General features: G+C 40.0%; 3 protein-coding genes and 1 non-coding gene across 13 annotated transcripts in view; 2 read left to right on the top strand and 2 right to left on the bottom strand.

The window, feature by feature from the left end:
• Window positions 1–8,972, bottom strand: part of CUNH9orf64 (chromosome unknown C9orf64 homolog) — a 9,274-nt gene extending 302 nt beyond the window's left edge. Inside the window, exons 1-3 of one of the 2 annotated variants that reach the window (XM_042696225.1) lie at window positions 8,489–8,972; window positions 7,232–7,491; window positions 2,843–3,038 (exon numbers count right to left, since the gene is read on the bottom strand). In XM_042696225.1, the coding sequence (XP_042552159.1) occupies window positions 2,843–3,038; window positions 7,232–7,491; window positions 8,489–8,864 (832 nt within the window). In that variant the 5' untranslated portion in view covers window positions 8,865–8,972. The remainder of the gene's footprint in view (window positions 1–2,842; window positions 3,039–7,231; window positions 7,492–8,488) is intronic. The other variant, XM_042696226.1, reaches the window with a different exon arrangement.
• A 6,355-nt stretch (window positions 8,973–15,327) lies between these two features.
• Hnrnpk (heterogeneous nuclear ribonucleoprotein K) lies at window positions 15,328–26,746 on the bottom strand. 8 transcript variants are annotated; one of them, XM_042696237.1, is made up of 16 exons: window positions 26,594–26,746; window positions 24,438–24,522; window positions 24,133–24,230; window positions 23,529–23,585; window positions 21,906–21,949; window positions 20,970–21,042; window positions 20,427–20,498; window positions 19,821–19,934; window positions 19,498–19,626; window positions 18,662–18,969; window positions 18,485–18,539; window positions 18,200–18,298; window positions 17,864–17,879; window positions 17,707–17,789; window positions 17,245–17,414; window positions 15,328–16,481 (listed from the first exon to the last, which is right to left on the bottom strand). In XM_042696237.1, exons 2-16 carry the CDS (start codon window positions 24,493–24,495, stop codon window positions 16,451–16,453), a joined length of 1,407 nt encoding a protein of 468 aa, XP_042552171.1. In that variant the 5' UTR covers window positions 24,496–24,522; window positions 26,594–26,746; the 3' UTR covers window positions 15,328–16,450. The 8 variants fall into 8 exon arrangements, with proteins under 8 accessions (XP_042552171.1, XP_042552172.1, XP_042552173.1 ...); XM_042696238.1 differs by lacking the exon at window positions 26,594–26,746 and adding an exon at window positions 26,271–26,375 and having other exon boundaries at window positions 15,328–16,541; window positions 18,215–18,298; XM_042696239.1 differs by lacking the exon at window positions 26,594–26,746 and adding an exon at window positions 26,271–26,375 and having other exon boundaries at window positions 18,215–18,298.
• Window positions 26,747–26,863: 117 nt separating this feature from the next.
• On the top strand, window positions 26,864–50,724 carry Rmi1 (RecQ mediated genome instability 1). 2 transcript variants are annotated; one of them, XM_042696244.1, is made up of 3 exons: window positions 26,864–27,011; window positions 45,848–45,936; window positions 47,802–50,724. In XM_042696244.1, the coding sequence occupies exon 3, from the start codon at window positions 47,836–47,838 to the stop codon at window positions 49,705–49,707; it is 1,872 nt and encodes a 623-aa protein (XP_042552178.1). In that variant the 5' UTR covers window positions 26,864–27,011; window positions 45,848–45,936; window positions 47,802–47,835; the 3' UTR covers window positions 49,708–50,724. The 2 variants fall into 2 exon arrangements, with proteins under 2 accessions (XP_042552178.1, XP_042552177.1); XM_042696243.1 differs by lacking the exon at window positions 45,848–45,936.
• A 5,361-nt stretch (window positions 50,725–56,085) lies between these two features.
• Window positions 56,086–56,188, top strand: LOC122122126. Its single transcript, XR_006150116.1, has one exon. It is a non-coding gene; the product is annotated as a U6 spliceosomal RNA (small nuclear RNA).
• The last annotated feature ends 14,641 nt before the right edge of the window (window positions 56,189–70,829 follow it).

Here is a 70,829-nt window from a genome sequence, read left to right as displayed (position 1 = left end):
AGTTAAATTTCACATGGTCAGGTGTCAAGTCTGGCTTGCTTGTCTCACTATTCCCAGGACCTAATATGGCACCCTGCATCTTCTAGCTCCCCAAATAAATATTTGCTAAATAGACATACACTAACCCAAAATTTTAAAAATATAATACCCATAAAAGAAAAATATGACAGCAAGTTTATTAAATTATTAAAAAGAAACTACTTAATATTGAGTTTGATACAGGAGAAAACACTTGTAGATTTTGGAGGACATCTGGGAGCCTAATAAATCCCTCCCTTAGGAGGCTACAATGCTTGATAAGAAATGTACTCATTATCTTGCCCATGTAATTGTAACTCCTCTGTACAGTATTTTCACAATAAAATAAATAAATCCCTCCCTTCCTCAATGGCTGCACATGGCTAGAAACTTCCTAGATCCATCAAGAAAAGTGTAAGACAGCCAAGTTGTTGCCCTTAACAAGGAAAAGCATGATTCAGGGCCCCCTGGTCAGCTGTGACTGAATATGAATGAGAACTCAGATAAGATTCCTAGTCTATTCCATCAGCTCATCTTGCAAGTTCATCTTAATTTTTTATGAGTAGTCAAAGACTACTCTTATATTAAATGATTGAAGCCTTGCATGCACAAGGACTTAAGATCAATTCCTAGTTCTACCAAATAGAAAGAAGAAAAGAAAAAGAAAATTAAAGTTCAGAAAAGATATCAAGTTATCCTTGAAAACTAGGGTAGGCCCTGGCTATCCTTATCTGATGAGACTGAAGTGGAGCTCATCAATTCAAATGCTTGTAAGATCAGGCAGATAGGGTAAAATAATGAAGCCATAAAAAGTCAAATCAGTGAGGGCTGGGAAGGTGGCTCAGTGGTAGAGCGCTTGCCTTGCATGCCTGAGGCCCTGGGTTTGATTCCTCAGCCCCACATAACAAAAAAGCCGGAAGTGGTAGAGCTCTAGCCTTGAGCTGAAGAGCTGAGGGACAGCGCCCAGGTCCAGCGTTCAGGCCCCACGACCGGACCAAAAAAAAAAAAAAAACAAAGTCAAATCAGCGAGTTAGAGTAGATGCTGCTCTGTCTAAAGGTAGCAAATGTTCCTACATTTCTTTGCTTTTACAAAAGCAGTCAGAGCCAGGTGCTGGTAGCTCACACCAGTAATCCTGGCTAATCAGGAGGCTGAGAATTGAGGGTTGAGGTTTGAAGCCAGCACTGGCAGGAATCTATGATTTTTATCTCTAATTAACCAACCAGAAAACCAGAAGTGGAACTGTGACTCAAAATAGTAGAACTCTAGCCTTCAGCAGAAAAGCTGAGGAACAGAGCTCTAGCCCTGAGTTCAGGTCTGATGACCAACTTAAAAAAAAAAAAAAAAAAAAAGGCAGAAAGTCTGGCTTTTAAACAAGAAATGGTTTAAAAGGTCCATGCCTGTAATCCCAGCACTCAAGCTGAAGCAGGATTGACAGTTGGTGACCTACTTGGACTACACAGAAGTAATTCACCTGAAAAAAAAATCTGAATCTAGCTATATGAAAACAAAAACAACTCATCCCCAAACTGATTGCTATATGATGTCTCTTTTAAACAATTAATCAGTTAGGATATAAGCATAGTATGTTCTTTTTCAAATTTGGAAATAGATGACAAAATAGATTCCCTAAAGCAGCACAAAAACTGAATAAAATCATCCTCAAAAATAACTATACTCTGGAGCTGGGAAGGTGGCTCAGTGGTAGAGTGCTTGCCTTGCATACCTAAGGCCCTGGGTTCGATTCCTCAGCACCACATAGTAAAAAGAAAAAGCTGGAATTGGCACTGTGGCTCAAGTGGTAGAGCGGTAGCCTTGAACTGAAGAGCTGAGGGACAGCACCCAGGTCCAGAGTTCAGGCCCCACGACCGGACCCAAAAACAAACAAACAAAAAAAAAAAACTATACTCTTGGGGCTGGCAGGTGGCTTAAAGGTAGAATGTTTCCCTAGCATGCATGAAGTCCTGGTTTCAATTCCTCAGTACCACATAAACAGGAAAAAAAAAAATGCCAGTAGTGGCGCTGTGATTCAAGTGGTAGAGCAAAAGCTCAGGGACACTGCCCAGGCCCTGCATTCAAGCCCCAGGACTGGAAATAAATAATAGCAGATCCAGATGAGTTTCCTGACTCTCTCCTACAACTTCTATATCACAATATAGTGTACTTTTCTGATTTATAGTTCCCAAATATTAAACATGTGTTGCACATATCTATGAAACATAAATTCAGGTTTCATTTGATTTAGGTTCAAAACTATTGTGTCCAAATAACACAATTCTAACAATATCTATATTTCACAGTGAAATTAAAAAGTCAGTTTTCTATATTTTAATTGTTCTTATATTTTTCTTTACATATATTTAAAAGGAAAAATTGAGACAGGGTTTCACTATTTTGTCCAGGCTAACCTTAACTCATCATCCTCTTGACTTAGGTTACTGCATGCTGGGATTACAGGTGTGCAACACCATGCCCAAAACATATACTTTTTTTTTTTTTTTTGGGTCCAGTCATGGGGCCTGAACTCTGGGCCTGGGCACTGTCCCTCAGCTCTTCAGCTCAAGGCTAGTGCTCTTACCACTTGAGTCACAGCGCCACTTCCGGCTTTTTTCTTTTTTCTTATGTGGTGCTGAGGAATCGAACTCAGAGCCTCATGCATGCAAGGCAAGCACTCTACCACTGAGGCACCTTCCCAACCCCAAAACATGTACTTTTAATGATAGTGATTTTTTTCTTTTAGGCAAAGGAAAGTTCTGTTTTGTTCTGTGAAAGAAACAGCAGAAACTCAACAACAATTCATAATATAACAACAATGAGGTTACAAACCATCCAGAAGCTTCTTCAGTAGTTTATCAGAGTATTTTAGGGCACCAAGGTAAACAAGAATTTGAGGTAATCTATAATCAGCAAACATGGTGATACTAGAGATATCCTCAAAGCAGCCATCTCCTTTTCCTTCTAATACACTCCACGTATCTGCCACAAGAATCTGGGCTCGTTTGTAAAAAGAAATTCTTTTCCCCTAATGAATAGAGAGAATATAAATGTTACCGGGGTATTTGAGAGCTTTATGCATGCTTATTTATTGATTTCTTTTTGGTGCTAGGGCTTGAACTCAAGGCTTGGCACTGTACCTGAGCTCTTTTGCTCAAGGCTATTGCTCTACCACTTTGAGCCACAGTTCCACTTCTAGTTTTCTGATGGTTAACTGTAGATAAGAAGCTCATGGTCTTTCCTGCCTGGGATGACTCTGAACCTCAATCCTCAGATCTCAGCCTCCTGAGTAGCTAGGATTATAGGTGTGAGCCATCACTGCCCAGCTATGAATGCTATTTTTAATTCTTGGTGATTTTCTTCTAAAACTACCCTCTTTTGGTCTCACTATATGTGTCTAGAATCCTGTATAATTTGTCATATCCCACTGCATTTTAAAATCTGTCTTCTGCACAGAACTAGAGGGAATCAGGGAAAAAACATATAACAGCAGGACCCATCAACTGCAGTGGACATTGACCAAAATGAACTAAGCAACTCAATGGCAGCGATGGGAGGGAGGGAACAAGTGGGAAAGAGGGAACAGCTGATGCTATGCAAAACAAAAGAAATGTACATATCACCCAATATGGAAGAAAGAACTGTATTGCAAAGCTCATAGAACTCATAAATGTTATAGACCATGATAGACAATTTGTTCCATGAAAGTTAGAATGTGTTTGTGACTTTAACTAAGCTTCACTATCCCACAATACTGTGAAATTTGGGAAATTATGTAACCACTTAATCACAATTAAAAAATTTGAAAAAATAAATAAAATAAAATCTGTCGGGGGCTGGGAAGGTGGCTCAGTGGTACAGCGCTTGCCTTGCATGCCTGAGGCTCTGGGTTCCATTCCTCAGCACCACATAAGCAAAAAGAAAAAAGCCGGAAGTGGCGCTGTGGCTCAAGTAGTAGAGCGCTAGCCTTGAGCTGAAGAGCTGAGGGACAGCACCCAGGCCCAGAGTTCAGGCCCCACGACCAGACCCAAAAAAATAAAATAAAATAAAATAAAATCTGTCTTCTGCATATCAGGGAGAACATGTGCCATCTGTCTCTCTGATCTTGGCTTACTTCACTCAACATTGTTTGAATCCATTTGCCTATTGTGGGGCATCTGGGTTCTTTCCATATCTTGGCTATTGTGAATAATGTGGCAATGAACATGGATGTGCAGCTACCCTTGTCATACCCTGGTTCATGATGTTCAGGGTAGATGCCTGGGCGTGGTACGGCTGGGTTATAGAGAAGGTCTATGTTTAGTTTTTGTTTGTTTTGTTTTTGTCAGTTATAGGGCTTGAACTCTGGTCCTGGGCATTGACCCTCAGCTTTTCAGCTCAAGGAGAACACTACCACTTGAACCACGGTGCCACTTCCACTTTTCTTGTGGTTAATTGAAGATAAAAGTCTCATAAACTTTCCTGCCCAGGCTGGCTTTGAACCATGATCTTCAGATCTCAGCCTCCTGAGTAGGTAGGATTACAGGCATGAGCCACTGGCGCCCGGCTCTATGTTTACTTTTTTGAGGAACTTCCAGAGTGATTGTATTAGTTTACATTCCCACCATATAAGCTACTTTTTAAAAAGGCATATGTTGATCATTTTATCAGGAGCTCAATAATCTTACTCTATTAGGAAGAATTTATAGACCTTAGTAAAATGGGCTCTGCTGTGGGAAGAGGTGTCGGTGGGAAGGAGAAGAAGGAATGGAGAAGGTAAGTGATGGTGAATATGGTCAAAGTACTCTATATGCATGTATGAAAATGGAATGATAAAACCTGCTAAAGTTGTTTTAAGAAGATGGGAGAAGGGACAAGGGAGAATGATAGGAGTAAGGCTGAAATGGTATATTTTATGAATATATGGAAATAAAACAATGAAACTCCTTGTACAACCAAGTGCACTAATATAAAATCTTGTAAAAAAAAGTGTAGATTTTTTACAGAAAACAAAAGGATCCAATTAATATTTGATTATCTTAATCTCCAAATTTACTTCCTAGTTTTTTTCTCTAAGGTATATATGTATATATATATGCATATATACACATGTATATCCATATATATACACACATGTACATACATACATATATATGTACCTGCTACCATACACACTTATTTATATTTATTTAATTTCCTGGTACTATCTAGCATTAATTCAGTATTTCATGTATGTGTTTCAATGTCACAATAATCCAACTAGTTACTAAGAGTTTGAACCCAGGGAATCAAGTTTGCTTGGCTTGCTTGGGCTGGCACATTACTACTTGAACCACAACTCCAATCTTGATTTGGCTTTTTTTGGTCAGTTGTGGGGCTTGAACTTTGGGCCTGGGTACTGTCCCTGAGCTTTTCAGTTCAAGGTGAGCGCTCTACCACTTGAGCTACAATGCCACTTCCTGTTTTCTGGTGGTTAATGAGTCTCATGGACTTTCTTGCCCAGGCTGGCTTTGAACCTTGATCCTCAGATCTCAACCTCCTGAGTAGCTAGGATTACAGGCATGAGCCACTGGCGCCTGGCTGCAATCCTGCTTTTTGCTGGTTATTTTGGAGATAAAGTCTCATGGACTTTTCTGCCTGAGTTGTCCTGGAACTGTGATCCTTTGTATCTCAGCCTCCTGAGTAGCTAGGATTTCAGGTGAGCCACTGGCACTGGGCTTCATGTATATGTTGTAAACACAATAGCCCAAAAGAGCTAATTAATTAATTCAGACTGTTGCATAGTTACTACATATTCTAAATTAATTTTTGTTTCTAAGAGAGGAAAATAATACTTCCTGTCCTTAGGCCCATATAGCTGTTGTGTGGCTCAAATGAAAACATGTGTAAATACCTTACAAATAATAAAATATGATTTAAGCAATATTATTGGTAATTTTAATTGTTTAAAAAAACTTCAGCCGGGTGCTGGTGGCTCACGCCTGTAATCCTAGCTACTCAGGAGGCTGAGATCTGAGGATCGCGGTTCAAAGCCAGCCCGGGCAGGAGAGACCGTGAGACTCCTATCTCCAATAAACCACCACAAAACCGCAAGTGGCGCTGTAGCTCAAGTGGTAGAGTGCTCGCCTTGAGCTGAAGAGCTGAGGGACAGCGCCCAGGCCCAGAGTTCAAGCCCCACGACCGACCAAAAAAAAAAAAAAAAAAAAAACTTCAGAATTTGTTGAATTACAATTACAAAAGGAATAAATTTTCCATTTGATATAAGCACTTATTAAGCTATTCAATGCATTTGTAACACCATTCCTCTGAAGTTGCTTTCATTTCTATGCCACACTTAAATTACACAGTGATTAAGGATTTTAAAAAATCAGGTGTGCTGAAGCATGCCTGTAATCCTAACACTCAGGAAGCTAAACTAGAAGGACCATGAGTTTTAGGCTAATCTGACCTACCTGTAGTTCTAGGCTAACATGGGCTACATAGTGAAATATCTCTCTCACACACACACCAAAATAATAACAACCCAATAATAATAAGGAATGAAACAGATTGATAGAAAACAAAAAAAGTGGCTGAGTGCAGGGGCTCAAACCTGTAATCCTAGCTACTCAGGAGGCTAAGATCTGAGAATCGGGGTTCAAAGCCAGCCAGTCAGGAAAGACTGTGAGACTTTTTTTTTTGTCAGTCGTGGGGCTTGAACTCTGGGCCTGGGTGCTGTCCCTCAGCTCTTCAGCTCAAGGTGAGCACTCTACCACTTGAGCTACAGCGCCACTTCCGGTTTTGTGGTGGTTTATTGGAGATAGGAGTCTCACGGTCTCTCCTGCCCGGGCTGGCTTTGAACCGCGATCCTCAGATCTCAGCCTCCTGAGTAGCTAGGATTTACAAGTGTGAGCCACCAGCGCCCGGCGACTGTGAGACTCTTATCTTCAACTAACCACCAGAAAACTGGAAGTGGTACTGTGGCTCAAGTGGTAGAGTGCTAGCCTTAAGGTGAAGAACGCAAGGACAGCACACAGGTCCAGAATTCAAACCTCACAACTGACAAAAAGAAAAGAAAAGAAATAAAAAGAAGCATAGTGGCTTTCAAATGCAACTTTTGTTATCATGTTTTGTTCTCAGTGAATAAACTTCAAGCTTTTATTCTTTTTCTTTTTTACAAAGGTTTTATTCCTATAATGAGTTCTGAAAATAAACTGAGAGAATTATTGGAGAGTTTTAAAATCTTCAATAGAGGAAACTCACCTTATATTGAGTTACATCTCTATAAGAAGGAAAACTTTCAACAACCAGGTGCATTAACTTCTGGGCACTTTTTTCACTTTTTCTGACACAATTAAGAAAAGAGCCTCCAAACTTCTCTAGCAGAATTTTTCCAGTTTCATTGAGAATCCGATGCCTCTCTTCTATTAAAGGCATGGGAACGTCTGAATCCGAACGGAATATATTCCAAACCTGATCAAGAGTCACTGTGGCATAGTAGGAGGCGCTTGTTATTGGAATGCCTTAGAGAAGAAAGAAAAATCAGAGGAACTGTGTCATAGTTTGATAATTCATTATGTCTTTCATTTTATTTATTTATTTTTTTTTGGGGGGGGGTGGCTGGTCGTGGGGCCTGAACTCTGGGCTTGGGCGCTGTCCCTCAACTCTTCAGCTCATGGCTAGCGCTCTACCACTTGAGCCACAGCGCCACTTCCGGCTTTTTTCTTTTTGCTTATGTGGTGCTGAGGAGTCGACCCCAGGGCCTCATGCATGCAAGGAAAGAGCTCTACCACTGAGCCACCTTCCCAGCCCCATGTCTTTCATTTTATAAGATACAATTAACACAAAGCCAAATTAGTGCTAAAGAAATGCATTAAAGACACATGAATAATAATCAGAAGCGAACCCCTTACTTTCTATTTGCTGTTAGGTATATTCACCCATTCTATTGCAACATTACATCGCCATGTTATCTGACTTTCTACAAGTCTTACAGTATCTGTCCCTTTATTCTTCAAGTGTTATTAAAGTGGGATTCTTTGATGGAAAGGGTGACTCTGATCAAGATGCACTGTGTACATATATGGACATGTTAAACTGAGACTCCTTTGTACAACAACCATTTGAAAATAATAAATAACAACAAAGTGACATTCTCTTTAGTAAACTCATTGCCACTTAAAAAATAAAGTAGCATTCTTGGTACCCCTGCAGGGGCTTGAACTTGGGACCTCTACTTGAGCCCCAGAGATAAGAATGTAGAGGATTTGCCTATTAGGGCTGGCTTGGAACCATGATCCTCAGATCTCATCTTCCTGAACAGCTCAGATTACACGAGTGAACCACAGGCTCTGGGTTTAAAGTGACATTTACGCCGTCTTTCATATCTATACTGTGATGATGATTATATTACTTTTGCTTTAATCAGAGGATCTATCACAGAAGAACTTCAGGTTTACCTTAACTGATTATCCCGTCTCCCAACCACCAGTCCCAGTAAACTGACACCAGGGCACCAACCTTCGTCCAGGGCTCGGTAAACTGCGGCGCACAGGGACCAATACCCGCTGTAGGTTTTGCCTCCATACCTTACCAGGCACTTGTGCTCCTCCTGCTCCGCCCAAAAGGAGAAGTTGAGCGTGTCTACTACGAACACCCAGTTGACAGCGGCCTCGTCGGCCGCCCTAGGATTCAACTCGTGCAGGGCCTTCCACCCATCCACCCGCAACTCCGGCCCCGCGGCGCGGGCCAGCAGCAACTCGGCCACGCGTCGCACCCCCCCGCTGTCGACGCACACATCTCGACTGTTTTCTGCAATGAATCGAGCCGATTCCCTGGGTGTTAGGATCCCTTCCATTCCGCCCCACTCCATTCCTCCGCGGAAGTGACACTCCATAGACTTTGCCCAAGTCTCTTCCCCCTCTAGAGCCGGCAAGGTCCAGGCTCCCCGCCCTCCCTTCCAGAGAACCCAGAGCGCGTCAGCTGCAGGAACCCTCCGGCTGAACTTGCGCTACACGGAACCCTAAAGCTCCGGGAGACACGCCCGGGAGAAGTCGGGGGAAACAGAGGACGGAAGCACTTCCGGCAGAGGAGTCCCATCCACGCTCACTCGGGCGCGCTACGAGATCCTACTTCCGGGTCAGAAGGCCCGGAAGTCATCTCCGTTGGTCCGCTCTGTTTCGAGTGACCGGCTGCGGGGGGGCCCTGAGGGCTCGGCCCGGTCGGTCGGGAGCGGCCTCCTTGGAGCTGAAGTCCGCGCAGGTTTCTGAGCTCCTCACCGCTCCTCCGGAAGAACGCGGCCGCGCCAGCCTCCGCCAGCCTCCGCCAGCCTCCGCCAGCCTCCGCCAGCCTCCGCCAGCCTCCGCCTCTCTCCTCCGGGAGGACCAAGTCTGAGCAATTTGCCTTAGTGCTGGGGGCTCAGTCACCCCGACTTGGAGGACACCGAACAGCAATTTCCCCAAATTTAGTTCTGGGCTGGGCCATTCCCTCCTGCCAGATTCCTGACCCATTTTGGGGCTGAATGAACATTGAGGAGTAGTAAGAGAGCTTGGAGAAATAATTGAGGTACTAGGCATATAAATGAACATGTTCCTGTACTAAACCCCATGTAAATGTCAGAAGTGGCTGAGATTTAAACCTTTGGGAATGAAGCTTACCAAATCAAGGATGCTATAAGAGCCAATCACTGATAGCCATAATTCTGGCTTTTACCAGCATTCCCACCCTAAAACTTTAAATTTTATAAACATACTTTATTAATAGAAAGGTACAGTTTCTATAATAATTTAGATTTGCTTAACCCTAATGATGCAGTAATTTTTTTTATTTTTTATATTTTGGTCACTCGTGGGGCCTGAACTCTGGGCCTGGGCGCTGTCCCTCAGCTCTTCAGCTCAAGGCTAGCGCTCTACCACTTGAACCACAGCACCACTTCTGGCTTTTTCTGCTTATGTGGTGCTGAGGAATCGAACCCAGGGCCTCATGCATGGGAGGCAAGCACTGAGCTACCTTCTCAGCCCAATGATGCAGTATTAATAAAGAGGTATGTACTGTTATTCTCTAGAGCTTTAAATCCATAAATAACAAAAAAAAAATAGTTTGCATCTTTGAAAAATCACTTACAAAGAAGTAATCATGGGGACTGGGAATGTGGCTTAGTGGTAGAATGCTTGCTTTGCACACATGAAGCCTTAGGTTATTCTGCTCAAGTTTAAATACTCCAGGAGAGTCTGGTTGGCTTAAGTCAAATGCCTACTGGGTTGAAAAGCAGCGCTTAAGAATCAGTATTTCTTTCCTATATACTATATACAATGGGAAGAGGAAAACTTCACAAAGAAAACATGCTTTCAGCAAAGAAAAATGGGTAACTGTATTAACAAAATGTCTTGTAATTCACTGATTTGGTTATTGAGCAATGTTTTTTTTTCTCACACATATACTTCAAAAACAGTTCTGCCTAACACAACACAGTTATTCCGCATAAAATAAAAAATCTCACCCATTCAATTGAAAGTGATAACTCAAAGTCTCTATCTCTTTTTTTTTTTTGGTCGTTCATGGGGTGTGGGAACTGCCCTTCTCAGCTCTTAGTTGACTCAAGGCTAAGTGCTCTACCACTTGAGCCACAGCGCCACTTCTGGCTTTTTCTGCTTATCTGGTGCTAAGGAACTGAACCCAGAGCATCATGCATGCAAGGCAAACACTCTACCACTGAGCCACCTTCCCAGCCCCAAAGTCTCATTTCTTTCTTAATGAGAATCTTAAGTCCGAGCTGTCTGGGTAAGGTACATTTCTACTTCTTGCTCCACCTCAACTGTGTTAGATCAAATCCTGGAAGTAGTGATAACACCTGGGATTCCTGGATTCACTGGGTAAGTGTTTTCAGATGAAGAAGAGAGACCAAGGTAGGATAGGGTAGAAGAAATTGGTCAAGCCATGATATGATTTATCAGCCACAGATTGCTTTCAACTTGATCCCATGTCTGAGACCCAGTTATTAATAAATGACCTATTAAAAAAAGCTATTACAAGAAGGTCTAACCCTCTTCCTAGAACGTATTGTTTAAAAGCATTAGTCTTCTCTTCTGTAGGAAATTGTAGGGCCCTGAAAATCCCATATGCCCTCTGACTCTTCTGCCATTGATGGCAGAAGAAGAATAAACTTGGCCAAATAATAGTTTGGTCTCTTCTAGTTTTAAATGGTCTCATTTAAGGTTAATAGTTTTGTAATAGGTCAACCCTTGATCATGTTCTTTCCAATTTTTTGTGGTTCTACCTTTCAAAGATGAATTCTGCTGTTCTTCTGGTAATGGTGTGTCTAGCAAGCTGTCTCTGATCACCAGTTAAGGTATAGTCTGTCTTATTCTCAGTTTTAGCTTTTACCCTCCCGTATTTACCACTGACTAGTCCGTGTAGTGTAAGTGGTGGTGTGGCTTTTCAGCACTCAGTCATCCAAGTGTTACCCTTGAATTTTTCTTTTCCTTTGTTTTGGGCTGATACCAAGGCTTAATCTTAGGACCTCACTCAGTTGAGCCAAATTTTCAGTACAACTTTTTTGAAGATGGAGACTAGTGGACCTTTTCCTCCCAGGCTTTGCACATACAACCATAACTCAAAATTAGGCCTCTCATTTTAAACAGGGACAAATTTATAACTGCCTGAGCTTCCCCTCCAAGTATCTACTTGTCTTTTTCCTCAGACTGCTTCTTTCACTGGAAGTGTTGAAATTGGAGACCAGTTATGTCCATCTGTATATATTGTCTTATTTTGTTCATCTGCTAAGAGAATCAGAGGATTTGGGTTCCTAAATATTTGGACCAACATAGATTAGTATTTTCCTAAGCTCAAGGAAGGTCAGTGCATTCTAGGTAATATAGTTGTGACTCTTCAAGGATGTTTTTGCTGACCCTGGGTGTGGCTTAGGGGGTAGAGTGCTTGCCTAGTGTGCATAAATCCCAGAGTTCAACTTAAATAATTTTTTTAATAATAGGAAGTAGAGGTGTGGCTCTAGTGGTAGTGTTAGGCTTGCTTGAGGAAAAAGGCCAAGCAAGAGAGGCTCTGAATTCAAGTGCCAGTACTGGCATAGACACACCTTCACCTACACAAACTATAAATAAGCCAACAAAAGGCCCTGTTTTTGCTAGCCCCTGCAGCCTTAGGATGTAGCACTATTCCTGTGCACCTTGGTAACAATACATTGATGTTAATGAAAAGGTATACAAATGTTTGGGTATTTTTTTTAAATCTATATAGTGCTGCATTACAACAGCCCTCAAACTTCAAGAGTGAACTAGGGAATGTAAGATATTACTGTTGGCTCTGTAGACTGGTTGAAATTAGTCCTAGGTATACAACGTGAGAAAAACTGCATTACCACCTTCAAAAAGTTTTGTCACCACTACCACCAAGAAGTTGAATGCTATATTCATAGATAGATAGACTATATTCCTAGCACTCAGAGGCAACTCTGGGTTACAAAGTGAAAACCTCTCAACAAATAATAGCTGTGTGCAGTGGTTCCCCTTATAATCCCAGTTATTCCAGAGGCAGTGATCAGGAGGTTCATCCTTTGAAGCTAACAGGCAAAAAAGCTAATAAGCCATCTCAACAATAACATCAACAACAAAAAACTGGGTCTGGCCAGGTGCTGGTGGCTCACGCCTGTAATCCTAGCTACTGAGGAGGCTGAGCTCTGAGGATCCCAGGTTGAAGCCAACCTGGGCAGTCCATGAGACTCTTATCTCTAATAAACTACTCAGGAAAAAAAAAAAGCATGGAAAAGGAGCTATTGCTCAGTGGTACAGCACTAACTAGCCTTGAGTAAAAAGCAGCTTAAGAACAGCACCCAGGCCCTGAGTTCAAGCCCTAGGACCAACACAGAAAATAAAAAATGAAGGCAAAAAAGCTGGGTGTGGTGTGGGTATGGTAGCACATGCCTGTTTTCCCAGCTAAGTGGGAGTATAAATAAGTTTGCAGTCCAGCTCCTCTCTGCCACACACTGAGGGGTGGGTGGTATGGCTCAAGTTGGCAGTACTGAAAGGAAAAAAGGAAACCAAAAATATAAAGAAGTTTGGTAAAATTTGAGGTCTGAATAGTCAAAGTTTTGTGTGTGTGTGTGTGTTCAGACAGGACCTTGCTATGTAGCCCAGGGTGCCTCAAACTGGATCTTTCAGCTTCAGGTTTTAAGATTACATATGCCTGCTACCAAACCATGTCAGGCAGCGAAATCAAACGTTTGTGGAATAGTGAACTTTATCTTGAGCACTATAGGTCATTAAAGCACATTTTTTCCCCCAATGCTAGAAATTGAACCCAAGGCTTTAGGCATGCTAGTCAAGTGCTGTCCCAGAACTACAAGCTCAGAACTTACGATTTTTGATAGGTTCTTGATATGTGGGTCAGGCTTGCATTTTTACTCAAAATCCTCCTTGCCTCCACTTACCAAATCTTGGGATTTTAAGTACCACCATACTCAACTTGATATTAACTTGTATGGTATTACTCTCCAAACCTTGGTTCTTTACAACTAACAGAAAACAGAGTTGGGGCAAGCATTTGCAAAAAGACTATCTTAAAAGCATGTGTGTATGATGTAATTTCTGCCCAAGCATTGGACCTTCAAATCACCATGAAATCAATAGAAGTGAAATTTTTTTAGTATCCTCAACCCCTGACTTTTATTTATTTTTTGTCAGTCGTGGGGTTTGAATTCTGGGCCTGGATGCTGTCACTCAGCTCTTCAGCTCCAGGTTAGTACTCTACCACTTGGGCTACAGCACCACTTCTGGTTTTCTAGTGGCTTATTGGAGATAAGGGTCTCCTGCCTGGGCTGGCTTTGAATGGAGATCCTCAGATCTCAGCCTCCTGAGTAGCTAGGATTAAAGCCCTGAGCGTCTGGCTGGCTTTTCTTTTTGGTTATGTACTTGCTGACATATTAGGACTACAGTATTTAAAAATAATCTGTTCTTGGGACACACACACATGGTTATCCTTGCAATTACATCCTTAAAGCTTAAATATTACATACAACTTCTTACAAAAACTTGCAGTTTTGTGTTCCACTTCTTGAGCTTTTGACTTTGCTCCTGGCTACATTAATTTCCTACCACTACACAAAACACAAGTTATAGTGGCAAAGCAAGTCACCTCCTTAGCAAATTGTATACTAAAATCCCCATGTAGCATTCTAACCTGTTTATAATCTCCAGTGAGTTTGTGTACTCAATCTGAATTGTTGTAAGACAAAACTGAAAACTTAGGAAATAGTCCACTTACATAATTCAATTTCTCAGTAACTTAGAGCTTTGAAAGCCATATCCTCTAGGGATGCTTCCCTCCAATAGGACTAGCAATTTGACTCAATTGTTACTACCTCTTAAGTTTTCTTTAAGGAAGCCTTATTTCACACTAAGCCACTCCCTACAAGAACCCTTATGGCAGTGGGGACTAATTTCACCTCAGAGGAAACCATATCAAAAGCAGCACTGTTTTGACTGTTTAGCTTATTCTGATAAACCCACTCCTTATTTTATATAATCTATAAAAATTAGAACTTATTTTTCCATTTTCCTGGACAGTTGAAAGCCAACTGTCAATACTTGTATGAGCCAGAAACTGCAATTTTAGGATGGATACACTATTTTCATGTATGAAGCTTTAAACTAACTTGAAAAATTCACTCAAAAATCACTTTTGGTAGCCAGGTGCGGGTGGCTCATACCTGTAATCCTAGCTACTCAGGAGGCTGAGATCTGAGGATCACTTCAAAGCTAGCCCAAGCATTTAAGGCCTTGAAACTCGCATCTCCAATAAACCACTAGAAAACCGAAAGTGGTGCTGTGGCTCAAGCGGTAGAGTGCTCACCTTAAGCTTAAGAGCCCAGAGACAGTGCCCAAGCCAAGTTAAAGGCCCACAACCGACACAGAAAAACACTCATGGTGGCTTAGAATGGTAGCACATGCCTGTATTCTCCATTTGCTGGGTGGGAGATCATGACAGCAGTCCAATCGGTTTAGATCTCCATCTCAACCAATATGCTAGGCAATGGTAGTCAGTCTATAATCAAAGCAATATGGGGGCTTGGTAGGATGAAGTATGATAATGGTTAAGGCAAAAGTACAAGACTAAATGAGTAAAGGGTCAGGGGGAATGGCTCTAGTGTCTACCTAGCAAATGAAGTCCCAAGTTCAAAATCTAATACTGCCAAAAAATGAGTGTTGAGGATTGGTATAACCAAACCACCAAAGTGTCATTTTATACTTTCCACATACAAAAGTGTAAATTTAAGATTACTTCATTTCCCTGTGAAAGGAATTTCACAGTTGTCAGTCAACCCCTTTTCAAATTGGGCACACATCAAATCTAGCATCATGGGATTTTTATTTGGAAGTAAAATTTGAACTATCAATACAAATGCCAAGATACCACACAAAACATCCACAGGAACTTTTTTTTTTCATTTTTTGAACTGCTCACAAACATTTCCTACATAATCAAACATACAACAGAGAAATGGTACATTTTTTAAATTTGCATACAATGGAAAAACAAGTATATATATTTTTACAAAGTTTAATAGACACTACTAGGGTTGACAGTTTAAGTCTATAGGTGAGAAATTATGTAATAAAAATAACCAGATTTTATTCAGCCATCAACCACTTCATAACTAAATGTTAATCTGAGTAATAAAGCTTGTTGCCAATCATTCTTCTGGTATATGCTTATATTAACTTGTGGTATCATTCTCCATACCTTGTTTCTTTACAACAGAAAACATGTAAAATTGGGGCAAGCATTTGCAAAAATAAAAAAACCCCATCTTAAGCATGAATGTGTATGATGTAATTTCTCCCCAAGCAATGGTTTCTCAAACTACTAGGAAATCATTAGTACTGAATTTGCCAATATATTTTGTTTATATCCAAGAGGTGCATTTATATTTAACAGAGGAGCTGAAAAATCAAACTTAGTGTTTAGGAGTGGGTTAGAAAATTCAGCCACCATTTGAAAACTGTCTTAAAAAAATGACCACCAAAAATAGGTTCACTAAATTTATTTTAAAAATCATAAAACGTTTCTTACAAAAGAGCATTACATTCTGCACACTGCTCTGAACAAATGCCAGGGACATGTGAACTATTGTTACTTTCCTCCCTGTCCCACCCCCCAAATGTTTACAGTGACCACAAAGCAAGGTGTTCACAATAATTACATAGGGGGAATTTTTTTTTTTAAACCACCAACAATGAACAAAAAATAAAATCCACTCACTCTGCTGCTGTTTCAAAATTTCAATGTTAGTTTTTGCACACCCTCCCCCCCAACCCTGTTTGTAAGGAACTAAAACATTACATCTGGTGAACAGCAAAGATTTCACTACACCTCAAATGCAGAACACCTATGAAGCAGAGGAATGTTGGCTTTTTAAACAGAAGCAGATAAAAAAAAAAGATGCAGGACTCCTTCAGTTCTTCACTAGTCTTAGAAAAACTTTCCAGAATACTGCTTCACACTATAAAAAAGAAAAAATATCTTGCATTAGAATCCTTCAACATCTGCATACTGCTTCACACTATAAAAGAAAAGAAAAAAAAGTACGAATTAGAATTTTTGTTCGTAACATCTTAATCAACATTAAGACAATTTTAATGCTAAATTTAAATGTCCATTACAATTAAAAATTTTAAAACACCAGCAATTACAAATTAAAGCAATGTAAAATTCAAGAAAAATGATTAACCAGACAGTAGAGCAGAATTAAGAAAACGAAACTGAAAGTTGTTAGTATTTGGTAGAAAAGACAAGAAATGCCAGGAAGGTGTGAAATGCTGCATTTTACAGCACCAATCATTTGTCCTGTAGAGGTGGCCTGTGCCATATGGCAGACTGTGATTTGTTGTCAATTTAGTTATCTAAAAACAACAAAATCACTAGTCTTCCACACAGAACTAAGCCAACATCCAATGAATCTTCTATAGTTTCTACAGGCTCTCTGTATAATTTATAAGGAGTGGTTTTGGCAGCAGTTTTCACCAGAGAAATGAGAAGTTTGGTTGGTTAAGGCTTCTTCCAGCAAGATTAGTATTGAATGTCTTCATTTTTAGTAAGAAAGCAGAAGAAAATTAAGGCAAAGCTATTAGAATATTAGAATGTTTAGAAGTTAGGTCCCCAAATGACTGAAACACCATGGTTTCTAAAAGAAAAATTAACTGAGAAGAAAAGTTCTTAAGTATTTTAGTGTATATGAGTTAACACAAAGTTAAACACAAACTAACCTGTTCTGCAGTAAATACTGTGCATTCTGAATCTGGTCCTGTGTTCCTGTAATGGTAATGATCCGATCTTCGGATCCTTCTAAAGGCTCATCAATTTTGATCGAAGCTCCTGACTCATGACGGATTTGTTTAATCCTTTGACCACCTTTGCCAATAATAGATCCAGCCAACTGAAAAGATTTTTAAATACAAGTGTTCATGTAACTTTTAAAGAAAGCTTGACAAACCAAAGACTGGATTATAAATATCTATATACATCCTAACATTTTTTTTTTACTACTTTGAAGACACTGAACATCATTGACTAGACAAACTGGAGTGACACATTAAATCCTTGAACATAATCTAGGGTTCTAGTAGTTTTAATTAAAACCTCCAGGTGAAAGGAAATTTAAGAGAAATAGGCAGCACCATTTAAAGAAATTTCACTAAATGTTTGTTCCTAGTATTAAGGATACTTACATCTTTGGGAATAGTTACTTGTGTAGTAATAATAGGTCCACCAAGATCACCATATGAGCCACGACCCCCTGCATAGGAATAATCTGATTTAAATGATAAGCATTAAGCTCATGTAAAAAGTATAAAATGTTTGATTTTTACAAAAGAAAAAACTTACCATATCCAGAGCCACCCTAAAAAGAGAAAAAAATAGAAAATTACTTTGCCTTCAAAATACAATGTCACTGTAATATTAAGCAATCCTCAGTTTAGGAAATCAGTCACCCACATCTCTCTAGTTTATTCCCCACAAATTATATATTTATATTATTGTAAAGATACTGTACAGGAGTTACAGTTACATGGTTAATATAATGAATAAGTACATTTCTTATCAAGCCATAAGTAAATTTTAAGTTTTAGTTACATGGCATTCCAAAAAAACAAATTACTACATGAGAGGAAATAAAACTAATTGCTCAGCAAATAAACATCTTAAATTACTGATATGTACATTAAAATATTCAACCTGTGGTTCGTAAGCCATCTGCCATTCTGATGGGCTCCATGTATCTATCGCAGAGTCCCAAGTTTCATCAGCACTAAAACCAACCTGTAAGTAGAAAAATTAACACAAAGCTACATCATATTGCCTGTTACCACTCTTTTATGTTTCTGAAGATTTTCATTTTTAAAACCTGTTAAAACTCCTCTTAATTCATTTAACAAAATGTTAACTATGTGACTTTAATACTTCAAATAGCCCTCACACACACTGCTAAACAAAAAAAGTCCTTACCATTCCATCATAGCGGTCTCCAGGTCTTCCTCTTCTGTCATAGGCCATTAGATCTCTGTAAACACATTAGTCACAATCTCAATTTCCGTAACATACACAGCGAATTACTCCACCCACCAAGAATGCCTTTTATGTAAGTATGTGGCTAAACATCTTTCCCAAACAAAAAATACTTACCCTCCTCTAGGTGGAGGTGGTGGAGGAAGAGGAAGATTCCGAGCTCTGCTACCACCCCGGCCACCTCTACCAGGAGGTGGAGGAGGAGGTCCACGACGAGGACTCATATCGTCATAATCTCTTCTAGAAGGAGGCATGGGACGACCACCCCGACCAGGAGGCATTCTGTCAAAACCACCTCTTCCCCGCATGGGAAATCCCACAGGACGTCCACGACGATCATCAAACATCATCGTAAAACCGCCATAATCATATGTCTCATCATAGAAGTTGGGATCATAAGGCTGTGCACGTCCTTTAATTGGAGACTAAAAACAAAAATATAGCAACCTTATTGACTGAAGAAATAAATGCCTTAGGTCTTACTAACCCTTCTTTCGAACAAATTATTTTGATCAAGAGGTAGAACAAATACAAACAACGATAGTGGGAAAGAATCTTAAAATGGATGGCTAGCATGATCTGAACAAAAAATAAATTTTACTACATGGAAGTATAAGGAGAAACTAGAAATATCTAGATACCTTCTTTCGTTTTTACATAATAAACTACAATGTACACACAATAGGGGTCAGCTCTGAGGAGTAAAACTTGAGAGCTGAAAGGACCATTATCTTGGTCCAAGATGTGTCAAATGAGACATATTCTGAGAAGAGTACAATGTAATCCAACGGTTAAGATTTAAATTCTTTTGAAGGACTAACACATGTAAACCTGGACAATATAAAATTGCTAGGAAAAGCACAAGAGCACAAAGACTACTAGGCACAAAATATTCTGAAAATTTGAAGTTTATCAATTTCATAAAGTTACAAAAACAAAGTTTTCAAGATTACCTCCGATATAAGATCAAGGATGATTTTTATGCACTCTACAACTCTATCAGGCTTTCCTCCAATAAGAACAACTCTGTCAGTGGAATGAGGACAGCATTCTTGGAAAAGCTTGATTGTTGTCTGAGTATTCTGCAGTTAAGTTTACAAAAAGAAAAATTAGAATATATTGAAAAGATTTATCATTCAGTCTAAAACTACCGGACTAAAAAGTGTGGCTAATCACCATGACATACAAATAACTTAACAAGTGCCACCAGACTTCCATTATTTTAAAAGAAAAATAGGTTTATTCAGTAACAACAGGAAACATAAGTGCCCTTTACCTCTCGAAGTTCTTTGATTTTAGCACCTTTGACCCCAATAATTCCTCCTGCCAGACTCTGATGAATCAACAGTCTCAACTCGCAGTCAAAGTCACTTCCTTTATAGTGTTGGTACTGTGGAGGGAGAGTTTTAACATTTTAGTTTCGTGTCAGTTATTCCCCTATCTACACTTATTAGCTATAAGCATAGTAACAGACTGTTGCAGTAAGCAACCTGAATTTGTATTTCAATAACTTTACCAGTTATGTGCTTATTATCCTCAATAGCCAGGCCCAAAAAGGACATTCTGCACCACCTTAAAAATTATTTTATTTTCAGGTCCTGCAACACCATACCCACACTGCAGCCATTTAGCATGTCGCTGTTACCACAAAATATTAACATTCAAATAACATGATAATAAAAAATGACTGCGAAGCACTTTGCAAATATAGTTAATTCCCACTGCAGCATGGAGCAGGGTCAACAGTGAGTTGTAAGACCATTCATGTATCACATTTTAAGCCTTTTTCTAGAGATGGGAAAAGTGCACTATGTTAAAAATAAAATTGATCCTATGGGCCAGGCTCCATACTTCAGTGGGGTTCAATGGCACTATGACATACATTTAAGCATTCCACAGCATCAGATTCGAGCGGGAGCTGGCTGGTTGCAGTGGGTGATGGCAACTGCAGGCCCTGAAAGTAGAAAAATAAGAGTAATAGGTTAAGTGTCTAGCGTGATCAGGCTATTGTCGCATATATTGGTAAAGCTACTATAACATTTTAGTATGAGAAAAATTTTATCTAAACAGTAAGGTTCAATTTAAATACTTTTCTCCATATTACTAGTGATATCTTAGCATTGTAGGTTAAGATCTAAGCAATTTTTCTTTTTCAACATAATCCCACACCCCTATAAAACTTCTCTAAACCCGAAGTCTTTAAATATATACTAAATCCATGACAATAGTAGGTTTTACTATTCCAATAGTGGCCACCCTGAAAATTACAAAACAAAAACCAAGTACTTGTGCATGACAATGATGCACTTTATGCAGCTGTTTCTGTCAGAAATATATGCAAGTTCTCCCCTCCCTTTATGCCCCAAATGGAACACCTTACCACCCCACATACTACCAAATACATTAAAAAAAATTATGAGCCTACCTCTTCCAAGGTAGGGATGATTTTCTTCAGAATCTCTCCAATTGTTTCAATATCAGCACTGATGCTCAATATGCTGTCAAACACCACAAATACCAGATAGTACAAAAAAAGTGGAAAAGAAAAATGAGTCTTATGCTTGACATTAGTAGTCACACAAACTTTTACATAGAAGTAACATAACATTTACTCAACAGTCCCCATTTAAAGTGGCCTATTTATGGATTTTTCACATGCATTTTATGCCCAATACAGACATGATAACAGTATTAGGAGACTTGAAGAAAGACAGAAAGAATGGGCTTTTGGAAGGGCTCAGATTAAGTGGGCAATAAATTGACCAGAGCAGAGTTGAATATTTATGTTCCCCGCCACCAAGTTAAGGATACCCTCGCTGTTACATTGGTAAAACTGGCACACCTTTCTCTTAGGCAAAGTGGGGAATATGCAAGTGGTGAACATTGTATCTGGAATAAGGTTATGGATACCAGTTAGAAATTAGATTACTAAATGGGCTCTGCAAGAAAACAAATACAAATGCCAAGACAAAACAAAGACAACACAAATGAGAAGTGAAGGAAAGTGAACCAGAGTTAGCATTTCATCAGAAAAAATTATGAACAGGAAATGTTGGGAAGCAAGGTGGGCCACAAAGACAGAGCGAGAGACTATTTGGGTAACAATTTGATTTACAATGCAGCAAATATGCAACACTTGAAGCTGTGCTCCTTCCATCGAAATAAAATTAGTGGATCGTTTGGGTGGGCAACTCACGGTAAAAGTTCAGTGACAAAAAGACTTAATGGGGAAAATAAGACAGAAACTTGAAAAACAATACACCGTCTAAAGGGGATACTATTTAATTATATAAAAGGCAGGTAATAAAATACATTTCTCTCTTTCTAATCAGGCAGTGAGGCATAAACTGTTGGGACATACCGCTCGGGGCCACTGCTGTCTGGGACTGAAACACTGGCATTGTACTGCATTGGTCATTGGCGTTCGTGGATGTTGGCATTGGGCATGGGCATTCAATCAGAAGTTGTCAAGTATGGTACCCGTTTGGCAACGAGCACATTTTTGGGCATAGCCAACCAGGGTTTTCACATGGGCGTTCAGGGGCGGATGGGCCAACGTCATGGTGGGCAACGCAGGGGTAAGTCGATCCAGTACATGGGCAACGGAGATATATGGCCAAAAAAACAAGGAGAGGGAAAAGGGGGAAAAGCAATAAATTTTAATTTAATACAAACTATACTCAATACTCTCAATTAATGAAACAAGCTTAAGTTGTTCTGAAGACTAACACAATAATGGACTTCTCTATATCTGACTGGCTTAACATTTAAGGACCTTAAATGATGGTTTTCTAGGTTTTTTTTTAAAAAAAAAAAAAAACAAAACCGAAAAAAAAAACAAAACCAAGGAAAAAAACAAAAACAAACAAAAGAAAAAACGATGTTTCAGTAGCAGGCTGGCTCATGAGGGTAGACACAAAACCTGTCGTGACTTAAGTTTACTGAAATTCTTGAGGAAATTGGGGAAATTAACAACCCAGACAATTATATTGACTATCTGGATTAAGAGGAGAGGTTTATAAAAGACCAAACAAAAATTCCCACACCAAACCCCAACTATTAAGACTGGTTTCCTAAGGTTTTAAATGAACTCCTAGACCTGAACAGGCAGGTTTGTAAAAATTTAAACGAATTTTTAAGTTACAGTTTACAGTAATCAAGAGGAACATACAAAGATCTGTGACCAAGAGAGAAATGAAATACTGTTAAAATAAGTACTCAACACAAAGTTATTTGCCTCAATTTTAGCAAGAAAAACATTAAGAAATGTGTATATTGTAAGAAAAAAATAGAAATTTCGATGTAGTCCTTTATGTTTACTCACTTCTGATGCTGCAAACATTTAGTGTGTCTAATCACAAGAGTCAACCCACTATAAATCATGAAGACCCAACAAACCATAGGTATTGACAAATGGTTTCCCAATTGTAAGGTTAAGTGCCTATTCTATTCTTTACCCAGTTTAACCATGCAACCTATAAACATTTTTGTGCTCCATGTGAAAGCTGTTAAAAGAACAGATGGATGACTTTTAAAAAAGGAAGAATTGCTAAGTTTACTCAGCCACTTACAATGGTTGTCAATAATGTAATTGATCCACACAAGGGGAGTGTTAAAATTAAGGGTTTTTTTTAAACTGACACTATTTCTAGTTAAGATGTTATCTTGCCTGAAGTGAACAATTTGATGGAATCTTATTAGAAAGTGGTTTAATATAAACCTTACCCTACTCAATCTGGGCTTTTATTAAAACAAGAATGGCAAACTTTGAAATCATCTATGTAACCAATTATTAACAAATGGCTTGCAACTACAATCTGGGCTTTTATTAAAACAAGAATGGCAAACTTTGAAATCATCTATGTAACCAATTATTAACAAATGGCTTGCAACTACATTAGGTGATTTCTATGATGTAAACCTTTAAAAGTTCTAGAAACAAAAACTGAATCTGCTTTTTCAGCACTTTAAATAAAACACTTACGTCTGTACGGAGAGCCTTAATATTCTTCCCTCCTTTTCCAATCACTGCCCCAGCATTCTGGAAGAGACAAATTCAAGAAATGGTTTTGACTTTACCTAAAACTACTGTATTAGTGCTTTGAAGCTTTAAACTAAGTTATAGAATTGGAACTCTAAAAAGAAGCCAATCATGGGCATGAAATGATCAAGATTTCCTATGTACTCAATACAAAGCACTTTAAGATGAAGCTTTGAAATGCTCAGAATGCCTTTAATACTAGTACAAATTTAAATACAGATTAATTTTACAGTATCCTTTTATGCAAGCTGCTATTATGGTAGTAGATACCTTCACATTTTGATTTGGGTAAAGCAGCCTCATAAACTATTAAAAGTTTCTGAGTGATCAACAATATTATCTGTATTTATTCCTTTGTTACTTTAAGAATCATCCCCTTTCCTAGTTTAACTAGTTAACAAAATTAATACATTTGCCAGTTTAGAAAGAACCACAAAAATCTTACATTCTTCAGACTGTAAAGCCCTAAAAGTTTCTGCGAGGGATAAACCAGAATTTAATTTCTACTTTAGTATGAACCATCAATTTTTCAAAGATAAGTTTATACCTTGCTTTGAAGCAGAATGCGTAATTCAACCATCTCGTCAGTGTTGCGGGATCTTTTAAACGCTTGTTCCTCTTCCATATCTTCTGCTGGGCGTTTACCTGCAAATTAACAGTACAAATTTCAAAGAAAGCAATTTGTTCACAAAATACATTAAGGTTTAAGAACCTTAATGAGGAAGAAGAGATTTGTTACTATTCGTGTTTCAAAAAGTTAGTCTTTGCCTTTATCTTCTTTAATAATAACACTACCATCAAACAGAAAACATTGTAATAAATACTTCCAAAAATTAAAAATTGTTTTCTCACCAAATTCACCATTGGTTTCAGTGTTGGGGAAGGTTTCCTCTGGCTGTTCAGTTTCCATTTTCTTGTATTAAATGGACACACCAATCTGTTGAAAAATAAAGAAGCTAGTACAGGTGGCTTATCATAAAGCAAGTTACACATCTTATTACACTTCATAAAGACTGCTTCTAGGACATGCTAATTCTCTATCTTTTCAGAGCACAACTGTAGTGGTCTGGGTAGAGCCAACAACTGACACCTTATTGTCACAGTAGCCTATAAAAAGGCTAATCGGTTTTGCTATTGTTCAGTACCAAATACTAATTTCAGGTCTCACAACTGGTTTAAAACAAAGCAAGCCAGTGATCTAAGTTGACTCTTTTCTATCTTAAAATTCGGTGGCTGTTTAGCCAAAGAATTTACAAAGTGATTTATTAAAGAAAACCACCATTTTTAACCAACATAATTGTTTTCCACCATGGCAACTTACTACACACCATTAAGTGCCTGAAAGTGCTGTAGACCTCCATTTTGCCCACAAAAACTTTTAAAGTTTCAAGGAGGTTTAGGTTTTTTCAGGTGATGACTCAATGTTGTTCTGACACCGCCTACTTCTTATAAACACAATGGCAAATGTCAAGCCATATCTAGCTAACCAGCTCAATCTGCTCAACAGCGAAAGATATAAAATCTGTATTTAAGGAGCAGGCTCTATTGACTACCATTCAACGAAACGAATGAAACCCTAGCCATCTAATATCATCCCTGGCAAAGAATTAAATTGGACTAAATACAAAAGATACTTAATCTAATAATTACATCTTCAGTAGGAAACCCTAAGATTGTACGAGCCCCAAATAACAAGAGAACTAATAGAGGCGAACTGTATGTAGCCCTTGATGAACGGTTGACTAGACAGCACAAGAACTGAAAATCAAGGCAACACTTTTGCCTCTCCATCTTCCAAAACGCGTTAAGGGTTAAACATCTCCAGGACTGCAAGGGCAGCCTGCCCGCCCATCATTCAAAATCTAAGGCGTGGTGGGAGCCCCGGGAAGAGTTTAAGCCCCGACAGCAGAGTCTATCTGGAAAAATAATGCGGCTCGTCTAGCAGCCCTTAGAACCGAAACTCGCCTCGCCCGGCTCCACCAACCCAGGACAAATCCCGCCCTGGCCCTCCTCGTCCCCACCTCCCAAGGCCGCGACTGGCAACAGCCTAGTCCCATCAGCTGGAAAAGCCAAGCGGGCACAGGCGCCGCACCTCTCCTCACCCGGATCCGACAGGAAATGGCGGCCCGCGTAATGGCGACTACGTGCGACTAGGCGGAGCCGGGCGCCGACCCCCCTCCCCCACCCACCACGCGGCCCCGCGATCTCATCCCCCGCACCTCCCCCCCACCGCCCGAGAGACAAAGCGGCAGAGGGAGCCCGGCCCGTCCCACCCGCTGGGCCCGATTCCGCCGACCCCGGCCCGGGAGGCCCAAGGTACCGCGGGTTACACAAAAAGCCGGCGGCGGCAGCGCCGCGGCCTTCTCCAGACTCGGACGGACACACGCCCGCCGGCCCGCGCTATCTCCCCCGCGGACGAGGCACTGAGCCTCCGGTGCCCAGAGTTCACCCCACAGACACTCGCCTCCCGATAACCCTCCCAAACCCCAAGGACCCTAACGCGGACTGCAGACACACGCGCAGGGAAATGGCGGAGGTGGGGGAGGGGAGGCCGGGTAACGTTCCCTCTCAAGCGGAGAAGCGGACATCCGCCCGGGAGACCCTAAGACGGCCCGCTCGAGCGGAAAAGCTGGGCTCCGACCCCCTCGCACCCCACGTACTCCTTCGCCCTGCCCGACTTCTCACCGAACAAATCCGCCGTTCCCTCCGGGCTGCGCCGCCTCACTCACTGCTAGACAGAGAAGGAGCACGGCCCCCCTCCCCCACCTCCTCGCGCTCTCCTACCCCACGGTCGCGCCCGATTGGCTGCCCAGGCGTCAGCGGCGATGGGAAGGCAAAACCATTGGCCCTAGGTCGCGTCAATCAAGGCGAGGAAGGAGCCGGGAACCCCGCCTCCCGCCGGCGACTCCCTTTAGGGTGTAAGGCCATGGGGCCTGAGAAAAGCCGGGCTTGGAAAAAGTACACGAAGCTCTTTGGGGAGACCAACCCCTTTCCCGAGACCATACTACCTGAGCCTTAGAAATTCCAATTACTTATGGGCCGCAAACAATTGGGACTCCGGCAAAACGTCGAAGTCGGTGCCGCAGAGAAACAGAGGGTAATGGCGTCTGCAGTGCCGCCGCCTGGAGCGCCCTCCTCCTTTCTCGTTCGCGCACTCACTGGCCATGGGGGGGAGGGGGGAGAGGGGAGGTGGAAAACTTCTCGCGAGATCTTAAGGCTTGGGTTCACGCGCCTAGGGAGGGGCGGGGAGGGGGCGTTTTTTCGAGCCCGGAGGGAGTCTTTGGAGCTGGTCGGAGCAGCGCCTGCGCGTGGCAAATCGGGCGGGAAGAGGCAAAAAGCCCTTAAGCAGCTGGTCTTGCCGATTTCGGTTCCCACTGTCGCGTGGCCAGGTGACCACTGTCGCGCGAGGGAAGGCAGAACGCCCAGGTCGGTGCCCGGCCCAGACTTAGGCCCTGTGGCCGTAGTTCCCTTCCTTGTGCCCCTTCCTCCCCGCCCGCCCGCCTTCCTGGGCCGCGGGGTCCTGCGGTGCGCGGCGTAAGTGCAGCCCGCCGGCGCGGCCCTCGCCCGCGAAGCCCGCCGCGGGTAACGGTCCGCGCCGCCCGGTGGTCACGGCGCGACCGGCCAGACCGGGCCGGAAGGCGCGGCGGGCGGTCCTCCGGGGTGGGATCCCGGGAAACGCGGGACGCACACGCCGCAGCCTCGCAGTACTCGGGTTTCCGATCCGGGGGGCGTGTTTTGCCGGGCTCGCGGCCCTACTGAGACCTTTCATCACCACCGCCATCATCATCGTGATCATCATTATTATTGTTATTAAGTAGAAACCTGAACCCAAGCATGTGGTTTTTTTTTTTAACCCCTTACGTGCTTCTTGGTATGAGCACTCCAGTGTCGTCGTTCATTCCGAGAAAAACTCCAGGCAGCAAATGTTCCTTTTCTGAAGTGCAAATCGGCTAATCCACGCTCCCTTCACTACTCTCTGGGGCGCCTACCTTTTGTCGGGATTGGGAAGTGATTAGAACGAAAACCCTTGCACTCAACCTAAGCTGCAGTTCTTGTAGGGTTACTCGTTTCTAAAGCCCTGGTGCCAAGCTTTGATGGCTTTTGTTCAGGCATATAATAGGTCACGCTGAGTTGGTGACAATCCTGGAACATTGACAGCCGTGATTGTACCGGCTTTCCACGATGCTTACTTAGCCTTCCACCCACGATCACAAAGTCACATTGAAGCATAAAGATGTTATACTCTTACCTAAAAGCGAAATTCACATTTAACACACACATACAAGCGCAAATGTGTATTGTAGTGATGGTTTTGTGCCAATTTACTCCCCTTGTAACAATTTCCTTCTTGAATAAATTAAATACATATACCGGCATCCTTTTTGATAGCTGTAATGATTGCATAACACCCATCGTCTTTTACTTTCGTGTTTAGGAAGGAAAGTTGATCGTGGGAATTGAGGACTTGGTTAATATTTACATCTTGGGAGAACACATCAAATACTGTTAGAGAAGGCATAATGTCTGGGATAGTGCAGCTTCTGCAAGTTAATACAGCTTCTAAATCTCTCCACCGTGAAGAATATATAATCTTACTGAGGGGTTAAGCAACAAACACGTTTTGGTTTTAAGTTGTAAAGTTCAGATTTCTATTAAAACTTCATCCAAGAATTGGGAATACTTGGATTATAGAAATTTAATCTACCAGACAGCATTTGCAACATGTAATTCAATCTATCATTGTAAACCTGGGTTAATGTTTGCATGTAGGAATACAATAATAATGATCTTAAATAAAAACAACTGGTATTTCTGGTGAAGCCATTTTCTACATTGATAAAACAGTGATGAGTGGAACTCCAAAGAGCAGCTCTGTTCAGGAATAGATTTACCTGCCTAGTGAAAGTTGTTACCATCTCTAGATATCATCCTGGGAGGGATGTTTAATCATCCCCATCCTCTGTTTTCTTCCTTATCTTTATATACATTTCAGATTTTCTCTTTAACATGAAAATCTGTCTTCATCTTTTCATTCTCTAAGTAAAATGGATAGTTTTCTATTCAACAAAGTTGAAACCGGTGCTTAGAGCTCAGTATGTGGGTTAATAGCACCCAGGCCCAGCAAAGCAAAATAACAACCCAAAACCTTTGCTCATGTAAAGACTTGACTAGTTAATTCATTCAGTAGCTCCTGTCTGGTGTAATTGTTTAATGATCATTTTGGACTGTTAAAACTAGTAAAATTTAGCTATGGGATTTATTTCAGATAGGCTAATATAATTGATATTATACTCTGCCAGCTGGATCATTACTTATAACTACTATGTCTTGAGTTCTCCACCTTGTGCCAGATCTTACGCTGGCAATTTAATGCTTATTATAGAACTTTGAGTCAGTTATATTTAACCTTTGTTTTATGAACAAGAGAATTAAGATTAAGAGGTAAGGACTATGTCCAAAGTCACTTAACAGAATTGGGTTTCATACCAAACCTATTCACGTTCTGCTTTTTTCTTGCATTAATAGTTCAGAAATAACTCTGTGTGTGTTGGGGGGGGGGGGGAGATATGCACGCGCAGGGACCTAGGCACTATTCCTGAACTTTTTTTTTGTCGGTCGTGGGGCTTGACCTCTGGGCCTGAGCGCCATCCCTCAGTCTTCAGCTCAAGGCAAGCTCCCTACCACTTGAGCTACAGAGCCACTTCCAGTTTTCTGGTGGTTTATTGGACATAAGAGTTTCACGGACTTTCCTGCCCAGGTTGGCTTTGAACCATGATCTTCATATCTCAGCCTCCTGAGTAGCTAGGATTACAGGCGTGAGCCACCGGCACCCGGCTATTCCTGAACTTTTTTTGTTCAATGTAGTACTCTACCACTTGAGGCTCAGCTCCACTTCCAGCTTTTTGGTAGTTAATTGGAGATTATAGAGTGTCACAGTTTTTTTTCTCTGGGTTTGAATCATGATCAATCCTCAGCTCTCAGTCTCCTGAGTATCTAGGATTATAAGCATGACATACTGGTGCCTGGCTTCTGATTGCTTCTTGATTTCAGTCACTCCATAATTTTTCTCTGTAATTTTTAGCATACCTTCATAAAATTCTGAAATTGCCTTGAAGACATCCCTAATAAATCAAAACAGACTTTTTTGTTGTTCTTGGTTGTGGGGCTTGGACTCTGGGCTTGGGTACGTCCCTGCACTCTTCAGCTCAAGGCCAGCACTCTACCACTTGAGCCACAGCTCCACTTCCAGTTTTCTAGTGGTTTATTGGAGATAAGTCTCATGGACTTTCCTGCCCAGGCTGACTTTGAACTGTGATCCTGAGATTTCAGCCTCCTGGAGTAGCTAGGATTATAGGCATGAGCCATGGGTGTCCACAACCAAAAATAAACAAACAAATAAGTATATAAATAAATAAGGTTCTGAGTACAGAACAAGGAAACTTGTTGGAGATGCTTATTTGGGAGGATTGGAAGAACAGAGAATATGATAGAGTGGGTGAGATTGGTTGGAATATGGTGTAAATGTGTGGAGATGTAACAAATCTCTCCCTCTGTATAACTATTATAATAAGCTAATAAAAAATAACCAGTGTGGGCTGGGAAGGTGGCTCAGTGGTAGAGCGCTTGCCTTGCATGCATGAGGCCCTGGGTTCGATTCCTCAGCACCACATAAGCAAAAAGAAAAAAGCTTGAGCTGAAGAGCTGAGGGATAGTGCCCAGGCCCAGAGTTCAGGCTCCACGACCGGACCCAAAAAAAACAAGTAACCAAAGTCCTCCAAAATTAGTATATGAGAGTAACTGAAAATCTGTAAGTCAAATATGTCTAAACCTTAGTGATGAGTGACAGAATTTTTCTGCTCTGCTTTTGGCTTCTGTTGATTTCTTGGTAGTCAAAATGTAAATTAGCGTGATCAGACAATTTATGAGACACAAAATGTTAATTAAAATTTTTTCTCTAATCAATTTTAAGGATTAAGCTGTGTATTATTTTATCTATCCATCTACTTATTTATTTATTTAGCTGGTTATTGGGCTTGAACTCTGGGCCTGCGTGCTGTCCCTTAGCTCTTCAGCTCAAGGCTAGCCACTTGAGCTACAGCACCACTTCCGGCTTTTTCTGATTATGTGGTGCTGAGGAATCCAACTCAGGGCCTCATGTATGCGAGACAAGTACTCTACTACTGAGTCACCTTCCCAGCCTCTGTGTATAAGTTTATATGTGAACTTTTTATTGACCCTAAATAGTACTTTGAAAATACTTATTTAAAGATTGTTCTGGAAAACAGTGCAATTATTTTTCTTCTATTGCTGAACGTTTAGGTGATAACACAATGATGAACACTGAAACACATAAATGTTCATTACTATGTTTCTCTCTTTTGTTGCTGCTGTTGCTGTGACTGCTGCTTTCCCTATCTCTGTCTGTCTCTCTCCCTCTCTCTCTTCTTTGTTTTCTTTTCTTTTTTCTTTTTTGCTTCTGGGGCTAGAACCCAGGAACTTGTAAAACAGAACACTTACTTTACCTCAGGTTATAGTCCCCAGCCCCTTGTCCTTATTTTTGGTAGTTTTCTTAACATTAATTCTGGAAAATGGAAGATGTGTATCATAAAGTATGAACATATTAAGTGTACAATTTCCTTGTGTAGTGTAGTTGTTGAAAATAAGAGGCTGTTATTTGTATATTAATGGAAAATTGTACTACCTTTGCTAAGCTCTCCTCAGCTGCTTTTACTTCCTACCACTACTGTTATCCAATTTCTCCAGAGGGGGAAGAGACAGAAGCCTTAAGAATTCTCTGAAAGGCCAGATGTAAGTAATACAATTTACTAAATTATTAAGATTTTCAGTTATTGAAACCCAGTCTACAGTTCATTTTGTAGATCCTATATAATTTTTAATTAAAATGACTATTTTTGTGACATATGTAAAAAATCTATTATCCATCATCTTTTTATTATAATTAATTATGATATGAAGTTGTAGTGATTCTTATCTGTGCCCCAGAGCAATCATAACCTTTGCTTTATTTACCATGCTGAGAAATGGAGATTTACGTTTAGTAGGGTGTTTTTTTTCCCCCTCCGAAAGTTCTGGACATTTTGGTAAAATCCTTGAGAATGACTGTATTTGAGTGTTTATAGTGTTAACTATTTCTCATTACAGTTTGCTTGTTTTTCCAAATGTCTTGATTATCTTTTGGAGTTTTACTCATTGGAATTTTTTCTTTGCCTTGTAACAATAACATTATACTGTGACATGGTGACCTAGTAAGTCCAGAAATTGGGATTTAAATCCTAGAGGGTTGTTTGGGGAAGAATTTTACTAATTAGGACCTGCATACATTAACAGATCAGTTTAGTTGTTACAGTCGAATAAACAGTATTTTTTAGAATTTGTCTATCTGAAAGGGGTTGTCACTTGATGTGGTTAGTCACAATACAAAGAGGTTTGTTTGAAATAAAAGAAAATAAATGTTAAATAAACTGACACATAGCCTTAAATTATTAGTTTGTAATATTTTGAGAAAAATTCTGGTATTTTAGAGGAAAGGAAAGGAAAAGTAGTGCTTAACTATAATACTGCTCTTTTTGAAACTCAAATTTTAAAGTAGTAGACGATATTATTAACTCTGTAATGAAATAATTTAATGCTTAGCTTTTACATGAGATCTGATAAGTCATTTTTTTTTTTTTTTTGCCTGAGCGCTGTCCCTCAGCATTTCAGCTCAAGGTGAGTGCTCTACCACTTGAGCTACAGTGCCACTTCCTCATTTCATTTTTTAATAACAGTATGATACTCTTTTTTTTTTTCTTTGTCAGTTTTGGGGCTTGAATTCAGGGCCTGGACACTGTCCATGAGCTTTTCTACTTAACTCTAGTGCTCTACTACTTTGAGCCACAGTTTCACTTCTGGTTTTCTGGTCGTTAATTGGAGATAAAAGTCTCACGCGTGTTCACTTCAGCAGCACATATACTAAAATTGGAGCTATACAGAGAAAAGTCTCATGGACTTTCCTGCCAGGGCTGGCTTTGAACTGTGGTCCTCAGATCTGAGCCTCTTAAGTAGCTCATTAGACGGATGAGCCACCAACACACCGCTATTGGTACTCTTATAAAATGCTTGTTTGGATTTTATATATAAATGGGGTTTATAAGCAAACAAGGGCTAGCTATATATGTCTTTTGTACTTCTGTCTTCAGGGTCTAGAGAAAGGTATAAAAATAGGAATTAGGGGGCTAGGAAGGTGGCTCAGTGGTAAAGTGCTTTCCTTGCATGCATAAGGCCCTGGCTTCGATTCCTCAGCACCATATAAGAAAAAAGAAAAAAGTCGGAAGTGGCGCTGTGGCTCAAGTGGTAGAGTGCTAGCCTTGAGCTGAAGAGCTGAGGGACAGGGCCCAGGCCCAGAGTTCAGGCCCCATGACCGGACCCTCCCCCCCAAAAAAATAGGAATTAGCAAGATTTAGATTCCAGTTGCTTGGTATGATCTTTAGATATTAGTCTTTATGTTACAGATTGTTTTGTAGTTTAGATAATATTGCAATTTAAAAGTATTTTGTAAGTTAAAATCTTGCAAATAAGAGGTTTGAATTTATTTTTAGAAAACCATTCAATTCTGTCGATATATCTATACGTGCTAGGATATAGAATTAACTTTGAAATTTATCATTGCTCATTTTGTACCCTGCCTTGACCTCTTTCAATTTACAAATGATTAATCTTTGTTTCTGGTTTCTTCCTCTTAAAAATTTCAACAGTATTATTTTTGATATTTAAAAGGTTCTGGTAGAAAACAGTATTTCTGTTACATGGAGGTAATTTACATTTATATGTTATATTCACAGTGATTTGTGGTACAAAAAACTATTCTTCAAGGGCTGAGAATGTGGTTTAGAGGTAGAGTACTTGCCTAGCATGCATGAAGTCCTGGATTCAATTCCTCAGTACCATATAAACAGAAAAAGCTGGAAGTGGTACCGTGGCTCATTTGGTAGAGTGCTAGTCTCGAGTGAAAAAAGCTCAGGGATAGTGTCCAGGCCCCGAGTTCAACCCCCAGGACTGGCAAAAAACAAACAAAAAACTTCAAGTAACTTAATTATAATTGCATTTATGCTGTATAATGACTGAAACAATTTATAACTTTACCGAGTACACTTTATACTTAGTTTACACATCATCACACCACCTTTGATAATTAACACTGGCATTATTTGTTAGCATTGTAGTGTTTAAATTTTAGTTGACAAAGTGGTAATGTATTCACCCAGCGCTAGTAAAAGCCAGTTAGCCAGCTTAATATTTTAGATTAAAAATTGATAACATACAATAAATTTACACTTTAGAATCTTAGGTTATGTAAAGTACAGGTCTTTTCATAAAGCACTACTAAGCTGTGACCTTGTAGAATTACACTTGGAGGTTTTAACCTGCATTTATTTTAGTTAATTCTATTCTATATTTTATTAATTTCTTAGGTCTCCCTTATGAAACATACATCCAGATTTGGATATTCATTTTGATAGTATTAAATTTAATTAATTAAGTTTAACATATTTATGTTTACTATAATTGCTGACCTTTTTTTCTTTTTTGGATTTTTGAGATAGGGTCTTCAGTAAAACTCATACTTCAGTTTGGTGTAGAGTTCTGTGTTTTCATACAAATACATGTAGTCAATGGAACCCACACCACAATCATAATACTGAACAATTCCATTACCACCAAAATTTCCTTGTGCCTGTAGTCAGTTTCTCCTCACATCCCCAGCCTTTGGCAATCGGCTTTCTGTTTGTATAGTCTTGCCTTTTCTGGAATGGAGTTAAAATGAAATTGTGCATTTCTTAGCTTCATTCACTTAGCATACTGTTTGGTATTCATTCATGTTACATGTACCTCAGTACTTTTTTTATTAGTGCCTAGTATTCACTGTATGAATATACCACAGTTTATTTGCTCATCATTGAAGGCTATTTTGAGTTGTTTCTGTTTTTGTTGCTTATGAATAAAGCTGCCATAAGTATTCACATTCAGGTTTTTTGTTGTCCTGTTCAATTGTGTGTGTGCATGTGTTTTGGCATCAAGGCTTGAACTGAAGGCCTTGCTTAGCTTTATTGCTCAAGGCAGGCACTCTACTGCTTGAGCCATGCCTCTTCCAGCTTTTTGCTTGTCCCTTGGAGAAAAGAGTCTCTTGGATTTGCCTGTCCTGATAAACTGTGATCCTCAGAATGTCAGCCTCCTGAGTAGCTAGGAATCCAGATGTGAGCTGTTAGGGCCTAGCCATCTATTCAGTTTTTTGATACAGGACTCCAGATGTGAGCTGCTAGGGCCTAGCCACCTATTCAGTTTTTTGATACACCTATTCAGTTTTTTGATACAGGCTTATTTTCCAGGCTGGCTGGAACCTGTTATGTAGCCTGGGCTATTCTCAATTCTCCTGCCTCTGTTTCCCAAGTGCTTGAATTAACAGTTATGTGATACTAACACCTGGTTCACATTCAGATTTTTTTTCGGTAGGTCATGGGGCCTGAACTCTGGACTTGTCCCTCAGCATTTCAGCTCAAGGGTAACTCTTTACCACTTGAGACACAGCACCACTTCTGGCTTTAAAAAAAAATTTTTTTTTTTTTTTTTTTTTTTTTGTGAAAATACCGTACAGAGGGGTTACAATTAAAGGGCAAGGTAATGAGTACATTTCTTACCAAGCATTGTTGCCTCCTCCTTTGTTTCCCTTTCCCATCTACCCCCCCCCCTCCACTCCGGCTTTTTCTGCTTATATGTGGTGCTGAGAAATCAAACCCAGGGCCTCATACATGCAAGGCACGCACTCTACCACTGAGCCACCTTTCTAGCCCCTCACATTTAGATTTTTTTTATTTATTTATTGATTCATTTATTGATTTATTTATTTATTTATTTATTTTTTGGGTCCAGTCGTGGGGCCTGAACTCTGGGCCTGGGCGCTGTCCCTCAGCTCTTCAGCTCAAGGCTAGCGCTCTACCACTTGAGCCACAGCGCCACTTCCGGCTTTTTTCTTTTTGCTTATGTGGTGCTGAGGAATTGAACCCAGGGCCTCATGCATGCAAGACAAGCGCTCTACCACTGAGCCACCTTCCCAGCCCCTCACATTTAGATTTTAATGAATATGGAAAGTATTTTACTTGCTTAAGTGAATACCTAATACTTCTATTTCTGGGTTGTATAGTATGACATGTTTAACTTTCTTATAAAACACAAAACTTTTCTCAAGTAACCATGCCATTTTGCTTTCTTACCAAAAGTGACAAGAATTCTAGTAGTTGGTTTTATTACTTAACATTTTTGTTGCTAGTTCCTCAGGTTGCACTCAGTACATCAATCTTTTGCTCAGCTTGTTTACTCATGGCCAGCTCACTACCACTTGAGCAAGCCATGCTTCCAGCTCTGTATTTACTGGATAAATGGACATGAAGTCTCATGGATTTTTCTGTCCAGGTTGGCTTTGAACCATGATCTTTGGTTCTCAACCTCTTGAGTAGGGAGGATTACAAGTGTGAGCTACAAGTAACTTGTCTTTGTTAGTTTTTAACTATTTATACGTGTGTTATTGGTTCTGATATAAGGTTTTTAAAATGTGATTTTAAGTTTTATTTCACTGATGTCTAATAATGTTGAGTATCATAGCATGTTTTTATTCACTACGTGTTTTCTGAAGTATCTGTTTAAATCTTGTTCATTTTAAAACTTGTTTTATATAGTCATGCTATAAATCTATGGTAAGTGCTTCTAGGCTGTGTCTTGCTGTGTGTTGGGTTTACCTGTGTTGTCTTTGTTGTTGTTGGTAGTGGGGCTTGAACTCTGGGCCTGCGTACTAACCCAGTGCTCTTCAGCTCAAGGTGAGCACTCTGCCACTTGAGCCACAGTGCTATTTCTGGTTTTCTGGTGGTTTATTGGAGATGCTCCTCAGATCTGCTTCTCAGATCTCAGTCTCCTGAGTAGCTAGGATTACAGGTGTGAGCTACTGGTGCCCCACCTGTGTTTTGTTTTGTTTTTTCCTGATACTGAGATTTGAACTCTGGACATCATGTTCAGTAGGCAAGCACTCTACCACTTTTCTCAACACTCTTTTTATAGTCTTAACTGTGTTTAACAGAGCAGAAGTTGTGAAATTATCTCTATAGCATAGATAAGATTAATTTTTATTCTTTGCATGCAAGTATCCTATTTTCTCAACACCATTTGTTAAAGAGACTATCTTTTTTTCTGTTGTGTAGTCTTGATATTATTTTAGATAATGAGGGTTTGTTTCAGGGTTCTTAAATCTGTTACGTTGGCTTATATGTCAGTCTTTATGCTATTTTCTATTTTTATTTTTTATTTTGGCAGTTATGGAGCTTGAACTCTGAGCCTGGGTGCTGTACCTGAGCTCAAGGTATCTTCAGCTCAAGGCAAGCCCTCTATCATTTGAGCGCCACTTCCAGTTTTCTGGTGGTTTATTGAAGAGAAGAGTCTCATGGACTGTATTGCCCAGGCTAGCTTTGAACCTTGATCCTCAGATCTCAGCTTCCTGAGTAGCTAGGATTACAGGCATGAGCTACTGGTGCTTTTCTGTTGTTAATCTATATATGTTCTTCTTGATTTAAGCACTAACAAGGGCCTCTAGAGCTATATTGAAGTGGATATCTTTGCTTTGTTTCTAATCTAGGAGAGAACACATTATTCTTTTATACCTTTAAATGTTTTGTTCATTGCTAGTAGCAGTAGTAGCAGTAATGAAAGATTTAGTAAGACAAATGGATGATAATATTAGGGACATTTTCTCCCAAAGTTAAACATCTGTGCATAGAAATCAGTGGAATGAGGAAGATTGAAGAAATGAATATATGTGTACCAAACTTCAAAGAATCGTTTGAAAAATGACAATCCTGAAGCCCAAGTGTGGTGGTAGATGCCTGTGTAATCAAGGGTTGGGGAAGCAGATGTCAGATGATTGTGAGTTTGAGATCAGTCTGATCTTTTTAATGAAATCCCGTCTTAAAAAAGGGGGGAAAATGTAATTCCTTGCCTTCCTTTTCTTTTCCTTTCTTTGTCCAGAAGCACTTTTAACATTTATAGCTGATTTTTGTTGTTGTTTTTATTTCCATTGCTCTAAGAGCATACAGAGATCCCATGTGTGATTCTTTAGTTTTAGGCATATATCTATGACTCTTACCATAGAGATGAAGATTTAGCTCTTTTTTCTGTCTTTATCAGTTTTCCATCTCACTTTATAGCTGTGTTATTGTTTTTGTCATTTAGAGTATGTATTAAAACTACATTATGATTCTTTAGTGTTAGGTACTTTTTTATTTTTTACTGTCTTTTTTACTAACCTACATCCCCATTTTCACATATTTTTCCATCTCACTATACAACTGAGTTAAATAAAACTTGTCATTTAAGGTATTATAACTGTATTGATACAAACAAGTAAGTCATGTAGTATACAAATCATGGTACTTTGTCTTTCCACTGCAACTTTTGGTTTTCTTGAGTTACAGGTGTTTTTTTTTTTCTTAGTATTGTTTGTTTACTGTTAGCTTCTCTTATTATTTAAATATTCTTTAGGTATTGAGGGATATTTGTGTTCTGCTGTTACACAGGTGTAAACTAAGAAAAAAAAATGTGTGAAATGCTAGAAGCGATAGTCTTACACAATTTTAGCTCCTTAAAAAATGATCTTTCTTGAGGCTCTCTGCCTCTGTGCGTGTGCACAGGCATACACATACAAACACTCTCTCTTTTTAGATGCCAGTACTGGGGCTTGAACTCAGGGCCTGGGTGCTTTGTAGCTTTTTCACTCAAAAGCACAGCTTCACTTAAGGTTTTTTGCTGGTTACTTGAGTGCTCTATATAGTTGTTGTTTTTTTTTTTGTCGGTCGTGGGGCTTGAACTCTGGACCTGGGCGCTGTCCCTCAGCTCTTCAACTCAAGGCGAGCGCTCTACCACTTGAGCTACAGCGCCACTTCCTTTGCTGGTTACTTGAAAATAAAAACCTCAGGGACTTTCCTGCTTAGGCTGGCTTTCTATTCCAAAAGTTACTCTAGAGAGTGCAGGTCTGAAAAGCTTTTATGTCACTATCAAACTTAATTGATAAATTGCTTAGATAAAGAATTTTCATTCAATAATTTGAAAAAGTTGCTCATTTATCTTCTAGTTAGCATCAGAGAGTCTGAAGCCATTTTTATTCCTTATTCTGTTGATATAACCTGTTTATTTTTCCTTTGGTGAGTTGTTTACTTTGGAATTTCATAGTGATATATATGTGTGTGTATATATATATATATATATATATTTTTTTTTTTTTTTTTTTTTTTGTGGGGCCTGAACTCTGGGCCTGGGCGCTGTCCCTCAGCTCTTCAGCTCAAGGCTAGCGCTCTACCACTTGAGCCACAGCACCACTTCTGGCTTTTTTCTTTTTTCTTATGTGGTGCTGAGGAATCGAACCCAAGGCCTCATGCATACAAGGCAAGCACTCTACCACTGAGTCACCTTCCCAGCCCCAGTGATATATTTTATATACATGTTTTTATACATTGTGTTGGTTCCTTTCATTGGGAATCTTCTAGATAATTTTCTTGCCCTCCTTTCTTTTCCTTTTCTTCTTTTCTTTTTGTTTAATTAGAAATTTTTTTTATCAGTACTGGTGTTTATTTTATTTATTTTGGGATTACCGTTACATGAGCAAGGTAATGAGTACATTTGACTCCAAGGTCTTTGATCCATTTGGAGTGGATTCTGGTGCAGGGTGACATATAAGGATCTAGCTTTAGTTTTCTACAAGTGATTAACCAATTTTGTCAGCACCATTTACTGAAGAGGCTGTCTTTCTTCCATTCTATGTTTTTAGCTCCCTTATCGAAGATTAGGTGGCTATAGGCCTGTGGGTTCATTTCTGAGTTTTCAATTCAATTGATCCTGAGGTCTGTTCTTGTGCCATTCATTACACAGCTGTTTTGATTACTATGGCTTTGTAGTAGAGTTTGAAATTTAGTATTGATATTCCTCCACCATTGTTCTTTCTGTTAAGGATCGTTTTTGCTATTTGGGTCTTTTATTGTTCCATATGAATTTTTGGATTGCCTCTTCTGTTTCCTTTAAGAATGAAATTGGAATATTGATAGCATCACATTGAATTTGTAGATAGCTTTGGGAAGTATTGCCATTTTCACGATGTTGATCTTTCCAATCCAGGAGCATGGGAGGTTTTTCCACTTTCTAAGTTCTGTTTTGATTTCCTTTTTCATGTTTTTAAAGTTTTCATCATAGAGGTCCTTCACTTCTTTGGTTAATTCCTAGGTATTTTTTTTTTTTTTGTGGGCTATTATGAATGGAGTTGCTTTTCTGATTTCAGCTGCACTCTTCTTATTGTTGGCATACAGAAAAGCCATTGATTTTTGAGGGTTAATTTTATACCCTGCTATTTGCCCAAGTTTTGAATCAGCTCTAGTAATTTGGAAGTGTAGTCCATGGGATTCTTTTTTTTGGGGGGGGGGTCAGTCGTGGGGCTTGAACTCTGGGTTGGGTGCTGTCCCTCAGCTCTTCAGCTCAAGGCGAGCACTCTACCACTTGAGCCACAGCACCACTTCTGGTTTTCTAGTGGTTAATTGGAGATAAGAGTCTCACGGACTTTCCTGCTCGGGCTGGCTTTGAACCGTGATCCTCAGATCTCAGCCTCCTGAATAGCTAGGATTACAGGCGTGAGCCACCAGCGCCCGGCTTCATATCATATTTTAAATACTTAATTCTTGTTTCCTCTCTGTGTTACCGCATATGGTCTTTATTTTATTTATATTATATCTGCTTGAGGATATTTTATTTTGGTCGGTTGTAGTGCTTGAACTCTGGGCCTGGGTGCTGTTCCTCAGCTCTTCAGCTCAAGGCTAGCTCTCTACCACCTGAGCCACAGCGCCACTTCCGGTTTTCTGGAGATAAGAGTCTCGTGGGCTGACCTATGTGAGCTGGCTTTGAACCTCGATCCTCAGATCTTAGCCTCCTGAGTAACTAGGATTATAGGAGTAAGCCACCATCACCTGGCTTGCTTGAGGATATTAATAATAGATTTTTTTTTAAGCTTTTAACTCCTTCAGTAGTCACTTCATTGTGTTTTTCTGTTTGATATAGTTTCTCACTAGAGAGCTTTCCCAGATGTTTTGTCATAATTAGGGTGGGAAACTAGAAAGCTGATTAAAACCTTAATCTGGGTGCAGCTTCACAACAGGTCATTTAATGGGTACTTCCCCTTTTAGTTTTTTGGTTGGTTGTGGGGCCAGAACTCTTGAGTCTGGACGCCCATCCCTCAAGTCTACCACTTGAGCCACAGCGCCACTTCCAGCTTTTTCTTCTTATGTAGTGCTGAGGAATTGAACCCAGGGACTCATGCATGTGAGGCAAGCACTCTACCACTGAGCCACCTTCCCAGCCCTTCTTTTAGTATATTTAGGTCTTTCCAGTTGGCAATAAGATTGCCTAGAAAAATTAATTTTCCAATGTCTTTGGAGACTCTAATCCTAGACACTGATGTTTCTTGGAGTTACGAGGATAAAGACAGTGGAATATTCCACACTCAATATTTAAGAATTCACTTGTTCTTCCTATTTTCAGCATGATAGCTTCACCTTCAGCACTATTCTGGTATCTCCAAGCTTGAAACCATCTCTTTTTACTTTCCAGAAAATAGAAATAGTCCTCTCCCTGACATGAGTTTGCATTGTTACAGTCATAAATCTCTTAAGGGAGTCTTTTTTGTGGATCATCTTAACATCCAGCTTTCTGGTCTGTGCTAAATTATGTAAGTTATTTACCACTTAATTGTTTGTGTCCCACCTTCCAAACTTTAATGACATTATTTTGTTCTCAGATATTCCTTTCTGCCTTTCTCCTTCTCTTTCCCCTATCTTTTCTTTTTCTTTCTTTTTTTGGGGGGGAGGGGGAGGGGGAAGAGCTGGTCATGGGGCTTGAACTCTGGGCCTGGGTGCCGTCCCTGAGCTCTTGAGCTCCAGGTGAGAGCTCTACCACTTTAGCCACTGGGTCACTTCCAGTTTTCTGATGGTTTATTGGAGACAATAGTCTCATGGACTTTCCTGCCTAGGCTGGCTTTGAAACTCCATCCAGCCTCCTGAGTAGGTAGGATTACAGGCATGAGCCACTAGCGCCTGTCTCCCTATCTTTAAGTTAAGATATTCTTAGAGCTTTATGGCTTTTGAAGTCCATTTTGAGCTGGGCATCAAGGGCTCTTGCTTATAATCCTAGCTACTCAAGAGGCAGAGATCTGGAGACTCACAATACCAAGCCAGCCCAGGCAAAAAATTATTGAGACCCCATCTCAACAAAAAGAGCTAGATATGGTGGTAATGCAGGTCTGAAGGTATAGTCCAGACTGGGCAAATAAATCCAAGACTGTCTGTAAAAGAAAAGAAAAAATAGCAAAAAGGGTTTAAGGGTATGATTCAAGTGGTATAGCACTAGACTAGATGAACAAGGTTCTCTATTCAATCCCTAGTACTTGTGGAGAGGGGGTGGGGATGGGGGGGAGGTGTCTTAGAGATACAGTTCAGTGGTAGAGTGCTTGCCTAATATGAGGCCTGAGGTTTGATATTCACAGTGGGGGCCAAAAGGTAAACACTGAAATTTTTCTAAAGTTCAAGAAAAATAATCTAGATTAAAAAGGCTCAATCACCATTAATTTTTTTTCACAGTTTTATATACTGTGGCAAAAGGCATAACATTAAAGATAAATTTTTAAGAGTATCTTAAGACTCAAGTTGCATCTGAAATTCAAATTAATAAAATGGGGAAAATCAAGCTGGGGAAATGGTGGGTTATTCCACTCTTTTTGAAAAGCAGAGATCAAGAGGATCAATCTTTTTCCCCTTTTAACAGTAAAAGCTGGGCATAGTGGCATGAGTGTGTCACCTTACCAGAGAGGCCATTGATAGGAGAATTGTGATCCAAACTAGTGAGTGTTCAACCATTTGAACCATGTCCCCAGTCCTTTGCTTTTAGTTTGTTTTTCAAATAGGATCTTATTACTTTTACCTTTGCTGACCTTGGACTGTGATTCTTCTATCTTCCCACCCATCCTCAGAGTTATTCCACTTCTTGGAATATACTTCAGTTAATAAAATTCAACATACACTAGTGATACCTGCCTACTCATGTTCATTACAGCACTATCCACACATAATATACAAGTCATGGGATCAGCCTTATATGTCCTGTCAACATATTTATGTCCCACCTGATATGTCCCATCAACAAATGAATGTATAATGAATCAGACCTAGAAGGCAGAATGGGACTATTTGGGGGAAGAGGGAGGATGTCAAGATGAGGATGGTTGTGCAAATATGACCAAAGCACATAGTTAATACAACTATGAAGATGTCTTACTGAAACCTGTTATTTAGTACAATTAATCAAAATGAATGTTATTTTCCTGTATTTTGTGTACAAAACAAGATATGTATCCTGTTTTCTTAACAATCAGCCAGGAGGGCTGGGAAGTTGGCTCAGTGTTAGAGTGCTTGCCTCACAAGCTTGAGGCCCTGGGTTCGATTCCTCAGCACCACATAAGCAGAAAAAGCCAGAAGTGGCACTGTGGCTCAAGTGGTAGAGCACTAGCCTTGAGCTGAAGAGCTGAGGGACAGTGCCCAGGCTCAGAGTTCAGGCCCCAGGGTGACAAAAACAAACAAACAAATCAGCCAGGAAATGTTTCCATTTTATAAGTCAGAGGGCTGGTGTAGAGGCTCTTGGTTTCTTTGTTAGGCATGCCTCTTTAGTCCTACATAGTTTATTTTTTACCACAACATATATATATACCTTACCTGCCTTTGAGATTTTTACATTGATAATGTAGAATTAGAAATACAAATACTAGCTTGGCACTGGTAGCTCACATCTGTAATCCTAGCTACTCCGGAGGCTGAAATCTGAGGATCACAGTTCAAAGCCAGCCAGGGCAGGAAAGTTCATGAATGACTCTTATCTCCAATAAACCACTAGAAAACTGAAAGTGGCAGTGTGGCTCAAGCTGTAGAGCCCTCACCTTGAGCTGAAGAGTGCAGGGACAGTGCCCAAGCCCAGAGTTCAAGCCCCATGACCGACAAACAAAAAAGGAAAAAAAAACACGAAATACATATACTGTCATTCTCCTCAATATAAACATTTACAATTCTAGAGTCCGAGTGACGACTGCGGAGAGTCATGGCCGGACAAGCATTTAGGAAGTTCATTCCTCTGTTTGACCGAGTGCAACTGGTTGGTTTTTGTTTTGTTTGTTTTTGTTTTTCTTGCATTTAAAAATTTATTTAAAGGTGCTGTACAGAGGGGTTACAGTTATATAAGTAAGGTATTGAGTACATTTCTTTTTGAACAGTGTTTTTTGAGTCTGATACTGGGGCTTAAATTTAGGACTTTATGCTTGGCTTTTTCTCTCAAGTCTGGTGCTCTAACGCTTGAACCACACCTTTACTTCAGGCTTTTTGCTGGTTGATTGGAGATAAGAGGCTTGTGGAGATAAGAGGCTGCAGACTTCAACCCATAATCCTTATATCTCAATGTTCTGAATAGTTGGGATTACCGGCGTAAGCCAACAATAATCATAGTTTTTGAGTGCTTTTTGTCAGCTTTTGTGGTAAGTACTTTAATAATATAGATTGCTGAGTTCTTACTATTGTAGCAGTGCTATTTTTTCAAATTATTCTTCAGAATAAGAGGAAAAAGGTAGTATTTTTATTTCACAAATGTAAGGTCTGCCCTGGGGCTTGCAGGCCCAGTGCAGTCACCTCCCTACCTCTTGGCTAAGTTTCTGCCCTGTATCCTGTGTGACCGAGGTAACCGGCACACCTGGAGGCAGTCATCTCCCTCTCCTGCTAGGTTACATCCTAGGCTACCTCTTGTCACGACCCCCATCTGACCCTAGGAGGGTCCCAGGCCCTGAGGTCACATGTAGATCCAATGTGGCCACAGCGTTCCCTCAACTGGCCACACCTCTTTCTGTCGCTGGCCTAGATAGTCCTGGCCCAGGGGTAGTTCTTCCCTCTCCATCATGCACAGCTAGGCAGCAGTTCAGTACATAAACTTCTTTTCCTGCCTGAATACTGCAGGATGTTCTCTTCATTGCCTACCTAAAGAAACCTACTTATTTAGTATACCTTACAACAAATAAGTAGGTTGGTTACTTTGAGGTTGATTAATTTGAGGTCACAGAATTTGTAAGTGAGCATGGTGCTGAACCAGGGTTATACCCTGAACTGTTATATATCCAAATACTTTATATCTTGAGTCTTTTTATTGCTTTTTTTTTTTTTTTTTGGTCCACCATGGGGCTTGAACTGTGGGCCTGGGTGCTATCGCTCAGCTCTTCTGCTCAAGACTAGTGCTCTACCACTTGAGTCACAGCGCCACTTCTGGTTTGGTTTTCTGGTCGTTAATTGGAGGTAAGAGTCCCACAGACTTTGCTGCCCTGGCTGGCTTTGAACTGCGATCCTCAGATCTCAATCTCCTGAGCAGGTAGGATTACAGGTGTAAGCCACTAGCACCCGGCTTTTATTGCCTTCATTTTTTTTCTTTTTCTTTTTTTTGGGTTGTGGGCTTGAACTCTAGGTCTGGGTGCTGTTCCTAAGCTCTTCAGCTCAAGACGAGTACTCTACCACTTGAGCCACGGCGCCACTTCTGGTTTTCTGAACCACGATCCTCAGATCTTAGCCTTCTGCGTAGCTAGGGTTACAGGCGTGAGCCACCGACATCCAGCTATCACTTTTTTTTAATATCTTAAATTTTTATAATAGCTCTTTGAAGTATAGAAATCAAGAAATAGGCTTTGAAAGAGTAACTTTTCAGTTGCCTGTTTCTGTTTCTTTTTTTTTTGGGGGTCCGGTTGTGGGGCCTGAACTCTGGGCCTGGGCGCTGTCCCTCAGCTCTTCAGCTCAAGGCTAACACTCTACCACTTGAGCCACAGCGCCACTTCTGGCTTTTTTTCTTTTTGCTTATGTGGTGCTGGGGAATCGAACCCAGGGCCTCATGCATGCAAGGCAAGTGCTCTACCACTGCGCCACCTTCCCAGCCCACCTGTTTCTGTTTATTTCACTCTAAACCATATATTTTTATTGTGCTAACTCCACTTTGCCCTAACCAATAACAGAATCCCCAGTACCATAACATTAAAATCTTGTACTCAGGAACATAAACCAATGATCGTTTGTACAGCTTCCCCTCATAACCCTACTGCTTCTTGTCTTGTGTCTCAGGGCCATTTCTGAGCAGTAGATATTTTGAATACTCACTGAACAACCAGTTCCAAATCCTGTCATCAAGTTCTGCGCTCTGGTGCCAAGTGGTAAATTTTCTTCTATTTCTACCTCTTAGATACCTTCACCTGTAGAAGGAACAAATTAAACTAATGTGAATAAATAATAGATTAGTGTTTTGTTATTGCATCACACTGAGAAAAATTAATAATAAGGATATTTATCTGGCAGGACTATTAAGAATACCAGCTGGAAGTGGTGCTGTGGCTCAAGTGGTAGAGCGCTCACCTTGAGCTGAACAGCTGAGGGACAGTGCCCAGGCCCAGAGTTCAAGCCCCACAACCAACCAAAAAAACAAAAAAAAAAGAGTTCAAGAATACCAGCTTAATCTGGGTGCTGATGGCTCATGCCTGTAATCCTAGCTACTCAGGAGATAGAGATCTGAAGATCAAGGTTGGAAGCCAACTTGGTCAGGAAAAACTATGAGATTGTCATCTCTAATTAACCACCAAAAGATAGCTGGAAGTAGAAGCTGTGGCTCAAGTTTTAGAGCACTAGCTCAAGTCTTCGAGCACTAGTGTTGAGCAAAATTGCTCAGAGACAGTACTCAGGTCCTGAGTTCAAGCTGTAGAACCAGCATACACACACACACACACACAATATTTTAGCAAACCAGTATGGTTGCTTTACATTTGTTCAGTCTACTGTTATTTGTTAAAATGTTATCCTTATGGGGCTGGGAAGGTTGCTCAGCAGTTGAGCACTTGCCTCACATGCATGAGATCCTGGATTGGATTTCTCAGCACCACATAAACAGAAAAAGCCAGAAGTGGCACTGTGGTTCAGGTGGTAGAGCGCTAGCCTTGAGCTGAAGAGCTCAGGGACAGTGCCCAGGCCTAGAGTTCAAGCCCCATGACTGACTCTTCCCCCCCCAAAAGAAAATGTTATCCTTACCCTGCCTATTTAAGTGCCAAATGGCCAAACGCAATAGTAACTTTTAGCATTGTTAGAATTAATTACGAATATGAAAAGAGCTTTGGTGAACATTATTTCTTAACTGAATTTTAAAGTATTAGACCTGACTATTAGTTTTATACCACAATTTCTATTTACTGAGTACCTTTTATATGTCTGAAATTGTGGGTTTTTTTTTTTTTTTTCTCTGTCAGTCACAGGCCTGAACTCTGGGCCTGGATGCTGTGCCTGACTCTTCAGCTCAAGGCTAGCACTTTACCACTTGAGCCACAGTGCTACTTCTGGCTTTTTCTGGTTATGTGGTGCTGAGGAATCGAACCCAGAGCCTAATGCATGCAAAGCAAGCACTCTACCACTGAGTCTTCTTCCCAGCCCCATGAAATTGTGTTTAATAAATACTATTAAGGTAGTTTGTACAACAATCCTATTATAAGATAGATAGTAGTTTCAATATTTTAAAAATGAAAAAGCTGAATTAATGAAGAAACATATCATATAGCGTATAGTTTGACAGCCAGCTTTCAAACCTGATCTGTCTCAAACATTTTTGTTGTTGTTGTACTATTTGATACTTTTGGACATTTGAATTTTATTCAGGTAGAATGTCTTAGTTGAATTTTTTTTTTCCCCTTTTCTTGGGATTTGAAGTCAGGGCCTGGCTGCTGTCCCTTAGCTTTTTTGCTTAAGGTTAGCCACAACCACACTTCCACAACTACACCTCCAGCTTTTTGGTGGTTAATTGGAGATAAGGGTGTCATGATTTTCTTGCCCGGCTGGCTTTGAAGCACAATCCTCAGATCTCAGCCTCTTGAGTACTAGGGTTGTAGGCATGAGCCACCAGCAACCAATTGAATGTCAACCATTTTTAAGATGGAGAAAGAAAAAGACTGTGGTGTTTGTGCTTGCTTGAGCATCATAGAAAATTATAGAAGCCTGCATTTAAATGTACTGAATTACCATGTTTTTGTTTTGTTTTCAGGTATTAGATATATATTTTTTTTCATTGAAGAGAAATGAGTGTAACTACTATTGCATCAAGAGTTGAAACCTGGCTGTTAGCTACATGGCATGTTAAAGTACCTCAGATGTGGCTGGAAGCTTGTATTAGCTGGATCCAAGAAGAAAATGATACTTTTAATTTGACTCAGGCACAAATTAATAAACAAGTATTTGAACAATGGCTGCTTACTGATCTGAGAGATTTGGAACATCCTCTTTTACCTGATGGCATTTTAGAGATTCCAAAAGGAGAATTGAATGGGTTTTATGCTCTACAGATTAATTCTTTGGTTGATGTAAGTCAACCTGCATATTCTCAGATACAGAAGTTGAGAGGAAAAAATACAACAAATGATCTGGTTACAGCCGAAACGCAAGTTACCCTAAAACCTTGGGAAGCAAAGTCTTCTCGAATGTTGATGCTACAGATCACTGATGGAATTGTACAAATGCAGGCAATGGAGTATCAGTCTGTTCCAGCTCTTCATAGTGATCTTTCTCCAGGAACAAAAATTTTGATTCATGGAAACATTTCTTTCCGTCTTGGTGTGCTCTTGTTAAAACCAGAAAATGTGAAGGTCTTAGGAGGTGAAGTAGATGCTCTTTTAGAAGAATATGCCCAAGAAAAAGTACTTGCAAGGTTAATTGGGGAACTTGATCCTGTAGTCTCAGTCATACCAAGTAATGCTACTGAAAATATCCCCAGAGTTACAGATGTTCTAGATCCTACTTTAGGACCTTCTGATGAAGAACTTTTGGCAAGTCTGGATGAAAATGATGAACTTGGGGAAAACAACGATAGCTCCTTGGAAAGGTGTTTGAACATAGGCAGTTCCACAAATACTATTCAGATGAGACAGTCAAGTTTTGAGCCAGGACCTATTTCTCTGAGCCCAAAGGAGAAACCACCAAACCAATCTATGTATTTCACTGATGTGAATTTAGATGACTTTTGCCTGGAGGAGGCCTTACTTTTGGAAGAAACTGTCCAGAAAGAACAGATGGAAATCAAAGAATTAGAGCCACTGAGTTTGAGTAAAAACACAGCTAAATGTATAGAGAGATTTTCACATAAACCTAATATATCAGGTGACTTTTCTTTGGCTTACAAACAAGGAGACAATAGTTGGGGTGAAAACAAATTATCTGAACAAATGACTCATGAAGATAAGTCTTTAGGTTATCCATCTGCTAGACATCAAAACAGTAATATTTCTTTGGGTCATTGTAATGTACCTCTAGCTCATGATTTTACAAATAAAGATAAGGACCCAGAGACAGATAATAAAATAAAACAAACCGTCAGCAGTTCAGGTGGACATTTCTTAAGTAATAAAATATTAAGTAGAGACATTAACTGTGTACCAAAAAAGAGTTCACAAATTTCTAGTGAAAATGATCACCATTTACAAGCTTGTTCAAAATCGGTAGAGAATAGCACTGATACTTCTCTTGCTATGGATTTGCATTCTCCACCCTTTATCTACTTGTCTGTCCTAATGGCCAGCAAACCAAAGGAAGTTACAACAGTGAAAGTCAAAGCATTTATTGTGACTCTAACTGGAAATCTCTCGAGTTCTGGTGGCATTTGGAGCATCACTGCAAAGGTTTCTGATGGCACTGCATATTTAGATGTAGACTTTGTAAATGAAATACTGACTGGTTTAATAGGGTTTTCAGTATCAGAAATGAAAAAGTTAAAAAAGGATCCTCTTAAATACCAAAAGTTCCTTGAAGGTTTGCAGAAATGTCAGAGAAATCTAATAGATTTGTGCTGTCTAATGACTATTTCATTTAATCCTTCTTTGTGTAAAGCCATGGTACTTGCATTAGAGGATGTTAGTATGGAACACCTGGAGAACCTGAAGAAGAGATTGAATAAATAATTTGCCAAAGTATTAGAGAACAAATCATAACAAGAAGAAAATATTTAGAATTAAATTTGACCCAATTTTACTTTTGAAACTTTGTTTTGGTGAAAAGCAAAATCAATGAAGTTTCATAGTTTATTTAAATTTAATTAGAAATGTTTAATCATATGTGTACACTTAATTTTTTTAACTTGGTTGAACCTAGATTCATACTAGGTGAAGGGTTGTACTACTGAGTACTCCTGAATCCCTTGGTGATTTTCTTTTAGATAATATTTAGTAGTCCCTCTATTCTTAAGAGATTTGTTTTCACTTGTCATTTCATAGAAGATGATTTCTAAAGTATTGTTCTTTTGAGTCATTATTAAAAGCTGGTATTTATAATTTTATTTCAATACTTTGAGTACCCAAAAAGTTTGTTTATAGAGTTATTAGAAAAAAGTTAAAATTATCAGGATATTAGGCTTTAAGATGCAGATTTTTTGCTGGTTTTTGATAATTATAAATATTTGACATATTTAAGGTAAATCTTGCTAACTAGATATTACTTTACAGATAGATAGTACTACACACTGAATTTAAAACATTGTATTTTAAGTCTGTCAGTGGTTTTTTACCTTCAATCCTAGCTTCTCAGAAGTCTGGGATATAGAGGATAAGGGTTTGAAGCCAGCCTAGGCAGAAAAGTGCTTGAGATTCCAACTCCAAAAATCATCAAAATTCCCTCTCTGAGGTATGGCTCATGTGATGGAGCTTCCTGAGTTCAAACCGTGGTGCTAGAGTTGGGAAGGGGAAGAAAGAACAGTATTTTAAATGGCTTATTAAGAGCTTCATTATTAAACACTTCATTTTTTTTAACTAAAGTAAATGGTTTTTCCATACCTTTAGGTATAATTGTCCCATTTTTGAATTAGCTATACCTGTAAACTTTTCTTTAATTTTGTTGTGCTAATTCTTTTAAAGGGAGACTGTTTACCACTCTTCTACTTTGCAATAATAAAATTATATTTAAGAGATAAAATTACTTTTTAATCTTAAAAATTTGAAGTGTCTTGAATTTAAAAAAATACTAAATAAATGCTTAAAAGTGCGGATGTTTTGTTTAGTTTTTTAGTGAAAAGAATATAATGGGAAATATCTGGGAAATAAATATGTATATAAAATATATACAAGAGCCAGGAATTGGCATCACACAACTGTAATCCTAGCTACTCAAGAGGCTGAGATCTGAAGATGGCAGTTTGAAGCCAGCGTAGGCAGGAAAGTCTGAGACTTTTTTTTTTTTTTTTGGGTCCGGTCGTGGGGCCTGAACTCTGGGCCTTGGTGCTGTCCCTCAGCTCTTCAGCTACCACTTGAGCCACAGCGCCACTTCTGGCTTTTTTTTTTTTTTCCTGCTTATGTGGTGCTGAGGAATTGAACCCAGGGTCTCATGCATTCAAGGCAAGTGCTCTACCACTGAGCCACCTTCTCAGCCCCTGAGACTCTTACCACCAGTTAACCACCAAAAGGCCAGAAATGGCTCTGGCTTGAGCACAAAAACCCAGAGACAGCACACAGACCAGCATCAAAACAATGTAGATGTGTGTGTGTGCGCGTGCACTTGAAAAATATGGAAAATACTTTAAAATATTTTCTACTGCTGTTTGAAGGTTGATACTTAGCTCATATGTGCTGTAATAGTAATCTGGTCTGTATCCTTTTTTGTTGTTGTTGTTTTTTGTTTTTGTTTTTTTTTTTTGGGTCCGGTCGTGGGGCCTGAACTCTGGGTCTGGACACTATTCTTCAGCTCTTCAGCTCAAGGCTAGCACTCTACCACCTGAGCCACAGCGCCACTTCCGGCTTTTTTTCTTTTTGCTTATGTGGTGCTGAGGAATCGAACCCAGGGCCTCAGACATGCAAGGCAAGCGCTCTCCCACTGAGCCACCTTCCCAGCCCTGGTCTGTATCCTTGTATATCTTTCAGTATAAGAGACTGAAAATGGATGGCATTACTTTTTGGGCCTGGACGTTGTTCCTCAGCTCTTCAGCTCAAGGCTAGCTCTCTACCACTTGAGCATAGCTCCACTTCTGGCTTTTTCTGCTTATGTGGTGCTGAGGAATCGAACCCAGGGTCTCATGCATGCAAGGCAAGTGCTCTACCACTGAGCCACCTTCCCAGTCCAACAACTGTAATTATATCTTATTTTCTCTCTTCAGAATCAGTCACTGAAGAAAAATACCAACCCATCTTCTACATTGGTTCTTAGAACATTGGTTCTCTGTATCTCTGACCTGGATTATTTCTGTAGTTTACTAAATGGTCTTTATCTTAATTTGCTCTCAAGCCACTTTGCCTAATGTTGTAGAATAGTCCTTAAAATAAATTTCTTATTTTCTCATTTTTACTAATCTCCTTTCATCCCCTTCAATTACAAGATAAAGTCCAAACTTCTCAACTGTTTGAAAGGCCCTTTGTAATTGGGCTTAAATTTTTTAAGCTTAATCCTGTTACATTGCATTCTACCTACCTGCTCTGTGCCTAAGTTTTAGTCATTCCCAATTATTTGTAGTTCCCAACTGTATACAGGAACAGAACCTCTCATTTTTATACTTCCTGGTCCTCCTGCCTCATCAGACCATTTCTAATTTAGATAAAACCTCAATTGCCCATTGTAGTGTTCCATAAATTTCATTCATGCTCTCTTGTGTGCCATTTCATTTAGACTAATATGTATTGTGCTTGTTTGTTCCTTTGTTACTCAACAATTGTATTTTATGCAGGATAATTCTTGTTTTTTTTGGGGGGGAGCGCGGTTTGTGGGTTGTGGGACTTGAACTCTGGGCCTGGACGGTATCCCTCAGCTCTTCAGCTCAAGGCTAGCACTCTACCACTTAAGCCACAGTGCCACTTCTGGTTTTCTGAGTGGTTTTATTGGAGATGAGTCTCACAGAGTTTCCTCCCTGGGCTGGCTTTGAACTACGATCCTCAGATCTCAGCCTCCTGAGTAGCTAGGATTACAGGTGTGAGCCACTAATTACTGGCGCAGAATAATTCTTGTAGGGGGCTTTTCTGTATTTTGTAGAATGGTTAGCAATCTCCCTGATCTGATCCCTATCAGATTCCAGCAACATCCTTCCAGTGTGTCAAGCAAAAATCTTTATAGACATTGGAAGATATTTCCTGGTGGGAAAATTCCTCCACTTAGGAATCATTGCTGTTTGAATAAACTGCTTGAATTATGTGGTTGAATTATGTGGTTGTAATACCAGTATTGCATTGAACTGATGGTCTTCATTCACTGTGTAATACCTTTTGATGATTTCCCATCATATATTGCAATAGCCCCATACTCAAGGCCCTGAAACTTTGTCCTACATAGACCCTTAAAGACTTGGTGGAGGTTCTGTAAGGTGCGCCAGTGGCTCATACCTATAATCCTAGCTATTCAAAAGGCTGAGATGTGAGGATCAAGGCTCAGAGCCAGCCCTGGCAGACAAGCCCTTGAGACCAAATTAACTAGACTATAATTAACCAAAGAGATAGATGCGAGATAGGTAGACTCACTAGATAGACAGATAAATAGATGTATATTATATGCTGGAATAGAAAAAAAAGACAAGATTGAAAGATTTTAGGAGAGAACAGTGTTTAAGAACAAAATAGAAATTCTAAAAATGTAATAACTAAAATGAATTCAGAATTTAACACCAATGAAACACAGCTGAAGAGAAGTAGTGAACTAAGTTTTCTCAGAAGAGAAAAGTTCAGAATAATGCATACAGAGACAGGAATAAGAACCTGAAAACAATGTAATAGAACAGGGTAAACCTGAAGCAACTGGAGGTCCAGCAATAGGGAATATAGTTAAAAATGCTTAAGTTATTTCCTAGAGCTTAGGAAAATCAAGCAACAGATTTCAAAGGCCCCACAAACCTCAAGCAAAATGTAATAAGTTGGGGCTGGGAAGGTGGCTCAGTGGTAGAGCACTCGCCTTGCATGCATGAGGCCCTGAGTTCGATTCCTCAGCACCACATAAGCAAAAAGAAAAAAGCCGGAAGTGGCGCTGTGGCTCAAGTGGTAGAGCGCTAGCCTTGAGCTGAAGAGCTAAGGGAGAGTACCCAGGCCCAGAGTCAGGCCCCAGGACCCTCAAGAAAAGAAAAAGAAAAGGACCAGAGAACTAATGAACATGAAAAAAAAACTCAGTTGAGAGGAGGATAATCAGAGTAAAAGTTTTTTATTCATGGAAGTTAAGTTGTAGATTTATATTGAACTTGAACATTCCAAGTTGTATGTTGTGACAGGAAGGGTTTTTTTTTGTCGGCCATGGGGCTTGAACTCGGGGCCTGGGTGCTATCCCTGAATTCTATTGTTCAAGGCCAGTGCTCTACCACCTTGAGCCGCAGCTGGTGGTTTATTGGAGATAAGAGTCTCACAGACGTTCCTGCCTGGGCTGGCTTCAAACTACAATCCTCAATCTCAGCCTCCTGAGTAGCTAGGATTATAGTTGTGAGCCACTAGCACAGTTTAGCAAGATTTTTGAAAAGAAGACAAAAATAGTTTATAAAAGAATACTAGTCCAAATAAAAGTGAGAAAGGAAAGAACAGAGCATATAGGGGTAAAAATTGGAGAGATGATAAATTCAAATGTATCAGAAGTTGCATTTAACGTAATGGATGGGCTGAGACTGTAGCTCACTGGTAGACTACTTGTCTAGTATACTTTTAAAAAGCTCTGGGTTCTATCTCCAGAAATGCAACAAGAAAAAAATTATAGAGCTGGGAATGTGGCTTAGTGGTAGGTGCTTGCCTAGCATGCAGGAAGCTCTGGGTTCAGTTCCTCAGTACCACATAACAGAAATAGCCAGATGCTCAAGTGGTAGAGTGCTAGTCTTGAACACAGAGAGTCAGGGACAGTGACCAGGCCCAGTGCCTAAGCTCCAGGACCAGCAAGACCAGCATCAGGTCAGGCACTGGTGGCTTATGCCTATAATCCTAGCTACTCAGAAGCTTGGTATTTGAGGATCACTGCTCAAAGTCAGCCCACGCAGGAAAGCCCATGAGTCTCATCTTTAGTTAACCACCAAATAGCCAGAAGTGGTACTGTGGCTCAAGTGTAAAATGCTAGCCTGGGTAAAATGCCCAGGCCCTGAGTTCAAGCCCCAGTACTAGAACAAGGATCAAATGACATCCAGCCATATATATATATGTATATATATGCATATATGTGCATATATATGTATATATATATATATGAGAAATACCTAAGATGCCAAGTTATAGAAATGAAAAGTAAAAGTTTTTTTTTTTTAAAGGTAAGTATGGATCAGGCTGAGCTCTGAATTGTAATGAGGGTTGGCCCAGGCATAAACAAGCCAGGGCTCACTAAGCCTAGCTACTCAGGAGGCTAAGATCTGAGGATCATGGTTTGAAGACAGCTAGGGCTGAAAAGTCCTAGTGCTTTCCTAGATTTAACCTAGAATGTGTAAACACACTGGAGGTGTGGCTCAAGGGACAGAGCCAGCCTTGAGCAAAAAAGCTAAAGGGGGCTCCGAATTCAAACCCCAGTACTAGCACCGAAAGAAAGAAAAAAAGAAAGAAAGAAAGAAGGAAAGAAAAAGAGAGAAAGAAAGAAACAGAAAGAAAGAAAAGACTGAAGAGTAACAAAAAAGATTTGAGCGCATTGCTCAAGTGGTAGATTGCCTGCCTGGCAAGTTCAAATTTTAGGGCCAACAAAACAAAATCCACGAAGTCTCATAAAATGTGGGCATGTGGGCTGGAGAGCCTGGATCTCCAGAATGTGGCTCAGGGCTTGGTTCAATCCTAGCACCAAAAAAAAAAAAACAAAACTAAAATGATGTTGTTGCTATATTCAAACAATTTCTACAGAAAATATGCTGGTAGAGAAGAATGACAGTTGACAATGATAAAGGTTTAATTCACTAGGAAGTTTTTTTGTTTTTTTTTTCCAGCACCCCAAAGCTGGGTGCTGGTGGCTCACGCCTGTAATCCTAGCTACTCAGGAGGCTGGGATCTGAGGATCGCGGTTCAAATCCAGCCTGGGCAGGAAGGTCCTTGAAACTCTTATATCCAATAAACCACCAGAAAACTGGAAGTGGTGCCGTTGCTCAACTGGTAGAGCGCTCACTTTGAGCTGAAGAGCGCAGGGACAGCACCCAGGCCCAGAGTTCAAGACCCACGACCAACAAAAAACAAAACAAAACAAAAAAAGGAGTCTTCCGGACTTTACTGCCAGGGCTGGCTTTGAACCAGGATCCTCAGATCTCAGCCTCCTGAGTAGCTAGTATTACAGGCGTGAGCCATGGGCACCTGCAGGACTACTTATTAGACTACTTATTAGACTGAAAAGACAACAACTGGTGTTGATGCGGTGGTAGGAAAATCGGAACCTTTCCTGCTACCTTTGACGGAGCACATACTAAAACTGAAATACAGTAATTGATTAGCAAGGCCTTGGCTCAAGAATGACAAGCATAATCATGAAATGTTCCATATTTTTATGTCCATCTTTCCCTCAGAGTTCTGGGGCCCTGGCATAATCAGAGGAAGGAGACATAAGAAAGTACAGTAGCTGAACTTCTAGCTATCTCAGGGTGGAGAGAGCATATGCCTCCCATCCCCCCTACCTTTGAGCCAAGCCTCCCAGGCCTCTACCCAGCCAGAGGTTCCTGAACCTTGGTAAGGAGTGAGGGTATTTGTAGTAGCCCAGCTTCCTGGGACTGGTGCAACTTGAACCTACAATCCGCGAAAGGAGTTGCCAGCCCTCACTCAAGCTGGCTGGAAGCTTTTTATTTAGCTATGTAGTGACTGTCTCCAGCTCACAGGGCTTTGGAAGACAGCCCCATTTGCTTTTCATGGGGGATTTTTATAGGAAAGGGTTAGCTGTAGCAAGCTAGCAAGGTTACAGAAGCAACATAGCCTTGAGCCCCAAGAGCCTAGGCAAAACAATCTTGATTTGGTCAGCATGACCAATACTGTCAATGCTATTGATACTATTGATACTTGATTACAAAAAGTCAAAACATATCCTTGGATTACAAATGTCAAAATACAATCTGGTGGGGGTAGTCTATTTCATAGAAATGATTTTTTTTTTGGGGGGGGGGGGTCCGGTCGTAGGGCCTGAACTCTGGGCCTGGGCGCTGTCCCTCAGCTCTTCAGCTCAAGGCTAGCGCTCTACCACTTGAGCCACAGCGCCACTTCCGGCTTTTTGCTTTTTGCTTATGTGGTGCTGAGGAATCGAACCCAGGGCCTCATGCATGCAAGGCAAGCGCTCTACCACTGAGCCATCTTCCCAGCCCCAGAAATGATTTTTTTAAATTATAAGCTCCTGACTAATATGACAACTCACTGCAGCTGGTGGTAAGCCTCAAGGTTGTCAGTGACTTCAGCAAAGTTAGTGGTACACTACAAAGCTGCCAGCTTGGTAAACTTGAGTGAGGGAGAGATGTTCTTTTGCTTTTTAGCAAGGATGTAAAGCAGCCTTAGGCTGGAGTTTTTCTTTACCAAGAGGTTTTGGCCTTTGTCAATAATTTTGTTCTGTTTTCTGATTTCACATTTTCGTTCTGATGGATATCCTTCTTCTCCAAGGGAAAGAGGCTGGGGGGAGAGAGTAAACTTCCTGTAGCAGGAGGGACTGAGGCCAGACAATAGAAGGAACTTTCTGCCAGTGAATAGTAACTCATATAGCTTGAATTTTTGGTGAGAATTATCACAGTATTGACCAATACTGCCTTTCTCCAGGTCTGCCCATCCCCTCTGTTTCTTTTTTTCTTTTTTTTTTGGTCGTGGGGCTCGAACTCTGGGCTTGGGCACTGTCCCTGTGCTCTTAAGCTCAAGGCGAGGGCTCTACTGCTTGAGCCACAGTGCCACTTCCAGTTTTCAAGTGGTTTTTATTGGAGATAAGAATTTCACGGATTTTCCTGCCTGGGCTGGCTTTGAACGGAGATCCTCAGATTTCAGCCTCCTGAGTAGCTAGGATTACAGGCCTGAGCCACGGGCACCCGGCTTCCCATTTCTTTAGAAACATTTCTATTAGCATATATTACTTGTGCTGATTTTTATTGTAACATTTCATTATATGATTACAATATATCTTGATTAGACTTAGCTCCTTGATCTCACCTCTTCTCCCTCCTTAAACCAACCAGTTTCATTGTCTTATTTTCATATAAGAATGTAAAATACTACAAGCTGGACACCCGTGGCTTATGCTTATAATCATAGCTGACACTGAGGTTTGAAGCCAGCTCAGGCAGAAAAGTTTGCTGGGAGCTAATCTCCAAAATAACCAGCAAAAGCAGGGAGACATGCCAGCTGAACAAGCACAAGACCCTGAGATCAAATCTAGGTACCAACAAAAACAAAAACAGAAACAAAAAACCAACAGCTTCAACTACATTCACCCTATCAGTTTACCCTTAGCCTCCGAAGACTTGTTTTATATTCCTGCCATTTGTTTTCTAAATGTATGTTAATTATTCAAAGAAGTTTCTTCATGGTATTTCACACATGTGTTTACTGCACTTTGATTGGATGCCTCTATTAGTCTCTCCTTACCCATGCCCTTACCCTCTATTATTTTGTGAGGTTTCTGTGAACTTTCCATGAGTTTTGTTATGCTATCTTAATGCGCAGATACAATATTTTTCAATATTCACCCTCTATTATTTTTTGCCTCTCTCCATATTCCCTAATCTACTTTTATGAACTTTATATATATGTGTATATGTACATATGTCTGTATATATGTATACATACATAGATGATCATGTATGTATATAGCTTATGTTTGAGTATATCATATATATAGTACATATAATGTGTATATATAGTATATTATGTATATATAATGTATATAGTGTGTATATATATATCATGTATATATATCATGTATATATAGTAATATATCACATATGCATATATATGGTCATGTATATAAATATATAGCTTACGTCTTTGAGTATAGCTTTCATATATGAGAGGAAAAAATGCAACCTTTCTCTTTCTGAACCTGGTTTAACATGATACTCCCTAGTTTTCATTTTCCTGAAATGTTTTCATTTCTCTGAAAACTTAATTTCCTTCTTCTTTATGACTGTGTTTGCACACCATAGTTTCTTGATCCATTTGGGCTGTTTTCATAAACTGGAAGTGGTGCTGTGGCTCAAGTGGTAGAGTGTTCACCTTGAGCTGAAGAGCTCAGGGACAGTGCCTAGGCCCAGAATTCAAGTCCCATGACCACCACAACTATCACCACCAACAACAAAAACTAAAGTTTTCTGAGGCATCTTCATACTGCTCTTCATAGTGGTTGCACTAATTTGCAGTTCCACCCATAGTATATTGGAGTTCCATTTTCTTTGCAAACTCACTAGCATTTGTTGCTCATGTTTTGTTGTTGTTTGTTGTTTTGTTTTTGTCGGTTGTGGGGCTTGAACTCAGGACCTGGATGCTGCTGTTCCTGAGCTTCTTTTGCCCAAGGCTAGTGCTCTACCTCTTCAGCTACAGCACCACTTCTGGTTTTTGAGTGATTAATTGGGTATAAGAGTCTCAAGGGAACTTTTCTGCGCAGGCTGGCTTCAAACTGTGATCTTCAGATCTCGGCTTCCTGAGCAGCTAGGACTACAGGTGTGAGCCATCAACATCTGGCCTGTTGCCCATATTCTTGTTGATGACTATTCTGACTGGAGTGAGGTGAAAACCTCAGTGTCATTTTTATTTGCATTGCTTTTGTAGCCAGGGATATTGAGCATTTCTTTCTTTCTTTTTTCGGTCGGTTGTGGGGCTTGAACTCTGGACTTGGGCGCTGTCCCTGTGTCTTCAGCTCAAGGCAAACACTTTACCGCTTGAACCACAGCACCACTTCCAGTTTTCTAGTGGTTAATTGAAGATAAGAGTCTCACAGACTTTTCTGCCTGGGCTGGATTTGAACTGTACTCCTCAGATCTCAGCCTCCTCAGTAGCTAGGATTACAGGCGTGAGCCACCGGCGCCCGGCTTGTTGAGCATTTCTTTATGTATTTATTGTCAATTGATACTTCTTTCAAGAATTGTGTGCTCAGTTTATTTGCCCATTGTTGATTTTTAGGGAGTTTTTTTTTTTTTGTCAGTTGTGGGGCCTGAACTCTGGGTCTGGGCCCTGTCTCTCAGTTCTTCAGCTCAAGGACAGCGCTCTACCACTTGAGCCTCAGTGCCACTTCCAGCTTTTTCTGCTTATGTGGTGCTGAGGAATTGAACCCAGGGCCTCATGCATGTGAGGCAAGCGCTCTACCACTGAGCCACCTTCCCAGCCCGGGAGTTTTGTTTTTTTTTTTTAGCTCCCTCTATGTTATTAATCTCTTGTCAGATAAAAAGTTGCAAAGATTTTTTTTTCATTCTGTGGGCTGTCTTTTGAGCCTAGTGACTATGTTGTGAAGAAACTTTTAAGTTTGATGAAATCCCATTTGTCAATCTTTACTCTTATTTGCTGAGTTCTATTCAGGAAGTAATTATCTATGCCTATATGTTCCAATGTTTCTTTATTCTTTCCTGTAGTAGTTTCAAAATGTGAGGACTTATATTAAGATCTTTGGTCCATTTTGCAGATTCTTGCAGAGCAATAGAGATCTAGTTTCAATCTTCCACATGTGGATTTCTAGTTTTCCCAGAAATATTTGTTGAAGTGACTGTCTTTTCTCTGATGTATGTTTTGAGCTCCTTTGTTAAAAAGCAGATAGATGGCTATGGACTTATTTCTGTGTCTTCTATTCTTTTTCATTGATCTTGTGTCTATTTATGTTCTAGCACTGTGATGAGTTAGTTTTTATTAAGTTGTTATTATTATTAAGTTGTATTAAGTGCTTACTATTACATGCCATGCTTTGTTTGTTGTTGTTATTGTTGTTTTTAAATTACTATGGCTCAGAGGTTTGAATTCAGGTATTGTGATATTCCTAGCACAACTCTTTTTACTCAGGATTGTTTTTGCTACTTGAGGTCTTTTGTGCTTCCAAAGAAACTGTAGAATTAATTTTTTTATATGAAGAATGTCATTGAATTTTAATGGGAGTGCATTTTATCTTCAATTTCTTTCTTCAGTGACTTATAGTTTTCATTGTAGAGTTCTTTTTTTTTTTTGTCAGTTGTGGTGCCTGAACTCTGGGCCTGGGCGCTGTCCCTCAGCTCTTCAGGTCAAGGCCAGCTCTACCATTTGAGCCACAATTCCACTTGTGCTTTTTTCTGCTTATGTGGTGCTGAGGAATCGAACCCAAGGCCTCATGCATGGGAGGCAAGCACTCTACCACTGAGCCACCTTCCCAGCCCAAAGGTTTTGTTTTCTTTTCTTTTTTCTTTTTCTTTTTTTTTGTTAGTAATGGGGCCTGAACTCTAGGCCTGGGCACTGTCCCTCAGCTCTTCAGCTTAAGTTGAGTGCTCTACCACTTGAGCCACAGCTCCACTTCCAGTTTTCTGAGTGGTTTATTGGAGATAAGAGTCTCACAGAGACTGGCTTTGAACCGAGATCCTCAGATCTCAGCTTTCTTAGTAGCTAGAATTATAGGTGTGACCCACCAATGCCCAGCTTTCTAAGACTTTTTGATTGAAATTTTGCAACCTTTTAGGTATGAGAGTAAATCATTTGAAAACAGGGATAATATGTCTTTTTTTCTTCCCTGTTTTAATCTTTTATACTTTCTTCTCTTGTCTTACTGCTCTGGTTAGGAATTCCACCATTATGTTAAATAAGAGAGGAAAGTTTATTCCTGACTTGTGGAAAGAGTTTCAATTTAGTTCACTTAGCATGATGTTGGCTGAATTTCTGTCTAGTTCTTAAATTGATTTCCTTGTTTCATTTATCTCTTTATTTGGATCCTCTTGAAGGAGGAGAAAGAGGTATGAAAATATCCATGTGAAAAAAAATAACTGTGCAAAAGCACACAGAAATTTTATTGTGGGAAAATGCAGACTATTTTGGAAAGCAGAGAAAAAGAGAAAAGAAAAAAAACTAACAGACATAAAACTGAACAGCAAACTCATAGATCAAGAATGAACAGAGCAAATCAAAGCAACTCAGTCTTGCTTTCTGAGAGGAAGTGTGGTTATAGGTGTGTCCTATCCAAGTGTCTAACATTCTCCTCCAATCTTTGGACCTCTGAGAGCTGACTGTGTTTGGTGTTGCTTCAAGTTTCCTTTTTGGAGGGGATCTTTTCTGGAAGCATAGGTTTCTTCTAGACTTCCACTGTCCTCCCTAAGCCCTCTGAGCACCCCTTGGATTGTCCTAGGTGCAATGTTCTCTGGTAGAGGCTGTGGTCTGGATGCAGCTGCTGTTGAGATGAGGTAGTGCACATTTGGTGGATTAGTAGTAATTCCCAGGCCCTGGGCTTCTCTGTCCAGATTCTGATGGAGATGGGAAGTTTCTAGATGCAGAGACAGATGTAGGTGTACCTGCTTTGCTTACAACCTCTCTGGGCTATTAATTTTACATTCACATGCTGAATTGGGCACTACCCTCAGGGATGCAATGAATTATACAGAACTCTCTCTTGTATGACTTTTGTGTTGAGTGGAGGGAAGAATGGAGAGTTGAAGACCAGACTGGGATGCATAGCAATTTTGAGCCTCCCAGAAAAGATCTAATCTCAAAAACAAACAAAATGTAATAAACATCACTTGTGTATTAAATCTCTTTGAAACTTAGGAATTTTGGAAATTTACCTAAGATGATGGAAAGGGTGCATCAAAAGGCTTCCTGCAAGTGTCATGCTTAATAATAAAGCTTAAAATATTTCTTTATGTTCAGAATAGGTCTTAGATTATAATAATTGCTATGAGAAACAAACTCCCCAAACTCACAAGTTTGACAAAACAGAAACACATTTTTCCCCCTTATATAACAGTACAATATGAATGTTCCTCATCAGCTAATGACTTCTCCTGGAGTGGTTCAGAGACTCAGGTTTCTTTCCATACTGTGGCCCTGCATCCTTTAAGACTTCAGAATTCGCTGCATGCAGCCAGCAGAGTAAGAACAGCTGGAGAAGATGTTACTGAAACTGATGGTGTTTACTATGGCAGAGTTACCAAAGAACAGTTACCAGATACTGATTGGTGATGCACCAGGGAAGACGTATACAAAAGAGAGGGAGGAAGCCTCTGCCCAATCTTTGGGTACCAAATTCATGATGTTGTCCCTGAAAAGAATTTGAGGGCACAGAGATGTAGACCAAAGAAATTTTACTAGTAAAGCAAAGCAAAAGGAAAGACAGAGTATACAACTCAGACATGGGTGCGGGCATATTTGCTAACAGGTGCAATAAGCGCTCCAACATCATGAGGATTTATGGTGAAAAAGTAGATTGAGGTTTGGCCCAAGTTTGCTTTGGGATGAATGTGCCTTTATGTTTTGGCTCTGGTGTATTCTGACATTCTTTTTTTTTTTTTTGTCAGTCATGGGGCTTGAACTCAGGACCTGGACACTGTCTCTGAGCTTTTTCACTCAAGCTTAGCTCTCTACTATTTTGTGCCACAGCTCCATTTCTGGCTTTCTGGTGGTTTATTGGAAATAAGAGTCTCATGGACTTTCCTGCCTGGGCTAGCTTTGAACCGCAGTCCTCAGATCTCAGCCTCCTGAGTAGCTAGGATTATAGGCGTGAGCCACCACTGTCATTTTTACTGTGACACTGTTTTAGCTATTGGGCCTAGAGATTTCAAGGTTGGCCTGTTCACTAAACTTGGGTCTTTGGTATCTAGGCATTCTTTCAAACAAAGGATGAATTCTGCCATATGCTCCCTTAAAAAGAGGTGTCCATTTCTGAGATAAGTATTTTCAAACACATTTTGTGCCCAGAGGAGTTATTTTCCCAAGTGCCCCTCCCACCCCCCAGGATAAAAGTGTGCCTACTAATCAGCTGGAAAAGCAGACAAGGTCAGGGAGAGTTGCTATTTCTCCCTTTTTTTTTTTTTTATGAAACATTGCTGCTTATGAGGGAGTATAAAGCTTAAAGCAAACAATGCTCCTGTGCTATTCATTAATACAGGACTTGTCTCTGAATTCCTGGGCTGTTTGCCATATCTCATTTTTACTGATCTATCCTGCCTCAAAAGCATGCATACTTCTTAACTAACTTTGCCTATGAGTGACCTATAACTTCTGCTCAGAACTGCAACTATATACCCTGTGGAATTTTTTCAATACTAAAGATTGAACCAAAGGCCTTGTACGTGCTTAGGTAAGTGTTGTACCATTAACTACATCCCCAGCTACCCCATGGACTATTGTGTTCAACTAATAAATTAAAATTAAGAATACATTTAATAGTAACTCAGTATCTTTTTTCTGAACTGTGTCTAATGGAATAGAAGTCTGAATCAAACACAGTTGTTGCTGCATTTCAAAGACCAAGAATAGTTCATAGCTTAGAAGGCAGAGCTAATCAGAACAATAGTGCCTAGTGCCTGGGCACTGACTTGAGCTTCTTTCTGCTCAAGGCTAACACTCAGTCACTTAAGCCACAGTGCCACTTCTGGTTTTTTCTGTGTATGTGTTACTGAGGAATCGAACTAGGGCTTCATGCATGCTAGGCAAGCACTCTACCACTAAGCCACATTCCCAGTTCCCAGAACAATAGTTTTGAAGGTGAAGTTTTTCATATTTTAGTGATAGCATGTTATGTCACAAAAAACTCTGACTACAGCTTATACAAAGCTCATCCTTCTTTTAAATCTATGACAACTTGAATATGATTTACTATTGAGCTATAGCCACAGTCCTATTTCCTATTCTTAAAAATTAGCGTACAATTTGTGGAGGGGAAGGGAAAAAAACAAATTGTTTAAATAGGGATACAGGTGGACCCATTGCAACAATGAGATGTACAAGATGTTATGTTGAAAAATGAACTTTACAACTTTGGTGGTGGGGGGGAAAAAGGGGAGAGATGGGAAGGGAGGGATGGGAAGGGGAAACAAAGGAGGAGGCAACAATGCTTGATGAGAAATATACTCATTCCCTCTGTATGATATTTTCACAATTAAAAAAACTTATTAAAAATTAGCATAATACATGATCTTCAAACTGTTCACTGAGATACCCCAGCACTTAAGAGCCTCAGAGAATCAGAATATTTTAAGATTTCAAGGGAAACAGCAAAATCAGTTGGACATGACATAATCTACTGCTGTTGAGTTCTGCATTTTGACACATAAAACAGAACTGTTACAGTATTTCTTTTAACCTGTATGTTGAGGATATAAGCTCTCTAATCATCTAAGAGCCCAACTTTATTGAAGGATAATGTATGATAATTTGATGAGTAGTGATATCTATATATCTCTATCTCTGGGACCATAATCAAGATAAAGAATATTTCAATAATGAAAGTAGATCTTCTAAATAGATCATCCTGCCTGATCTTGGCTGCAACCACTGACAAGCAATGTGCTTTCTTTTGGTGGGGGTAGGGGTGGAGAGTAGGGGGAAGGTTGTGGATATACAATGCACGGCCTTATACTTGCATATTCTAGGCAAGAGCTCAACAAATAAGCTATGTTCTCAGCCCTAATCTCCTTTTTTGTCATTATAAAGTAGCTTTCATTCTCTAGACTTTTCATGCAAATTACATCATATAATATATACTATTTTTTTTCATCAGTTGTGGGGCTTGAACTCTGGGCCTGGGCGCTGTCCCTCAGCTTTTCAGCTCAAGGGTAGCACTCCATCATTTGAGCTACAGCACCACTTCCGGTTTTCTGGTGGTTTATTGGAGATAAGAGGCTCATGGACTTTCCTGCCTGAGCTGGCTTTGAAACTCCATCCTCAGATCTCAGCCTCATTCTTAGCTCAGCATAAAGAATCTTATCCATGTTGTGTATTCAGGAATGTATCGACATTTTATTACTTTTTGTTGCTGTGTAGTATTTCATTGCATTGATATACCACATTTTGTTTACACAATAACTTGTTGATGGAAATTTGATTTTTTTTTCACTTTTAGCTATTTTTTTTCTTTTTTTCTTTTTCTTTTTGCTAGTCATGGGGCCTGAACTCTGGGCCTGGGCACTGTCCCTGAGCTCTTCAGCTCAAGGCTAGCGCTCTGACACTTGAGCCACAGCCCCACTTCTGGCTTTTTCTGCTTATGTGGTGGCTGAGGAATTGAACCCAGGGCCTCATGCATGCAAGGCAAGCGCTCTACCACTGAGCCACCTTCCCAGCCCCGCAATTTTTTTTTTTTAACAAAGTTACTTTGAACATTTTAGACAACTCTTGGTGTAGACATAACTTTTATTTGTCTTTGGTATATATGTAAGAATAGAATGGGGGGAGTATCTTTAATTTTATGTCTCTCCCAAAGTGATGCTATTGTTTTTTGCTCCCATGAGCAGTGTATAGAGTTCTATGGCCTTTTCAGCAAGAGTTTACTTAAATGAATCACTTTTTATAGTAGGTATATTAAGGAGAATATGTGAATAAACAAAACAAATCACTCAAAACCCCACTATAAGATATAACCACTTAACTTTGAAAAATACTTTTAGTTGGTAAGTGGTAATTATATATGTTTAGAGTGTTCAGTGTGATATTGTAATATATTCATGCAACGTGTAATGATCAGATAGGCCTACCTGACCTATCTGCCATCTCAGTGTAATATCTGAGTTGCTAGCAGAAAGTTCCTTCTATGGTTGGCCTCAGGCCCTCCTGTTGTTGGAAATTTATTCTCTCCCCTGAACCCCCTTTTCCCTGGAGAAAAAGTATCCATGGGAACAAAAGTGTAAAATCAAAAAACAGAACAAAATTATTGATAAAGGACAAAAATCTCTTGGTAAAAAAAAATCCTAGACAAAGTCTAACCTTTGTAGTCAGCCTTTGCCCCTTCTCTATCCTTGCTAAGAAGCAAAAGAACATCTCTCCCTCACTCATTTACCAAGCTGGCAGCTTTGCAGAAGGCTACTGACAACCTTGAGGCTTATCACCAGCTGCACTGAGTTGCTGTGTTAGTCAGGAGCTTATAATAAAAATCATTTCTGTAATAGTGTCAATAGCACTGATAGTATTGGTCATGCTGACCAAGTCAAGATTATGTTTTGCCTAAGCTCCTGTGACTCAAGGCTATGTTTTTGCTGTTTTACTTCTGTAACCTTGCTTGCTTGCCTCAGTAACAGGGCTTTAAGCCCACCAATTGAAGACCACCGCCGAGTGGTCCCACTATGGGCTGCCTATTGCAAATTATTACATATGATATTTACCATAAAGAACAAATTAGGGAGCTGGGAAGGTGGCTTAGTGGTAGAGTGCCTGCCTTGCATGCATGAGGCCCTGGGTTCGATTCCTCAGCACCACATAAGCAGAAAAAGTCAGAAGTGGGGCTGTGGCTCAAGTGGTAGAGAGCTAACCTTGAGCTGAAGAGCTCAGGGCCAGTGCCCAGCCCCAGAGTTCAGGGGCTATTTAATTTTAATAAAAATTAAAATATAAATAAATAAATAAAATTTAAGTTTATGTCACTATAACCAATGAAAATGTGCCAAACCTACCTTGCATGGCTTGTCTATATAACTATATGTAACCTACCCCTATAAAAACCCATCCTACCCTGAGCTCAAGGCTGCTCTACTTCTGGGTGGTAGAAAGCGGTCCCCGCATGGTGGTAATAAAGTTTCTAGTTCCTTTAACTGGGTGTCTTGGAGTCTCTTTTGGATCTGGGATATTATACTCAGATTTTATTTATTTATTTTTTTGGTTGGTTGTTGGGCTTCAACTCTGGGCCTGGGCTCTGTACCTCAGCTCTTCAGCTTAAGGCTAGTGCTCTACCACTTGAGCCACAGTGCCAATTCAGGTTTTCTGGTGGCTAATTGGGGAAAAGAGGCTCACGGATGTTCTTGCCGGGGCTGGCTTTGAACCATGATCCTCAGATCTCAGCCTCCTGAGTAGCTAGGATTACAGGTGTGAGCCACCGGCGCCTGGCTCTCAGAATTTTTTTATAATGGTAAAAAATACCAATGGTAAAATTCAAAACCACATCTACTGTTTTGAAATATTTAATCCATACAGTTCTATGAAACATTTGAAGTTACTCTTCCAGTCTAGCACCTCTTCCTTTTTTGTTTGGATATGGAGATTGAACTCAGGGCCTTGCTCTCTCCCTTTTTCTGCTCAAGGCTGGTGCTCTACCATTGAGCCATACAACTACTTCTATTTTTTTTTCTGATTAATTCATAACAGTCTCAAAGACTTTTTGCCTGGACTGGTTTTGAGCCACAATCCTCAAGGTCTCAGCCTTCCAAGTAGCTAGGATCATTGGCATGAACTACCAGCACCTAGCTAAACTCTCTTCAATCATTCCTCCCCCCCCCCAGCCTTTCCAGACTTTGTTATCTACTGTTTTTTCTCTATCTTTTTTATATCATTTTGTTTAGTTTCCACAAACAAATTAGAACATGCAGTATTTGTCTTTTTGTGTCTAACTTTATTTTTCCTAATATAATGTTCTTTTATTCTATCCATTTCCTGCAAATGACAGACTTTCATTCTTGTTTATCACTAAAATATATTCTGTTGTGTGTATGTATGTATTCATATGTGTGTATCACACTTTTCTTTCTTTCTTTCTCTTTCCTTCTTTCTTTCTTCCTTTCTTTCTTTCTTTCTTCCTTTCTTTCTTTCTTTCTTTCTTTCTTTCTTTCTTTCTTTCTTTCTTTCTTTCTTTCTTTCTTTCTTTCTTTCTTTCTTAATTTCTTCCTTTCTCCCTTTCTCCATTTCTTCCTTTCTGCTAGTCCTGGGCTTGAATTCAGGGCCTAGACACTGTTCCTGACCTCTCTGGGCTCAGGGTACCACTTGAGCCAGAGCATCACTTCCATCTTTTTCTGTTTATGTGGTACTGAGGAATCACCCAAGGCTTCATGCATGCTAGGCAAGCCCTCTACCACTAAGCCATATTCCCAGCCCCTTAAATTTTTATTTCTTTTGTGTCATATTTTTTCTAATTTTTCTACACTGAACTAATATAATTCTTTCATGAGGTGAGACATCAATACTGTCACTATTACCATCAACATCAGCAGCAGCATCAGCAACACCTGAATTCAAGCCCAGTACAAGCACAAAAGGTGAAAACAAGTTAATCAAAACAATCATGTTTCACTTCTATCTCCTCTCAGCACCTTTCAATTTTTATAAGCAAATCCTGAATATCTGTACCATATCTGTACAATTTTTCCAAAATACATTAAAAGTCATAGCAAGATATTTAAATATCCAGTTAGTAATCAAATCTATATAAGTATCTTATGACATGGTGTTTTTTCCCCCCTTTTTGCATTTCTAGGATTTGAACTTACTAGGAAAGTGCTCTATCACTTGAACCATGCTCCAAGTTCTTTTTTCTTTTAATTATTTTTTTCCCCAGAGTTTTGCTTATGTGGTCTAAGAAGATGTATTTATGACTTCTGAGTAACTGGGATGACAGGTATGTGCCAACATGCTCATCATTTTTTTTTTCCGTAATAGGTTCCTGTAGACTTTTTTTTTTAATTTTTATTGTGAAAATACTGTACAGAGGGGTTACAATTTACATGAGCAAGATAATGAGTACATTTCTTTTTTTTTTTTTTTTTATTTTAGTTGAAAACATACTGTACAGAGGGGTTACAATTACATGGGCAGGAAAATGCATACATTTCTTACCAAGCATTGCAGCCTCCTCCTTTGTTTACCCTTCACCTCCCTTCCCAGCCTCCCCCCTCCCCCCCACCCAATCATACCCCCCCTCCCTCACCCCCACCGACATTGTAAAGCTGGTTTTGACATGACATTTTGTACTTCTCATTGTTGCAACAGGTCCACCTGGATCCTTAAACGACTTGTTTGTCCCTGTCTCCTCCACATGTTATACTGACATCAAATATAGTGAAAGCGGGGGGAGTACATTTCTTATCAAGCATTGTAGCCTCCTCCTCCTGTAGACTTTTTGCTTGGGAAAAAGTAATTAGGATTATAGATATGAACCATGGTGTTGATCTCATAAGGTTTTTCTTTTTCTTTTTTTTTTTTGGTCCGGTTGTGGGGCCTGAACTCTGGGCCTGGGTGCTGTCCCTCAGCTCTTCAGCTCAAGGCTAGCGCTCTACCACTTGAGCCACAGCGCCACTTCCGGCTTTTTTCTTTTTGCTTATGTGGTGCTGAGGAATCGAACCCAGGGCCTCAGGCATGCAAGGCAAGCGCTCTACCACTGAGCCACCTTCCCAGCCCCTCATAAGGTTTTTCTTTGCTTGTTTATTTATTACCAGATTGTTAGCTCTCACTCCTACTTTTTCACTCACTGCTAGTGCTTTACCCACTGGAGCCACACGTCCAGTCCAGTATCACATAGAAATTTTTGTTTTTTGCCAGTCCTGGGGCTTGAACTCAGGGCACTGTCCCTGAATTTCTTTTGCTCAAAGCTAGCACTCTACTACTTGAGCCACAGCACCGTTTCTGGTGGTACTGAAGAATGGAAACCAGTGCTTTTTGCATGCTAGGTAAGCCACATTCCCAGCCCACATAGGTTTTGGTGTATTGAAATAGGATCCAAATAGGACCTACACAGTACAAATGGTTAATAGGTCCCTTTAATCTCTCAGATCCCCATCTTCCTTACCATCCAAATTTTGCTTACAACTTATGTGTATTTGAATTTTTTTTTTTTTTTTTTTTGAGACAGAGTCTTCTTATGTAGTCTAGGTAGGCCTTGAAATCTTTTTTTTTTTGTAAGCTTGCTTGACTGGTGCTCTAATACTTTCTTGACCTATACCTCCAGACTTTATCTGCTGAATAGCTAGGGAAGATTTTGTTCCATTCTGTGTGTTTTCCCTTGGTTCTAGAAAGTGTTTCTTTTGCTGTGCAGAAACTTGAATTTGATGTAGTCTCATGTGTCAATTCTTGCTCTTGTTTTCTGGGTAAGTCAAATTTATTCAGAAAACAATGAACTATTCCTATAAATCCTAGAGTTTCCTCTATATTTTCCTCTATTAGGTTTTGTGCTGGGGCTTGAATTCAGGGCCTCACATTTTCACTTGGCATTTTTTTTGGGGGGGGGGGTCTGGTCATGGGGCCTGAACTCTGGGTCTGGGTGCTGTCCCTCAGCTCTTTAGCTTAAGGCTAGTGCTCTATTACTTGAGCCACAGCGCCACTTC

This window comes from Dipodomys spectabilis, unplaced genomic scaffold, assembly GCF_019054845.1.
Source record: "Dipodomys spectabilis isolate Male_0828 unplaced genomic scaffold, ASM1905484v1 ptg000204l, whole genome shotgun sequence".
NCBI lineage: Eukaryota > Metazoa > Chordata > Mammalia > Rodentia > Heteromyidae > Dipodomys > Dipodomys spectabilis.
Note: the sequence above shows the minus strand (reverse complement) of the source record. Positions and strands in the feature narration are given on the sequence as shown.

Coding starts and splice junctions, on each gene's coding strand:
- Hnrnpk (XM_042696234.1), bottom strand. CDS start 24,495: ATGGAAACTGAACAGCCAGAGGAAACCTTCCCCAACACTGAAACCAAT. Junction 18,299..18,484: donor GAGACCGCTATGATGGAATG/GTAAGGACTTTT, acceptor TTCTACTTACAG/GTTGGTTTTAGTGCTGATGA. Junction 17,415..17,706: donor AAGTAACTATTCCCAAAGAT/GTAAGTATCCTT, acceptor AAATCTTTTCAG/TTGGCTGGATCTATTATTGG.
- Rmi1 (XM_042696243.1), top strand. CDS start 47,836: ATGAGTGTAACTACTATTGCATCAAGAGTTGAAACCTGGCTGTTAGCT.